General features: G+C 37.7%; 1 protein-coding gene, 1 long non-coding RNA gene and 2 pseudogenes across 3 annotated transcripts in view; 2 read left to right on the forward strand and 2 right to left on the reverse strand.

Annotated features, from left to right (window-relative positions):
* Positions 1 to 18,219, reverse strand: part of LOC132663508 (uncharacterized) — a 75,720-nt gene extending 57,501 nt beyond the window's left edge. Inside the window, exons 1-3 of the mRNA XM_060609828.2 lie at positions 18,126 to 18,219; positions 15,953 to 16,008; positions 10,979 to 11,105 (exon numbers count right to left, since the gene is read on the reverse strand). Of these exons, the coding sequence (XP_060465811.1) occupies positions 10,979 to 11,105; positions 15,953 to 16,008; positions 18,126 to 18,138 (196 nt within the window). The 5' untranslated portion in view covers positions 18,139 to 18,219. The remainder of the gene's footprint in view (positions 1 to 10,978; positions 11,106 to 15,952; positions 16,009 to 18,125) is intronic.
* Positions 18,220 to 38,687: 20,468 nt separating this feature from the next.
* On the forward strand, positions 38,688 to 39,286 carry LOC132663399 (translin-like; annotated as a pseudogene).
* Positions 39,287 to 45,784: 6,498 nt separating this feature from the next.
* On the reverse strand, positions 45,785 to 55,504 carry LOC144614066 (uncharacterized). Of its 2 annotated transcripts, none has more exons than XR_013551598.1 (3): positions 55,320 to 55,504; positions 53,629 to 53,763; positions 45,785 to 46,145 (listed from the first exon to the last, which is right to left on the reverse strand). It is a non-coding gene; the product is annotated as an uncharacterized LOC144614066 (long non-coding RNA). The 2 variants fall into 2 exon arrangements; XR_013551597.2 differs by lacking the exon at positions 45,785 to 46,145 and adding an exon at positions 51,025 to 51,767.
* A 1,681-nt stretch (positions 55,505 to 57,185) lies between these two features.
* Positions 57,186 to 57,285, forward strand: LOC132664006 (U6 spliceosomal RNA; annotated as a pseudogene).
* Positions 57,286 to 72,089: the final 14,804 nt, after the last annotated feature.

Raw genomic sequence — 72,089 nt, forward strand, 5'->3', positions numbered from 1 at the left:
CCCCTGCCAGGGATGCAGCTTCCACACACGACACAACTAGCCCCCTCATACCCACCCTTAAGTAAAGGTCTTTCTTTACTGAATCCAGTCTGTAAGCTTAAAAGAAGTGAATGCTCCTACAAAGGACATCAGCACAAAACTACAAGGAACATGAGAAACAAAACAACATGAGACTACGAAAAGAAAGAGAGAAATTTATAGTAACTCAACAAACATGAAACTACCAAAAAAAAAAAAAAAAAGGAATAAATTTACAGTAACCCCAAAGATATGGAGATCTATGAACTGGCTGGCAAAGAATTAAAAATAATTGTTTTAAAAAAGATCAGCAAACTAAAAAAGAACACAGATAGCTCAGTGAAACCAGGAAAATATTTCACGAACAAAATGAGAAGTTCAACAAAGAGAAATCATAAAAGTAAAAAATTTTTAAAAACCAACAAATTCTGAGGCTAAAGAACACAATGAATGTAATAGAGAATGTCAACAGCAGACTTCATCAAGAAGAAATAATCTGTAAATCTGAAGATAGGTCATTTGAAATTATCTAGTCAGAGAAGAAGAAGCAATGAAAAAAAGTGAAGAACACCTTTGGGATTTATGGGACAAAAGAACCAATACACACATTCTAGGAGTCCCAGGAGAAGAGAGAAAGAGACATAAGGTTTATTTAAAGAAATCATGACTAAAAAGGTCTCAAATCTAGGGAGGGAAATGGACATCCAGATTCATTAAGCTCCAAGAACCCTAAATAAGATCAACTTAAATAAGAGCACACCAAGTTACAATATCATCAAATTGTCAAAAGTCACAAAGAGATTTTTGAAAGCAGCAGGCAAAAAGTGACTCATCAAATAGAAGGTAAGACTATTAGTAGATTTCTCAGCAGGAACCCTGCAGGTTAGGAGAGAGTGGGATCATATATTCAAAAATACTAAAAGAAAAAGCCTTCCAACCAAGAATACCTTACCTGGCAAAATTATCCTTTACAAATGAAGAAGAGATTAAAATCTTTCCCAAACAAACAAAAACCAAGGGAGTTTATTACCACTAGATCTGCTTTACAAGAAACACTTAATCAGAGGAATTCTTCAAATCAAAATGAAAACACAGAAGTATATGAAAGCATAAAGCTCATTAATAAAAATAAATAGGCCAAACATAGAATATGATAACACTGTAATAGTGGTATGTAAATTACTTTTAACTAATTTAAAAATTTGTTAATGGATATATAGTATGAAGAGAATTCTGACAAGAACATAAATTGTGAGAGAAAGAGTAAAAGTAAAATTTTTATGTGCAACTGAGGTTAAGCTGTTATTAATTTAGAATAGATGGTTATAACTACAAGACATTTTATGCAATAGTCAAGCTAACTACAAACAAAACACCTATAATAGATACACAGAAGATAAAAAAAAAATCCAAGCAAATGACATAAAAAAATCTTTAAATAATAAAGACAGCAAGACAAGAAAAAAAGGACAAAAAAAACCCCCCACAAAACAGACAGAAAACAATTTAACAACATGCCATAAGTCATCACCTATCAATAGTTAAATGTAAACAGATTAAACCCCCAATTGAAAAGGCATAGAATAGCTAAATGAATTAAACACACACACACACACACACACACACACACAGGACCTAGAGATAGGCTGTCTATAGGCAACTAAGTTTAGATTTAAGGCCACATATAGACTGAAAGAGAATGGATGGAAAAAGATATTTTATGTAAATAGCAACCAAAAGAAAGCAGAGTGGCTATACTTGTACCAACAAAATGGAAATAAAGTGAAAAACTCTCCAGAAACTAAGTCACTACATAATGATAAGAGGATCAATTTGACAGGAAGGTATCACAATTACATACACACCTAACATCAGAATGTATGCGCGCACACGCACGTATGGGCTTATCTCATTTTATTGTGCTTTGCTTTATTGCACTTTACTGATATTGCACCTTGCATAAATTGAAGACTGGTGGCAACCCCGCACTGAGAAGTCTATTGGTGCCATTTTTTCAATAGTATTCACTCACTTTGTGTATCACATTTTGGTAATTCTCAAAATATTTCAAATGTTTTCATTAGGACTTTCCGAGGAAGATGGCAGAGTAGGGGGACCCTAAGCTCACCTCACCCCATGGACACAACTAGATAACATTCACATTAATGTAAGTAACCCAGAAACAACTGAGGACTGGCAGAACAAACTCCACAACTAAGGGTAGAGAAGACGCCACATGGAAGAGGGTAGGAAGGCCAAAGATGCAGTCAGGAGCTAAATGGCCCATGGGACGGGAAGGATGCCAAGAGTGTAGAACAAGATGGGAAGGATGCCAAGAGCGTGGATGTCAAGAGAGAGAAACAGATGCATACTGCAGAGTCCACATGGGAACGATGAATCCCTGTAACATTTGGCTTTAAAAACTGAGGATCTGGGACACCTGGGTGGCTCAGTTGGTTGAGCATCCAACTTCGGCTCAGGTCATGATCTCACAGTTCATGGGTCTGAGCCCACATCAGGCTCATTGCTGTCAGTGTGGATCGTGCTTTGGAACCTCTGTTCCCCTCCTCCTACCCCTCCCCTACTCATTCTCTCTCTCTCCCTCTCTCCCTCTCCCCCTCCCCCACCCACTTCTCTCTCTCTCAAAAATTAATGTTAAAAAAAAACAGAGGAACCAAATCTCCTGAGTTCTTACAATCAATGGGATTTAACACCTAGAACTTTAAAAATCAGTAGCCTAATCTCCGGGAGAGCAGGGGGTTGAGAGGAAACTGAGTCCCCATCCTTAAAAACAGTCCAACAAAAACAGCACAACAAACAGTCCTGCAGTGATATCACACAGGAGCAGCAGTTTAAAAACAGCCTGGGGTATATAGGAGGGAATTTGTTTACTAATCTTGCAGCCTGTGCTAGAGGGAGAGGGATCATTGGGAGACTTTTCCAGGAATAAAGGAGTTGGCAGGTGCCATTTCTCTCCTACCCCCCCAAAGCAACATGTGGGAACCAGCACAGTGCCAACATTCACTACCAAACTTGCTAATAGTGAACCCCCAGCCCCGTTTCCCTGTGGACTCACCCCCTCCAGCCAGCTCCAGCTCTCTTTCCACAGAAGACCCTTCCAAACCTTGTTAACACAGTGCATCCCACCCCCAACCTCCATCTCCTGCACTTCTGTGGCCAATATACTCTTGGCCAGAGCCCATCCAAAGCACTGCCACAACCCTGACAGTGTGCAAGCAGCCACACAAGGGTCAGCAACACTCCACAGTGACTCCTGCCCCTGGGAGAGGGAAAGATAACCACATAAAATAGACTATGGCCCAGTGGGGGCAGACAGCTGGTCTGACTGCAGGCTCCACCCACCACAGAAAGCTTCTCAGGGGACAAAACAGGGAAAGTAACCTGCAGTTCAATGCTGCTGCATCTCTGGCAAATAGCTGGTCTGACTCACATCAAGCCCAAGGCAGCCCGAGTGACCACTAATACCACCAGGACCACACCCTGTACACAACAGGCAGAGAGACATTGCAGACAACTGGACTGAAGGAAAGGTGGCTCAGCCACAACAGACAGCACAAGCAACACACATAGGAGACACCTTTGAAGCACCAGGTTCTACTGATCAAGGGACACTTCACTGCAGGACACTATAGAACCTCTTTTTCATAAGGCAATTACTTTCAAGAGCAGGAAATGCAGCTTACTTTCCTAATACAGAAGCAGACACAGAGAGTCAGGCAAAATAAGCAGAGGAATATGTCCCAAACGAGAGAACAGGACAAAAATCACAATGACATAAGCAAAATGGAGACAAATAATATGCCCGATAGAGAAATTAAAGTAATGGTCATAAAGATACTCACAGGACCTCAGGAAATCCTTAACAAAGAGACAGTAAACATAAAAAAGAACCAATCAGAGATGAAGAACTCAAAAAATGAAATTCAAAATACACTGGATGGAGGGGCGTCTGGGTGGCTCAGTCAGTAAGGGTCCAACTTTGGCTCAGGTCATGATCTCACAGTTCGTGGGTTTGAGCCTCCCATCGGGCTTTGTGCTGACAGCTCAGAGCCTGGAGCCTGCTTTGGAGTCTGTGTCTCCCTCTCTTTCTCTGTGCCCCACCTCCCACTCATGCTCTGTCTCTCTCTCTCTCTCTCTCTCTCTCTCTCTCTCTCAAAAATAAATAAACATTAAACAATTTTTTTTGTTCATACACTAGATGGAATGAATGGTAGCCTAGAGAAAGGAGAAGAATAGATCAATGACCTGGAAGACACAGTAATGGAAAGCAATCAAACTGAACAGTAAGAGAAAAAAAGTAATACAAAATGAAAATAGATTTAGGAAACTCAGCAACATCATCAAGCATAATAACAGAGAGAAAAGGTGGCAGAAATTTTGAAGAAATAGCTGAAAACTCCCCAAACCTGGGAAGAAAACAAAAATCCAGACCCAGGAGACACAGAAAGTCTTGAATAAAAGCAACCCAAATAGGTCCACACTAAGACACACAGTAATTAATGTGGCAAAAGTAGTAATAAAGAGAGAATTTCAATAGCAAGAGAAAAGAAACAGTCATATACAAGGTAAACCCCTTACGACTATCAGCTGAGTTTTCAGCAAGAAACTTTGTAGGCAACAAGGGAGTAGCATGATATATTTAATGTGCTGAAAGGAAAAAACTTGCAGCCAAGAATACTCTACCTAGCAAGGCTATCATTCAGAATAGAAGAAGAAACAAAGTTTCCAAGACAAACAAAAGCTAAAGGAATTCATGACCAATAATCAGCCTTGAAAGAAATGGGGCATTGGGTGGCTCAGTCAGTTAAAGTGTTTGACTCTTGATTTCAGTTCAGGTCATGATCTCATGGTTGTGGGATTGAGCCCCGCAGAGCCTGCTAGGAATGCTCTCTCTGCCCCTCCCCCACCTGCTTTCACTTTCTCTCAAAATAAACAAACAAACAAATAACAACAAAATGTTAAAGGAGACTCTTTATGTGGGGGGGAAAAAAAAAGACCCTAAGTAGGAGTAAGAAAAGTAGGAAGCACAATGGGCATTAAGGAGGACACTTGTTGGGATGAGCACTGGGTATTATATGTAAGTGATGAATCGCTAAATTCTACTCCTGAAATCATTATTACACTATATGTTAACTAACTTGTATTTAAATAAAAAAAAAAAAAAAAAAGAAAAGTAGGAAGCACAAGAGCAGTAAAAATAAATGTACCTATAAAAATCAGTCAAGGGACTCACAAAATAAAAGGATGTAAAATGTGACACACACCTAAAATGGGGTGGAGGGAAGTAAAGAATGGGTTCAAACTTAAGTGACCATCAACTTAATATAAAATGATATATGCAAAGGATCTTACATACAAATTGAATGGTAACCACAAACCAGAAATCAGTAATAGATACACAAAAAATAAAAAGCAAGGAATCCCAGTACATCACTAAAGAAGCAAGCAAGCAGCAATAATTACACTGAACGTACATGGACTAAATGCTCCTATCAAAGACATGGGTTGACAGAATGCATAAAAAAGCAGGACCCATCAATATGCTGCCTACAAGACACTTATTTCAGACCTAAAGACACATGCAGATTGAAAATGAAGGGATGGAGAAGTATCTATCATGCAAATGGATGTGAAAAGAAAGGGTAGCAATATTTATATTGGACAAAATAGACTTTATTTATTTAATAAATAGTCAATATATGCTATTTTATTTTTTTAGCTTTTTTTAAATTATAGTTAGTTAACATACAATCTAATATTAGTTTCAGATATATAATATACACCTGGATTCAACATTTCCATATACCACCTAGTGTTCATCACAAGAAGTACACTCCTTAATCCCCATCACCTATTTAATCCATCCCCCACATCCACTTCTGTTCTGGTAACCAGTGACAAAATACACTTTGAAACAGAGACTGCAACAAGGACACTATTTAATTGTGAAGGGAACAATCCAATAAGAAGATATAACAATTTTAAATACTTATGCACCCAATATTGAAGCACCCAAACACATAAAAGTTAATAATAACATAGAAAGAACTTCTACAACTCAACACACACACACACACAGAAATAATAATCCAGTTAAAAATGGGCAGATGACATGAATGGACATTTCTTTACAGAGGACATACAAATGGCCAACAGCAAATGGAAAGATGCTCAACATCACTCATCATAAGGGAAATGTAAATCAAAACCACAATGAGACATCACCTCACACCTATCAGAATGGCTAAAATCAAAAACACAAGAAACAATGGATATGGAGCAAAGGAACCTTTGTGCACTGTTGGTAGCAATGTAAACTAGTATAGCTGTTGAAAACAGTATGGAGATTACTCAAAAAAAAAAAAAAAAAAAAAAAAGAATTACCATATGATCAAGTAATTCCACCCAGTAGTGGAAGAAGTGCCCTATGTTTAGGGCAGCATTATTTACAATAGCCCAGATATAGAGGCACCCCAAGTGTCCACAAATTGATGAATGGATAAAGAAGGTATGGTATATACATACAATGGAATATCACTCAGCCTTAAAAAAGAATGAAATCCTGCCATTTGCAACAACACACATGGAACTAACTAGATGGTATAATGCTAATAAATGAAATAAGTCAATCAGAAAAAGACAAATACCATGTGATTTCACTAATATATGAAATTTAAGGAAAAAAAACCACAAATGAACAAGAAAAAAAGAAAAAACAAAAAACAGATTCTCAATTATAGAGAACAAACTGATGGTTAGGAGAGGGGAGGTGGGTAGAGGGACGTATGGGTGAAATAGGTAAAGGGGATTAAGAGTACACTTATCTTGACGAGCACTGAGTAATGTACAGAATTGCTGAATTATTACATTGTACTCCTGAAACTAATAGAACACTGTATATTAACTATACTGGAATTAAAATTAAAAAAAATCTTTCATTATTATTATTTTTGTTAATGGCAATCTGTTATCAGTGATAATGACTTCCTGAAAGCTCAGATGATGATTAGCAGTTTTTCAGCAACAGTTTTTTAAGACATGTACATTGTTTTTTAGACATAATGCTATTACATACTTAATAGACTACAGTATAGCGTAAACATAACTTTTATAATGCATTGTGAACCCAAAAAGTTCATTTGACTTGCTGTATTGTAGTATTCATTTCTTTGTGATGGTCTGGAATTGAACCTGCAAAATCTCTGAGGTATGTCCAAATAGATCTAAAGAGAGAAGCTGAGAGCAATTTTCATTGCTTCATTACTGAAGTAGGTAACTTCAGTACTTCACTTACAATAATGGGTAATGAATCTAGACATAAAAATAAATAAAGAAACAGCTGACTTGAACAACATGATAGATCAACTGGATCCAGCAGACATATACAAAACTTTCCATCCATCAAAAGAAAACACATTTTCTCCAGTATACACATTACTGTCCCGGATAAATCTTATGTTAGGTCACAAAACAAATCTTAAATTTAAGAAGACTGAAATCATTCTGAGTATCTTTTCTGAACTATAAATCAACACAGCAAGAAAACAGGAAAAATCACAAAAATGTGGAAACTAAACAACAAAGTTGAATAAACACTGGGTCAGAAAGGAAAAGTAACGTACAAAGTATCTTGAATCAAGTAAAAGCAAAAATCCAATGTACTGAAAGTTACGAGATACAGCACAAGCAGTATTAGAGGAAGTTTATAGCAATAATGCCTACATTAAAAAATTTAAAAAATCAAATAAACAAGTTTACATCTTAAGGAACTAGAAAAAGAAGAACCGAACCAAGAAGGTAGGAAATAATACAGGTTAGAGAAGAAATAAATGTAACAGAGAAGAGAATACAAAAATGAGCAAAATTAACAGTTGGTGTTTTGAAAAAATAAACAAAATGAACAAGTCCCTTTTAGACTAAAAAAAGACAAAAGACTCAAAATAAAAAATGAAAAGAGATATTACAACAGATTCTTCACAAATAAAAAGGATTATAAAGGATTAATATGAACAACTATACAAACAAATTCACCTAGAAGAAATGGATAAATTCCTAAAAATATACAAGATGGATAAAGAAGAAACAGAGGGGCACCTAGGTGGCTCAGTTGGTTAAGCATCTGATTCTTCATTTTACAGTTGTGAGATCAAGCCCTGTGTCAGGCTCTGCACTGGGCGTGGAGCCAGCTTAAGATCCTCTCTCTCTCTCTCTCTCTGCCCCTTCCCCCTCTTGTGCGTGCATGAGCACATGCGCACTCTCTCTCAAAGAAAAAAAAAAAGGAAGAAGAAAGAGAAAGCTTAAACAGACTAATGACAAATAAGGAGATTGAATCAGTAATCAAAAATCTCCTGACAAAGAAAAGTCTGGGGTGACATGGCTCAACAACCGAATTCTACCAAACATTTAAAGAATACCAATCTTTCTTGAACTCTTTCAAAAAATGTAAAAAAGAACATTTCCAAACTCATTTTGTGAGACCACCATCACCCCGATTGTAAATCCAAAGAAAGACATCACAAGAAAAGAAAACTATAGGCTAATATCCTTGATGAACACAGATTCAAAAATTCTTAAAGACCAGCAAACTGAATTTAATAGCACATTTAAAAGGATCTTATATCATTAACAAGTAGGATTTATCCCTGGGACACAAGGTTGTTTACATGCAAATCAATCTATGTAATACACCATACAAAGAAATGAAAGGAAAAAAAACCATATTAGCATATCAAAAGACAGAGAAAAAGCATTTGACAAAGCTCAATATTCATTCATGATTAAAATTCTCAACAAAATAGGTATAGAAGTAAATTTCCTCAATACAATAAAGGCATATATGAAAAGCCCACAGCTAACATCACAATCAATGGGGGAATACTGAAAGCTTTCCCTGTAAGATCCAGTAGAAGGCAAGGGTGCCCACCATTACCACTTCTATTCAACATACTATTGGAAATGTTATCCAAGGCAATTAGACAAGAAAAAGAAATAAAAGGTATCTAAAACTGAAGGGAAAAAGTAAAATTATGTTTGCAGATGACATGATTCTATAGGTAGAAAACCCTAAAGACTCAACTAAAAAAAAAAAAAAAAACTGTTAGGGCACCAGGGTGGCTCAGTTGGTTAAGTGGCCAACTCTTGATTTCAGTTCAGGTAATGATCTCACCGTTTGTGAATTTGAGCCCCAAGTCGGGCTCTGTGCTGACAGCATAGAGCCTGCTTGGTATTCTCTCTCTCCCTCTCTCTCTTTGCCCCTACCCTGCTTGTGCTCAAACTCTCTCAAAAATAAATAAACATTAAAAAATAAAAATTAAAATAAAAATTAAAAACCTATTAAAACTAAAAAATTTAGTACCATTGGAGGGTTCAAAATCAACATAGTTTCTATATATGAACAATGAATTATCTGAAAAGAAAATTTAAAAATACTTAGGAATAAACTTAACCAAAGAGCTGAAAGACTTGTATACTAAATATTATAAAACATTGATGGAAAAAAAAGAAGATACAGATGTATGGAAAAACATTCCATATTCATGGATTGAAGAATTAGTACTGTTAAAATGTCCCTAGTATCCAAAGTGATCTACAGATTCAATGTAATTCCTATCAAAATCCCAATGGTATTCTTTGCAGAAGTACAAAAAAAATCCTAAAATTCATACATAACCACAAAGACCCTGGACAGCCATAGCAACCTTGAGAAAGAACAATGTTGGAAGCTTATGATAGGAAAAGCTAGGATTCAGTAGGCAGAGAGAGAAAGGTTGGGACGGAGGTCCCTGGGTGGGGAAAAACACATATTTTAGAACAATGCTGGGAGTGTCTGACCACAGCAAATCCCCTTGGCATAAGGCTCCTCCTAAGAATGTAAGAGACACCACTTACTCCCCTCAGGTTTCCCTCAGGAATTTGATAAAAGACCTAACTAAAAATAAGTAGACCATAAAACACATGACCCACAAGGAATGATATGGCCACACACCCCTCATACAATGGAACTGAGTCAATCAGGAATGGACAACTCAGCATCTAAAGCTATCAAGCTAATAATGGTAGAACCTGAGAATGATTAAGGGGGAAGGAAGTGGGTGGGGGGGCACCACTAGAACCTTATAAAACAAAGTCCATTGCCTAAAGTCTGTGGGCATTCAAAAGTGAATGTAAACAGCTTTCATACTATTCTTCCTTTCTGCTCTTATACTCTAATAAACTTTTGCTTGCTGCTCATTTTGTGTATACCTCTTCATTCCTAAAGTGGCGAGATAACAAACCCCGTGTAATGAAGTAAAAAATCCTGCAAAAGCATCACACTTCCAAACTTCAAAATATGCTACACAAAACTAGAATAATGAAAACAGTATGGTACTGGCATAAAAACAGGCATTTAGACCAATGCAGTAGTACAGAGGACACAGGAATATATCCATACGTCTATAGTTAATTGGTCTTAAACATGGTATCAAGAACACACAATGGAAATAGAACAGTTTCTTCAATAAATGGTACTGGGAAAACTGGATATCCAGAAGCAGAAGAATGAAAATGGACTCTTAAACTACATAAAAAAGTAAACTCAAAATGGATTAAAGACTTAAACGTAAGACCTGAAAATCCTAAAACTCCCTAGAAGAAAACATTGAGAGAAAGCTCCTTGACATCAGTGTTGGCAATTGTTTATTGGATATGATACCAGAAGCACAGGCAACAAAAATTACAAGTGAGACTACTTCAAACTAAAAAAGCCTCTGGACAGCAAAGGAAACAAGGTGAAAAGGCAATTTATACTACAGAAAAGAGGCTACAATGATATAATATATATTATTTGTACCTCATTATATCATTGTATCATTTATACTTCAGCAAAAGTGATTAACATTTTAAAAATAAAAACCAGAATACCTAGTTGAAAGAGAGTCACATGGTAAGGTCTGCTTACCCACTGAGACCAGGTGGCTGTAGTTCTCCAGCATCACATCTCTGTACAGGGTCCTCTGAGCAGAGTCCATTTGCTGCCACTCCTCCTGGGTGAACTCCACAGTTATGTCCTTGAATGACACTGATGCCTGTTAACAGCACAATTCTAATAAATCTGTCCAGAATCAGGGACATGGAAAAAACTTTTGGAAACTAAGTCTTACTATGTTTACTGTTTTAGAGTTTAAAACAAAATGCTATAAAGGATATAACTATCATGGCCCTAACTCTGTCTTATACTTTGGGGACATGCACATGATTAGTAAAAAAAAAAATATATATTCTCGTGCTTGGATTTATTTATATTTACTTTTTTTTTAAAGTTTATTTTGAGAGAGAGAGAGAGAGAGAGAGAAAGAACATGTGCACGAACATGGGGAGGGGCAGAAAGAGAGAGGGGGAAAGAAGGAATCTCAAGCAGGCTCCGTGCTGTCAGCATAGAGCATTACATAGGGTTCGAACTCACAAACCAAGAGATCATGACCTAAGCCGAAATCAAGAATCGGACACTTAACTGATTGAGCCACCAACGCTCCCCTACTTATATTTACTTTTAATTTACATACATATATTGTCACTTAATATAATAAGAAAGCTTAATGTCTTTTTTTTTTCAGGTAAAGTTATTACAAATAGGATTCCTGTATACATTTCCCCTACACAAACAGATTACACTGAGCACTCTGTAGATTATACACATCCCAACCTGGAGATCTGTCCGGGGGTAATAAAGAACCAATGAAGAGATACATGTAAGACTGGGGGAGTATTTACCCACCACCAGACTCATATTTCAGGAGCAATGCTTTAGAACAGGATTCCTTCAACCCAGCACTACCAACAATGTGGACTAGATAATGCTATTTTTGTGGAAGACTGTCCTGTATGTTTTAGGATGTTTATCAATATCCCTATCTTCTACTGATTAGATGCCAGCCACATGCCCAGTTGTGACCATCAAAAATATCTCCAAACATTGCCAAATGTCTTCTGGGGAGCAAAATTGACTCCAGTTAGGAATCACTGATCTATATTAACAGTGGACAATGTCTTAAACAGCAAAACAAAAGACCCAATTTAAGACATAAATTATACTCAGGCATGATGAAAAATGGGAAACTAATCCCTACAAGAAACAAAACCTGGTCATTATTTTCCTGTGCAACTATAAACAGAGATGCTACACAAGCAACTGGGTATATTGATGTCATATGCAGAGACTGGAAGAACAATTAAGGATCAGAGGTTGGCTCATGGTGAGGCAGATGTTCTTCATTTGTACTCAAAACACCTGTGGAACATACAGATGGAATTATTTATTTCATTGCTGGTTGCATGATTTTGGAACAGAGAGAGGTCTAAAATGAAAATGAAGATTTTAAATATGATAACTGAAGTCATCAGAGAAAAAGGAATGGCTCAAAAAGAACAGAGAAACAGGAAAGAAAAGGACCAAGTAAGGAATTCAAGGAAATACCAAAATTTAAGAGGCAGGTAGAAAAAGAAAGGCCATGAAGGCTGAGAAAGAATTCTGAAATGGCAGAAGGAGAAATTGGAAAGACTAGAGTACTAGAAATTAAGAGAAAAGAGAATTATAAGCATGATTCCTCTAGTTCAAGGAATAGACTGAGTACATCCCTGCCTTCAAACCACAGTCAGGTAAAATACAAAACCTACTATCAAAGCATGACAAAAGAGAAACACAGAGAAATACCCCAGCAGAAGGCCTGAAAATCTTAACAAATTCTGGAAGACAGTGGGTAAGATGGTATTAGATAAGCAAAACAGGACAATGCTGGTCACAATCTAATACAAACATAGAAGTGGGCAGAAGTAGCAGGGAAATGATAAGAGTATGAAAAGACATCCAAGATGACCTAGAACCAAGTGTGTAATAGGAAGAATAATTAACAGAGTAAATTTCTTATTTGAATACAGGTGACGTCATTCAAATGAGTGAAAAAAGACCATACAAAAAAAATGTCACAGGGTAACTAGATGGCCATCTGGGAAAAGACTAATCTATACCTTGTACCACACAGCAGGATAAAAATTAAAATGGGGGGTGCATGGGTGGCTCAGTCAGTTAAACATCCAACTTCGGCTCAGGTCACAATCTCATGGTTCGTGAGTTCGAGGCCCACATCGGGCCCTCTGCTGTCAGCACAGAGCCTGCTTCAGATCCTCTGTCCCCTCTCTCTGCCCCTCCCCAGCTCATGCGCATGCCCTCTCTCTGTTAAAAATAAATAAAACATTAAAAAAAATTAAAATGTATTCAAGATCTAAATGTAAAAAATTAATTCCAGAGTACTACACAGAACAATTATTTTACAATGTTAGAGTGGGAAATACCCAACTATGACTGAAAATCTAGGAATCATAAATGAAAAAAAATGCTAAATTTGACATAAAAATCAAAGGCCTTTATGACAAAAAAAAAAATGAGCAAGGCAAAACTGCAAAAAACTTCAGGAAAATTGTGCAATTTATATTACAGAAAAGACGCTATAATGACATACTGGATACAGTAATTAAAATCAGCACATCAATAGGAAAACAGGCAAGGGATAAACAGTTCAACAAGAAAGAAATATAAATGAATTACAAGCAAAAAAAAATGTTCCACACCTCACTCATGAGAAGAGAAAGGCTTATAAAACGAAACAGATCTTTAAAATCACATTGGTAAAAATTTGGTAAATTTAACAGCATGCTCTATTTGCAAGGCTGTGGAAAAGAAACACATACTCTCAGGCTGTTAGCTCTACCCTAAATTACATCCAGAGTTGGACCACTTCAAAGTAACTAACACCCTTATGATCATCATTTCTTGGTAGGATTATAGAAGTAGGCTCCTATATTGTTCCCACTTCTAGTCTAGAGTCTATCTTCAGATAGTAGACAGTATTATTCTTGTGAACTGTAGTCAAAATTATCCTTTTGACATAGAAAGATAAAACCCCAAACCCTCAAAATCCTCCATATCACCTAACTAAACAGAAAGAGATACTGTGTTCATGAATTGGAAGACTCATTACGATCAAGATGTTAATTCTTCCCAAGTTGATCTGCATTACAGACACTGTGGATTCAGTGCAATCAAAATCAAAAGCTCAGCCGGCTTTTTTTTGAGATAGACAAGCTGATTTTCAAAACTGTCTACAAAGAAGTAAGGACCTAGAATATCCCAAACAATTTAGAAAAACAACAAAGTTGGAAGACTCACATTATCTGATTTCAAGAGTTACTGTTAAGAGACAGTCATCAAGGTAGTATGGTATTAGCAAAAGGATTAACACAGATCATCAGAAGTGAATAGAGTCCAGACTCTGTTCTGGACTCAGACATGCATTACTAATTGGTTTCCCACAGATGCCAAGGTAACTCAATGGAGAAAGGATATTTTTATCAAGACAGGGTGCTGAGAGGTGGGTATGCAAAGGTAGAGAGCACAATACAGCAAGTATATGTTCTTCTATTCCCAATATTTAGAGTCTGCTGCCAGCATAAAATATTAAGACCCTTAGACCCTGAAATTCTAGATTTGGACTGGGCCAACTAGAATCTATTTTGTGTTTTTCTGATTAGCGGCTTTTATGCTAAAATAAAATTTAAAAGCTGATCAAAGAAGGAATTACTAATACAACAAAGATTTTGAAATCCTAAGAGAATACTATTAATTAGTACATGAAAATACATGTAAAAATGCAAATAAAAATGGACAATTTTCTATGAAAATGTAATGACAAAAATTATATTAAGAAAAAAATACAGGGTGCCTAGCTGGCTCAGTCGGTTGAGCGTTCGACTCTTGATTTCAGCTCGGGTCATGATGCCAGGGTCATGGAATTGTGCCCCTTCCCAGGCTCTGCACTGAGCACGGAGTCTGTTTGAGACTCTCTCTCTCTCTCTCTCTCTCCCTCTGCCCCACTCCTTGCTCATGCACACTCTCTCTAAAATTAAAAAAAGGGGGGCGGGGGAGGGGGCTGCAAGTCTTTAAAAGAAAAAAATACAAATACAAATCCAGTATAGTCTTATGACTAACAAGTCAACAACCAAACATCCACGCAAAAAACCTGTGTAAGGTCCAACTTTATAAGTGAATTTTACAAAATCCTCATGTAATACAATTTTCTCATCTAAATTCCTAGAAAAGAAAAGCAGAAAAGTTCTCCACTTACTTTCATGAGACTATGACCATGATACCATAATTGGACAGAAAAACAAGAAGGTAGAGTCTAAACCAACTTGTGGATACAGAGATAAAAACCCTGAATATAGCATTAGCAAAAAGCCTGAGGAAAATACGTAAGAAGCAACTTACCACACTTATTAGCAATGAGGATCTATACAGGAATTCAAGTTAAAATTAGAAAATACACTATTTACAGTATTTCTAGATTAAAGGAAGTAAGCTATAGTTTTATTCTAATACATACACAAAAGGTAATCAATAATTCAATGTATATTTATGACTAACATGAAATCTTAGCAAACTGGTACACGGAGGGAACTTAACCCTACCCTAACAAAGGTTTCCTTCCAAAAGCTGAGGGCAGACTTCACAGTTGATAGTAAAACAGTGTATATTTTTACTCAAGATTGATGCAACCTATTTCTTTTTTTTAACTTTTTAATGTTTATTAATTTATTTTTTAGAGAGAGAGAGACAGAGACAGAGCACGAGCTGGGGAAGGGCAGAGGGACAGAGGAAGACAGAGAATCCAGAGCAGGCTCCAGGCACAGAGTCCGATGTGGGGCTTGAACTCATGAACCACGAAATCATGACCTGAGCAGAAGACGGACCCTTAACCGACTGAGCCACCCAGGTGCCCTGATGTGACCTATTTCTAGTTCTCCTTTTCCATTTAATGCACTGATCCTTCTAAACCTCATAAATCCAATATAATAAGTGGGGAATAAATGAAGAGCTCACCTGAGGTGTGTTCATTTTCTGTGGCTCTTGGGAGAGTGCAGAGAACTGTGGTCCAGCTGAGGGGACAGAAAGAAGACAGGGGTCCTGAGATCTGACCTTACAGCTCCTACATTCACTTCTCCAAATCTCAGCACCTCAGTCAAGGATCATTCTCCCTGCAGGCGTGGGGCCCTCTGGACATTGAAGAGGCATAAGAAGGATCATGTACAGGCAGCACATGTGTGACTCTAAAATGATCATGGGCTTAAATCTGCAGTTTTATACTGAGCAAACATAAACTCTGATTTAACAATAATGCATGTGTCCTTCTGACTGACACAAAGAAAAGCAACAGAAGATTAGATGAATTAAAATACACCAAAGAATGAGACACTACTTCCAGTAAAATTAACTTGCATGCATCATTTACATTATTTTTCTCAGTAACATTATTTACCGCCTGGTATAGACAATCCACGACAAGCCTACTAAAAGACACTGGCTGCTTCAAGACAGGAAATTTTAATTGTGTGTTTCAGCTGTTATGTATTTTTCAAAAGGCCCCTTTGATAAGATGTTTTTGGTGACTTATGTATGAGAGAGTAAACTGTACTCTCCTCTCTCACAAACTGGGTTTTCCCAGATAAGTCACTCAACCTTTTAGGTTCAATGTCTTTAAAGCTTTCCAAAGAGAAGCAGGTAACTTTAGAAAACACTTTCCTTATCACTGCTCTGGGATCTTGTGAGGTGAGGATAATGTCATTAGTGTCACATGTGGTGATGGACAGGTGTGACAGCAGTACAATATCTGCAGAGTGGGGGCCATTTAAGGGAAGCAGAATTTTCTCCCTCTTCCTGGTTAAGGGTACCCCCCAGACCTCGCCTTCACAAGCTCTCCAAGAAGTGGCCTCTCCTGAGTAGCCTGCCCCCACCAGGCCACCCCAGCTCACATCACTCTTCTCAAGGCTGGCCCAAACCCCCTACTGTCACACAGTGTGGTGGCTTCTGAAGATGGTGTTATCACTAAGTCTAGCTTATTCTGGACAAGGGGATCAGGAACTGCTTCTGACCCTGAAAATCTAGGATCTGCTCCTTTCTGGGCCCTTCTGTCTTTTTGAAGCTCCAGAGAGAGGTCTTAAGGTCAGAGGCGTCCTCTCTTCCAGGTAAGACTCCTGTTCACAGAGGTCCTCTGCTTCCTACCTCACAAGGGTTTGTTTCAAGGCAATTGGGACATGGACCTAAAAAATAATTCATTTGAGGGGCAAAACTATGACTCTTGGAATTCGTTATAATATCAGACTTAAAGACAGCCTGGCAATGCAGAAGGGGTCAGGAACCTCTGTCTGACCCAAGGGACTGAAAAGACACTAAAAATCTCAGAATACTTTGACACATCATCAGATTCCACCTACATTCACTTTCCCTTATATCCTTGGGGACTTGGGGGCAAGCCACTTTGTGTTGTGCTGTGTTGCAATGCTGGTTTTAGGCAGATGTGATATTTAGACAATGCCTGAGGTTGGAAGTAAAGCACACCTGCCCCTGAATCCAAACTTCCTCACAGCTAGTTTGTGACCTGACAAACTTGACCACATCGTTCAACCAAGCTGAGCCTAGGTTTTGTTTTGTTTTAAACGGTTGAAATGAAATGAAAAGAACACAGTGTCTTCTAACTATAAGAGCAGTTGTTATTTACTCAGTGAGTAGGGCTTGGCACTTGTCTAAGTTATGACTTCGATCTAAGTTTCAAATCAACCCCATGGAGCAGTCATATTAATAATACCATTTTGAGATGAGAAACCTGACTCTCTGCCGGATTCCTTCCATCGTCTCTGCTGAAATGTACCCGGGCCTTTTCTGGCTCCGAAGCTCAGGCTCTCACCGCAGACTCACGGTCACCAACAGCTTTATAAATGCACTTTCCCTCCCGCCAACACTAAGTCGGGCAGTAGGCCGGCCCGACCACACGGTCCCGGCACACCTAGGCTCTCACCGAGCACCTGCTCAGAACCGGGCTCAGCCCCATCGGCGCGCCCCAAGTCCGAGGGCCGGGGTTCTTCAGTCTACGCCCCCACCGGCCTGCCGGCGGCCGAGGGCTGGCCGGGGCGCCTACCAGGGGTATCCCAAAGATTTCCCGCTTCCATCCCCAGACGCAAGCGCATCTCTCCCATAGAGACCTCCCCTGGACTCTCACCCCAGGTGCGCATCCTTTACTTTCGGAGCAAACCTGTGGGCTCCCAAACCGCTGGCCGGCAGATCCGAGACGAATGAGGAGGCGGGGCTACGACTACGCTAGCGCAGAAGGAGGCCCGAATTTTCTTCCCAGAGTGCCACGCGGTGAAGCCTAAGGATTCAAGACTACATTTCCCATAGATCTCCACGGCCACTTTTGGAGTCTCTCTTTTGGCATTTCCGCATTTTAGAAAGCTAGAGGTTGGTGTTCTTAATAGTCTCCTGCCCAGGTTTTCTCTGGGCCCAAATAGGTTAAGGGTGAAACTTGAATAGAGGATGCTCCTCTATTGGCTATCGACTTATGTATTTTCCTCCCTCAGGATATTTGGAGACAAGGGGGAAATGTGAATATGGATTGAATATTGAAAATACTAAAATGATGGTTACTTAGGTGAAGTGTGAAAAAAATTGAAGTTATGTAATTGTGTAAAAAAGATTGGCGTGACAACTGATTTAGGATTGAAATGATATAGCTGTAAAATTATAATTTTATAATTTTTCAACGTGGGACTTCCATCCTGTCCCTTTATTGCCACTGGTCCTGGTGCCCTTGGAGCTCAATTTAGAGGTTCTGCTGGGGGTCAAGAGGGGTGCTGCAATTGTAAATGTATATAGGAAAGCTGTTGGTTTTTATACACTAACATTGTTGGTGAATTCTCTTATTTCAGCAAATTTTTATGTTATCTTCGATTTCCATGTGCATAGACCAGTTTGCTTGTTCTTGTTGACGTTTATAATTCTTTGTCATTCTGTAAGGAATTACAAATAGAAGCACAAAAATGCTGGTCAAACTATATTAAATCAATCAGTCATAATTGACTTTAACATAAAGATCGCTAATGGAGAGAAAGTGGTCACTACATATGCTCATGTAAGAAACATTTATTGATAACCTGCTGTGCAAGAGACATCATTCTAGATGCTGGGATAACAACATCAAATAAAAGAGATTAAATTCCCTATCCTCATGGACTTTGTGATCAGAATTGTTTTGAACATGAGGAGACTAATAGGTCTCCTCAAGAAAGAGGTGTCAATTGTCAAGAAACAATAGGACCTTGAGGAGAGTCTAATAAACAGGCCTTGAAAAACATGGGTAGGGTTGGTAAAGTGTCCTGTAACTAGTGATGATATGGAGGCATTATCACCACCAGGCCCATAGTGACTATAGGTAATTACCAGAATTTGGCAGAAAAGGCCACTCTTATGAGAGCTGTGGCCTTAGGAAGAGAAACATCATAATGGCTGTTACATGGCTCAGCACAGAGAGCCAAAGGAATAAATATCCAAACCTCACTGTACTCTTCCCTCTAATGCCCTATCCTCAGTTAAGTATTTATAAACCTCATTCAATACCTGTTCTAGAATTCCATCCACATATATCTTCTCCAGACCTTTTTGTCACCAAATTTCAAGTCTTGTGTAGCACCCTACCACTGAACAACTAATTGAACTATTGGACATGAATTCATATAAATATAAACTTAAGACATATTTCTTCTTCACAAAGTGAGTAACTAAATATACCTACTTAAACTCTGCCCACTGGGAAGATTTCAACACACATTTCAGAGCCACTGCTAAGTGAGACTGTAATTGCAGAAGCCATACTTCCAATGATGACACTCTACATTGTAGACTCAATCTGAAGTAAATTTGACTGGTATATAGTCACAGGTCTCCCTTGGGGACTCTTGGGGAATGATTAATTGTATGTATTTATGACTAAGTTATGAGGAATTTTGTCAAAGGAACCCAGTCTGCCCTTCAGTCAAAGCTTCCTGTCTGTAAAGTAGGAGATACCAAGGACTGGGAAAGAGTATCTGAATCCCTGTTATAATCACTTGTGTTAATTTTCTTCCCATGAGACCCAGAATTTCTTTTTTTTCTTTAAGTTTGTTTATTTATTTATTTATTTATTTATTTATTTATTTATTTATAGAAAGAGGCAGAGAGAGGGAGAGAGAGAATCCCAAGCAGGCTCTGCACTCTCAGTATAGCAGAGGCTGACACAGGGCCTGATCTCATGAACCGTGAGATCAAAACCTGAGCCCAAATCAAGAGTTGGATGCTTAACCAACTTTGCCACCCAGCTCCCTGCCCCAAGACCCAGAATTTCATATATAGATATATATCTTAAGAAATATCTTAATAAGGTAGCCACCTACTTAACTTCAATGGATCAAAGAGCCACCACTGCAGATCCCTTCAGGCCACCAAAAAAGATGAATTCACATGAGAACTACTCAGAGGGCTTTTAAAAAATATTTGTCAGGATCCCATTAGAGAAACACAGGCATATCTCAAAGATATAGTGGGTTTGGTTCCAGGCTACCACAATAAAGTGAATATTGCAATAAAGTGAGTCAAATGAATTTTTTTTGTTTCCCAATGTATAACACTTATGCTATATTTATACTATATTGTTGTTTGATAAATGAGCAATAGCGTTATGTCTTAAAAAACAATGTACATATCTTAATTAAAAATATTTTATAGCTATAAAATGCTAACTATCATCTGAACTTTCAGCAACACATAATCATTGATCACAGATCACCATAACAAATAGAATAATAAAGTTTGAAATATTGTGAGAATTACCAAAATGTGACACAGAGGCATGAAGTGAGCAAATGATGTTGGAAAATGGTGCTAATAGACTTGCTCAATGCAGGATTGACACAAACCTTCAATTTGTAAAAAACACAATATCTGCAAAGTGCAATAACGTGCAATAAAATGAGTTATGTCTGTATATATTTCTTTGGTATGAAATGCACCATGGGTTGCTCCTGAGTCCACAGTGAATATACATCTATTGATAAATTTGGCCTTGTCCAAAACCAATTCATCCTTCTTGGCCTAATACCCTAAGGATCCACCTTCATATATGCTACCTAGTTTCTGCTTATACTATTGAGCAAGATCTTGAGTTCGTGTGTGTGTGTGTGTGTGTGTGTGTGTGTGTGTGTGTGTTTAATTTCTGGATTAGCCCTTGCAATTTTCCTTCTGAGCATAGCTGGGTTTTTATTCTCACTATAGGCCTGGAGCCAGCAAGGGAGGTTGTACAGGCAAAGCCTGAGGACAGCGTGCATTCCTTTTTAGGGGTAAGTTGTATTAGGGCCACCCCTTAGGATTTAGAGAGAAAGAGAGCCACTGTCAGAAGTCAGTTAACCTTCATTTTTTTTCTCAGCTCCTCACAAACAGTGATTTTTAGTAAATCTTAAAAGCCTTAAAATTGCAGAGTGTGCCAAGTACAATGAAACCTGAACTACCCTGCAAGCCTCAAAGGCCTAATTTGCTTTTTTTTTTTTTTTGAGAGAGAGAGAGAGAGGGAGAAAGAGAGAGAGAGACAGAGAGAGAGAGAGCGCGCAGAAGCAAGGGAGGGACAGAGAGAGAGAGACAGGGAGGGAGACATAGAATCCAGAATCCGAAGCAAGACCCAGGCTCTGAGCTATCAGCACAGAGCCAGATGTGGGGCTCGAACCCACAGACCGTGAGATCATGATCTGAGCCAAAGTCGGATGCACAACTGACTGAGCCCCCCAGGTGCCCCTAACTTGCTTTTGATCCTAGTTGTACACCAAAGGCAAAGTGTACAGAGCAGAGAATAGCTGTTTCGACCAACTACTAATAGACGTTTGACCATATCCTTCTTTTCTGATAATAACTTTGGGCTTCCTGGATACCAGATAATCCACCTAAGTGAAGGAATAATTCACTTGATCTTTCCTTACCTTGATCTTTTTTTTTTTACTGATTTAAATGTTTTCTTAAATTTTTTATTTTATTTTATTTTTTAAATTTACATCCAAGTTAGTTAGCATATAGTGCAACAATGATTTCAAGAGTAATTTCCTTAATGCCCCTTACTCATTTATCCATTTAGCACCTCCCACCACCCCTCCAGTAACCCTATGTTTGTTCTCCATATTTAAGAGACTCTTATGTTTTGTTCCCCTCCCTGTTTTTATATTATCTTTCCTTCCCTTCCCTTGTGTTCATCTGCTCTGTGTCTTAAAGTCCTCATATGAGTGAAGTCATATGATAGTTGTCTTTCTCTAACTGACTAATTATGCTTAGCATAATAGTTCTATCCATGTAGTTGCAAATGGCAACATTTCATTCTTTTTGATTGCCGAGTAATACTCCATTGTATATATATACCACCTCTTCTTTATCCATTCATCCATCAATGGACATTTGGACTCTTTCCATTCTTTGGCTACTGTTGACAGTGCTGCTATAAACATGGGGGTGCATGTACCCCTTTGAAACAGCATCCCTGTATCCCTTGGATAAATACCTAAGAGTACAATTGCTGGGTCATAGGGTAGTTCTATTTTTAATTTTTTGAGAAACCTCCATACTGTTCCTCAGGGTGGCTGCACCAGTTTGCATTCCCACCAGCAGTGCAAAAGAGATCCTCTTTCTCTGCATCCTCGCCAGCATCTGATGTTGCCTGAGTTTTTAATGTTAGCCATTCTGACAGGTGTGAGGTGGTATCTCATTGTGGTTTTGATTTGTATTTCCCTGATGATGAGTGATGTTGAGCATTTTTTCATGTGTCAGTTGGCCATCTGGATGTCTTCCTTGGAGGAGTGTCTATTCATGTTTTTTGCCCGTTTCTTCACTGAATTATTTGTTTTTTGGGTGTTGAGTTTGCTAAGTTCTTTATAGATTTTGGATACTAACCCTTTGTCTGATAGTCATTTGCAAATATCTTCTCCCATTCCTTCAGTTGCCTTTTAGTTTTGCTGATTGTTTCCTTCGCTGTGCAGAAGATTTTTATTTTGATGAGGTCCCAATAGTTCACTTTTGCTTTTGTTTCCCTTGCCTCTGGAGAAGAAGTTTCTGCGGCCATGGTCAAAGAGGTTTTTGCTGCTTTCTCCTTGAGGATTTTAATGGTTTCCTGTCACATTTAGGTCTTTCATCTGTTTTGAGTTTATTTTTGTGTATGATGTAAGAAAGAGGTCCAGGTTCATTCTTCTGCATGTCACTGTCCTGTTTTCCCACCACCACTTGCTGAAGAGACTGTCTTTATTCCATTGGATATTCTTTTCTGCTTTGTCAAAGATCGTCACCTTGATCTTGACCTTACTCTAAGTCCACTCTACCAGGGATTGGGGGAGAAGGTGTAATTACCTGACATCCATCCCCGTATGGGTAGTGATAATTTTATAAATGACATTACAGAACTGTAATGTCTCTCTTGAAGATATTCTTGTATTCAAATCTTATCTGAATGAGTACATGACATAAATTCCATCTATTGAGAGCCCAAATATATTGGATCACTTTTTTTTTTTTCTTTTTTTTTTTTTTTTAATTTTTTTTTCCCAACGTTTTTTATTTTTTTATTTTTGGGACAGAGAGAGACAGAGCATGAACGGGGGAGGGGCAGAGAGAGAGGGAGACACAGAATCGGAAACAGGCTCCAGGCTCCGAGCCATCAGCCCAGAGCCTGACGCGGGGCTCGAACTCACGGACCGCGAGATGGTGACCTGGCTGAAGTCGGACGCTTAACCGACTGCGCCACCCAGGCGCCCCTATTGGATCACTTTTTAAACTGTTGAGTCAACTCCATCTTGGAAATCTCTTTCCGGATTTCTGTCACTATAGATTTGTTTTGTCTTCTCTAGAGTTTCATGCAAAAGGAATCACATAGTGTATACTATTTTGTGGTAACTTTAAAAAACATTTTTTTTAAATGTTTATTTTTGAGAGAGAGAGAGAGAGACAGACAGAATGTGAGCGGGTGAGGGGCAGAGAGAGGGAGACACAGAATCTGAAGCAGGCTCCAGTCTCTGAGCTGACAGCACAGAGCTGGATGTGGGGCTCCAACCCAGGAACCTTGTGAGATCATGACCTTAGCAAAGTTGGGCGCTTAACAGACAGAGCCACCCATGCGCCCCCTTGTGGTGGCTTTTTAAAAGTTCAGGGTAATAATTTAGAAATTCATCTTATAGTTGAATTCCAGCAATGCAGAAACAGCTCACACACGGAGAAACAACTGCTTATGGGATCAAGACGTACTCATTGTGCCAAATGGTTTGAATTCAAAGACATGTACTCATTCCAATTTCCTAGTTCTTAGACTTTCCCAATAAATGTCTAAAATTTCATCTAATATGCTTCCTCAAGTTGTGGGTACAATAGTAACTGTGATTCTTTGAAGAAATAGTGACCTCAAACTACCTAAATTTGTTTAAAAAATATTAAATTATGCATCCAAGAAGTTTAATGAACCATAATTAGGACATATTCAAAGAGATTTATACCTAGACACATCATAGCCAAAGTGTTGAAAGCCACACACACAAAGAAAAAAATCTTAAAAGAAGCAAGAGAAAAACAACTTGATATGTGCAAGGGTGCATCAATATAGAAAATGTCTAAGTTCCCATCAGAGAAAAATGACCCTAGAAGGCAGTGGAATGATATATTCAAAATACTGAAAAAAAAAAACTGCTAATAAGGAATTTTTTATCCAGTGAAACTATCTACCAGTTATAAAGGTAAAATAAGGACATTCCAAAATTTAAAAAGATTGAGAGAACTCCTTGATATCAGAACTGATTTATGAAAAATACTAAAGAAAATTCTTTGGAACGTAGAAGAGAATGATACCAGATGGTAGCTCAAATTGGAAGAAATGAAAAGTGTAGAAGAAATCAATATCCATGTTAAAAATAAAATAATCTAAATATATTTTCACATTTCTTCTGTTAAATTCTTTAAAATATATAACTGTGTAAATAAATAATTATAACATTGTAATGTTGGTTTTGTAAAATATACAGATGTAATATATATGAAAATAATAGCACAAGAGGGGAAAAGAATAGAGTTATGTTGGAGAAAATATTTTATATTTCATGGGAATCAAGTTAACATCAATTTGATATAAACTGTAATGAGTTAAGATGCATTTTGGAATTTCTAGAGCACGCACTACTAAAAATATAGTAAAAAAATTATTAGAGGAATTAAGATGATATACTAAAAGATTTATTTAATACAAAAGAAGTTAGTAAAGGAGGAAAATAGGAACAAGACAGTTAAAGACATAGCAAAATGGCAACTGTAACTCTGACCCTATTAACAACTGCACTAAATATGAATTGTCCAAACAACCCAACTAAAAAGCAGAGATTGGCAAAATAGGTAATAATGTAAGATCCAACTATAACAATTTACAAAGGACACACATTAGATTCAAAGACACACAGGTTGAAAGCAAAAAAATGGAAAAGATATACCATGCAAATAACAACCAACAGACAGATGGAGGGGTTGTACTAATACTGGACAATGTAGGATTTAAAAAATTTTTATTTAAATTCCAATTAGAGGGGCGCCTGGGTGGCTCAGTCGGTTAAGCGTCCGACTTCAGCTCAGGTCACGATCTCACGGTCCGTGAGTTCGAGCCCCGCATCGGGCTCTGGGCTGACGGTTCAGAGCCTGGAGCCTGCTTCCGATTCTGTGTCCTCCCTCTCTCTGCCCCTCCCCCATTCATGCTGTCTCTCTCTGTCTCAAAAATAAATAAAAGTTAAAAAAAAATTTTTTTTTAAATAAATAAATTCCAATTAGTTAATATACAGTGTAATATTAGTCTCAGGTGTGTAATACAGTGATTCAACACTTCTATACAATATATGGTGCTTGCGACAAGTTCACTCCTTAATTCTCATCACCTATTTAACCCATCCCCTCAACCTCCTCTCTGGTAACCACCAGTTTGTTCTGTATAGTTCAGTCTGTTTTATTGTTTGCCTCTCTATCTCTCTCTTTTTTTCCCCTTTTGCTCATTTATTTCTTAAATTCCACATATGAGTGAAATCATGTGGTATTTGTCTTTCTCTGACTTTTTTCACTTAGCATAATACACTCTATCTCCATCCACATTGTTACAAATGTCAAGATTTCACTTGTTTTTATGGGTGAGTAATTCCATTGTGTACATATACCACATCTTTATTCACTCATCAGTTGATGGACATTTGGGCTCTTTCCATAATTTGGCTATTGTTGATAATGCTGCTATAAACATCAGGGTACACCTGTCCTTATGAATCAGTATTTTTGTATGTTTTTGATAAATACCTAGTAGTGCAATTTCTGGGTCATAGGGTAGCTCTATTTTTAACTTTTTAAGGAATCTCCATATTGTTTTCCATAGTGGTTGACCAGTTTGCATTCCTACCAACAGTGTAAGAGGGTTCCTCTTTCTTTGCATCCTCACCAACATCTATTGTTTCTTTTATTGTTAATTTTAGCCATTCTGACAGGTGAAATGAAAGTCAAAACCCAATGGTCCGAAATCTGTGCCATGCAGCAAAAGTAGTCATAAGAGAGAAGTTTATAGCAATACAGGCTTACATCAAAAGCAAAAAAAATCTCAAATACAAAATCTAACCTTACACTTAAAAGAGCTGGAAAAAGAACAAGTTAAGCCTAAAGCCAGCAGAAGAAGGGAAATAATAAAGATTAGAGCAGAAATAAATGATATAGAAACAACAAGAACAAAAACATTAGAACACAGCAATGAAACTAAGAGCTAGTTCTTTGAAAGAATTAATAAAATAGGTAAATCCCTAGCCAGATTTATCAAAAAGAAAAAAGAAAGGACCCAATAGATAAAATCATGAATGAAAGAGGAGAGATCACAACCAACACCACAGAAATACAAACAATTATAAGAGAACACTAGAAAAATTATATGCCAAAAAATTGGGCAATCTGGAAGAAATGGATAAATTCCTAGAAACATAGAAACATAATTTCCTAGAAACATTCCTACCAAAACTGAAACAGGACGGAATAGAAATTTTTAACAGATCCATACCAGTAAAATTTAATCAGTAATCAAAAATCTGCCACCAAACAAAAGTCCAGGTCCAGATGACTTCCCACAAGACTTCTACCAAACATTTTAAGAAGAATTAATACCTCTACTTCTCAAATTGTTCCAAAAATATAAATGGAAGGAAAACTTCCAAACTCATTCCAGAAAGCCAGCATTACCTTGATTCCAAAACCAAAGACCCCAATAAAAAAGAGAATTACAGGCCAATATCCCTGATGAACATGATGCAAAAACTCTCAATAAAATAGCAAATTGAATCCAATAGGTCTTTCAACTTCTCGCTTAAGTTTATTCCCAAGTATTCTTTTTGGTGCAATTGTAAATGGGAAATATTTTATTAATTTCACTTTCTGCTACTTTGTTATTAATGTATAGAAATTCAACAGATTTCTGTACATTGATTTTGTGTCCTGCAACCTTACTGAATTCATTTATCAGTTTTAGTCATTTTTGTTTTTTGTTTTTTTTTTTTTTTTTTTTTTTGTGAAGTCCTTAAGGCTTTCTATATACAGTATCATGTCATCTGCAAATAGTGAAAGTTTTACTTCCTCATCACCAATTTGGATGTCTTTTATTTATTTTTCATGTCTGACTGTTGTGTCTCAGCACTTTCAGTACAATGTTGAATTAAAGTGGTGAGAGTTGATATCCTTGTCTTGTTCCTGACCTTAGGGGAAAAGCTATTTGTTTTTTCCCAATGAAGATGATATTAGCTGTGGGTTTTTCATACATGGCCTTTATTATGTTGAGCTATGTTCCCTCTAAACCTACTCCATTAAGGGTTTTTATCATGAATGGATGTTGTATTTTGCCAAATACCTTTCTGCATCTATAGAAATGATTGTATGGTTTTTATCCTCTTCTTTTTTATTTTTATTTTTTATTTTTTAAAAGTGTTTATTATTTATTTTGAGAGAGAGTGCAATTGGGGGAGGGGCAGAGAAAGAGAGAGAGAGAGGAAGAGAGACTCTCAAGGAAGCTCTGTGCTGTCAGAACAGAGCCTGACATGGGGCTTGATCTCACAAACCATGAGATCATGACGAAACAAAATCGAGAGGTGGACACTTAACCAACTGAACCACACAGGAGTCCCCTCTTCTTTTTTTTTAAATGCAATGTTTTAAAAAAATATTTATTTAAATTCAGGTTAATTAACATATTATGTAGTATTGGTTTCAGGAGTATAACCCAGTGATTCATTACTTACACATAACACTCCATGCTCATCCCAAGCACCCTCCTAAATGCCTATCACCCATTTAGCCCTTTCCCCACCCACCTCTCCTCCAGAAACCCTCAGTTTGTACTCTGTATTTAAGAGTCTCTTATGGTTTACCATCCTCTCTGTTTTTATCTCTTTTTTTCCTTCCCTTCCCCTATGTTCATCTGTTTTGTTTTTTCATTCCTCATATGACTGAAATCATATATTTGTCTTTCTCTAACAGACTTTTTTCATTTAGCATAATATACTCTAGTTCCATCCATTGTTGCAAACACCAAGATTTCATTCTTTTTGATCACTGAGTAATATTCCACTGTGTGTGTGTGTGTGTGTATATATATATATACCACATCTTCTTTATCCACTCATCAGTTGATGGACATTTGGGCGCTTTCCACAATTTGGCAATTATTGATAATGCTGCTGTAAACACCAGGGTACACATGTCCCTTTGAATCAGTCTTTTTGCATCTTTTGGATAAATAACTAGTAATGCAATTTCTGGGTTGTAGGGTAGTTCTATTTTTAATTTTTTGAGAAATCTCCATACTGTTCTTCAGAATGGTTGACCAGTTTGCATTCCCACCAACAGTGCAAAAGAGATCCCCTTCTTCAGCATCTTCACCAACACTGTTGTTTCCTGAGTTCTTAATTTTAGCCATTCTGACAGGTGTGAGGTGGTATCTCATTGTGGTTTTGATTGTATTTTCCTGGCGATGAGTGATGTTGAACATCTTTTCATGTGTCTGTTAGCCATCTGGATGTCTTCAAAAAGTGTCTGTTCATGTCTTCTGCCCATTTCTTCACTGGATTATTTGGTTTTTAGGGTGTTGAGTTTGACAAGTTCTTTATAGATTTTGGATGCTCACACTTTATCTGATATGTCATTTGCAAATATCTTCTCCAATTCTGTTGCCTGCCTTTTAGTTTTTTTGATTGTTTCCTTTGTTGTGCAGGTTTTTATCTTGATGAGGTCCCAATAGTTCATTTTTTATTTTGTTTCCCTTGCCTATGGAGATATGTCTCGTCAGAAGTTGATTTAGCCAAGGTCAAAGAGTTTGCTGCCTGATTTGTCCTGTAGGATTTTGATGATTTCTTATTTTACATTTAGGTCTTTCATTCATTTTGAATTTATATTTGCGTATGGTGTAAGAAAGTGGTCAAGTTTCATTCTTCTGCATGTTTCTGTCCAGTAATCCCAACACCACTTGTTGAACAGACTGTGTTTTTCCATTGGATATTCTTTCCTGCTTTGTTGAAGATTAGTTGGCCATCTTTTGGGTCCATTTCTGGGTTTTCTATTTTGTTCCATTGATCTGAGTGTCTATTTTTGTGCCAACACTGTACTGCCTTGATGATTACAGCTTTAATAAGGCTTGAAGTCTGGAATTATGATGGCTCCAGCTGTGATTTCCTTTTTCAACATTGGCTATTCGGGGTCTTTTTTGGTTCCATACAAATTTTAAAATTGTTTTTCTACCTCTGTGAAGAATACTAGTGGTATTTTGATAGGGATTGCACTGAGTGTGTTGATTTCTTTGGGTAGTATAGACATTTTAACAATATTTGTTGTTCCAATCCATAAGCATGGAATGTTTTTCCATTTCTTTGTGTCATTTTCAGTTTCTATCATAAGCTTTCTATTATTTTCAGGCTATAGACCCTTTACCTCTTTGGTTAGGTTTATTCTTAGGTATCTGGATTTTGAAGCAATTGTAAGTGGAATTGATTCCTTGATTTCTCTTTCTACTGCTTCAGAAATGCAACCAATTTCTGTACATTGATTTTATATCCTGTGACTTTGCTGAATTCATGTATCCATTCTAGCTGTTTTTTGGTAGAGTTGTTTGGGGTTTCCATGTAGAGTATTATGTCATCTGTGAAGAGTGAAAGTTTGACTTCTTCCTTACCTATTTGGATGCCTTTGCTTTTTTCTTTGTTGTCTGATAGCTGAGGATAGGACTTCCAGTACTGTGTTGAATAGCAATGGTGAGAGTGGACATCCCTATTGTGTTCCTGACCTTAGTGAGAAAGCTCTTAGTTTTTCCCCATTGAGGATGATGTTAGCCTTGCGTCTTTTGTATATGGTTTTTTGATGTTGAGGTATGTTCCTTCTATCCCTACTTCCTTGAGGGATTTTATCAAGAAAGGATGCTGTATTTTGTCAAATGCTTTTTCTGTATCTATTAAGAGGGTTCTATGGTTCCTGTCATTTCCTTTATTAATGTGGTGTATCATGTTGATTGATTTGCAAATACTGAACCAGTCCTTAAGCCCAGGAATGAATCCCACTTGATCAGGGTGAATAATTCTTTTAATGTACTGTTGAATTCGATTTTCTAGTCTCTTGCTGAGAATTTTTGCATCCAGTTTCATCAGAGATATTGGCCCATAATTCTCCTTTTTAGTGAGGTGTTTATCTAGTTTTGGAATCAAGGTAATGCTGGCTTCATAGAATGAGTTTGGAAGCTTTCCTGCCATTTTTATTTTTTGGATCAGTTAGCAAAGAATAGGTATTAACTCTTCTTTAAATGTCTGGTAGAATTTTCCATGGGAAGCCATTTGGCCCAGGAGATTTTTGATAACTGATTCAATTGCTTTGCTTGTTATGGGTCTGTTCAAATTTTTTACTTCTTCCTGTTTCATTTTTGGTAGTGTGTGAGTTTTTAGGAATTTATGCATTTCTTCCAGATTTCCCAGTTTGTCAGCATGTAAGTTTTCATAATATTGTCTTATAATTGTATTTCTGCAGTGCTGGTTGTGATCTCTCCTCTTTAATTTGTGATTTCATCTATTTGGGTCCTCTCTTGTTTCTTTTTGATAAGTCTGGCTAGAGGCGTTATCAATTTTATTTATTCTTTCAAATAACTAGCATTTAATTTCATTATCTATTCTATTTTTTTCTTTCTATATTGTTTATTTCTGGTTTAATTTTTATTATTTCCCCTCTTCTGCAGACTTTAGGCTTTATTTGCTGCATCTTTTCTAGCTCCTTTAGGTGTGATGTTAGGTTGTGCATTTGGGACCTTTATTGCTCCTTGAGGTAGCCCTGAATAGCAATGTACTTTCCTGTTAGGACTGCCTTTGCTGCATCCCAAAGGGTTTGACCATCGTGTTTTCATTTTCATTGGCATTCATGTATTTTTAAAAAATTTTTTCTTTAATTTCCTGGTTAACCCATTCATTCTTTACTAAGATGTTCTTTAACCTCCATGTATTGGAGGACTTTCCAATTTTTTTCTTGTGGTTGATTTCAAATTTCATATCTTTGTGATCTGAAAATATGCATGCTATGATCTTGATCCTTTGTACCTGTTGAGGGCTGATTTGTCACCCAGTATGTGATCTGTTTTGGAGAATATTCCATGTGCACTTAGGGAAAATGTGAATTCTGCTGCTTTAGGGTGAAATGTTCTGAATATACCTGTTAAGTCTATCTGGTCCAGTGTGTCATTCAAAGCCATTGTTTCCTTATTGGTTTTCTGCTTACATGATCTGTTTATTACTGTAAGTGTGGTATTAAAGTCCCCTAGCTTTATAGTAATATTATCTATGAGTTTCTTTACATTTGTGAGTAATTGATTTATATATTTGTGTGTTATCAAGTTAAGGGCATAAATATTTATAATTGTTAGCTTTTCTTAATGGATAGACCCCTTAATTATGATATAATGACATTCTTGTTACAGTCTTTGTTTTAAAATCTAGTTTGTCTGGTATAAGTATGGGTTCTCCAGCTTTCTTTCGATGTTCTTTAGCATGATAGATGGTTTCCCATCCCCTTACTTTCAATCTGTAGCTGTCTTTAGGTCTAAAATGAGTCACATTTAGGTGGGTTTTGTTTTTTATTATCCATTCTGATACCCTATTTCTTTTGATTGAAGCATTTAGTCATTTTAAATTCAGAGTGATTATTGAAAGATATGAATTTAGTCCCATTGTGTCACCTTTAGAGTTGGTATTTCTGGTGATGTTCTCTGGTCCTTTGTAGTCTTTGCTGCTTTGGTCTTCTTCTTTTTTTTTTCCTGTACTCAGAGATTCCCCTTAAAATTTCTTGCAGGGCTGGTTTAGTGGTCATAAATTCCTTTAGTTTTTGTCTGGGAAACTCTTTATCTCTCCTTCTATTCTGAATGACAGTCTTGCTGGATAAGAATTCTTGGCTGCATACTTTCCCCAGCCAGCACATTGAATATTTCTTGCCATTCCCTTCTGGCCTGCCAAGTCAGTAGACAGGTATGCTGCTAACCTTATGTGTCTACCCTTTTAGGTTAAGTATCTTTAGTCGCTAACTGCTTTCCAAATTCTCTCTTTATCTTTGTATTTTGCAAGTTTCACTATGGTATGTTATGGTGTTGACTTGTTTTTGTTGATTTTGAGAGGAGTTCTCTATGCCTTTTTGACTTGAATTCCTGTTTCCTTCCCCAGATTAAGGAAGTTATCAAATATAATTTTTTAAATAAACTTTCTGCTCCTTTTTCCTGCTCTTCCTCTTCTGGGCCTCCTATGATATGGATACTGTTTCATTTTATGGAATCACTATGTTCTCTAAGTCTCCCCTCATGATCTAATAATTTCTTTTCCAACTTCTTTTCCGCTTGATTATTTTCCATAATTTTATCTTCTGTATTACCTGTTTTCTTCTCTGCTTCTTCAGTCCTCATTGTGACTGTATCCAGTCAGTTTTGCATCTCAGTTATAGCATTATTTATTTCAGTGTGACTAGTTTAGGTCTTTGATCACTCCAGCAAGGGTTTCTCTGGTGTCTTCTACATTTCTTTAAGACCAGCTAGTAGTCTTATGACTGTTCTAAATTCTTGTTCAGATAAATTCCTTATATCTGTTTTGTGGATTTGGGCATCCACACCCTGGATGTGATTTCTTCTTTACCTTTCATTTGGGGGAGAATTCCTTCATTTTGTCATTTTGGCTAGGTTTCTAGGGTTTTTGTTGTGTGTGTTTTGAAAGCTTGTAATGTTTTCTGCACCTGAGAGCTAGGCTATATGAAAAAGGGACCATCCGCTGTACAGGGCCTGGCACTTCAGGAAGTGTTTATGGTGTATGCTGTGTGCATTCTGCCACACACACTGTTTCTCTGCCAAAATGTGTTTTGGCTGCTCTTTCCACTGGTCAGTCCTCTGCACAGCTCAGCCTTGTTTACAGTGGGATTTGGACATTTAACTAGGTTTGCTTTGATTTGTCTGTTAAAATAAGCCTGGAAAAAAGGAACACTAAAACAAACCCTGATCCCCCCAAAAAAGAGGAAAGCAAAGGGAAGAAAAAACCCAGAGAACCCAAAAACTATAAGGCTGATTTCAAAGAAAAAGAAAGAAGAAGAAGAAGAAGAAGAAGAAGAAGAAGAAGAAAAGGAAAAAGAAGGAAAAACAAAAGAAGAAAGAAGCTTGATCTGTCCCCAAAAAAGAGAAAAGAAAATCAAAACAAAACAAAACAAAACAAAACAAAAACAAGACTATGAGCTTGATTCCAAGAGAAAAAAAGAAGAAAAAATTAAAAAAAGAATAAGGGGGTGGAGGGTGGGAAAGTAAGCCTGGTCCTATTTCCACCAGTACTGCAGGTGTCATTTTGAAGCAATTGATTTTAAGTGCCCTTCGTGCATGGTGGGTGCTGGCTGTGGTGGTCTTCTGGAGGAGAGGCCCACTGTGTTTGCTCAGAGTCATTCTTGCCCTAGTGAATAAGCAGTTGCAGGCACAGGGGGCGAGTTTTTTGTAAGCGGGTCCTACCTTCACTGCGGCCTGCTGTGTTGCTCTCTGAAGTCCCATCATGGTGGTGTTGGGGAAAAATGGTGCCACCCCAATCTTTTGTCCGTGGACAGGGGATCTCACACCCCACACACTATTCAGGCAGCCCTCACAGAATAGTGACTGCAGTCAGCTCACTCTGTGCCTCAACTCTCCTGCGTTTTTTCTTTGGCGTGCAGCTGGGATTCAAAATTTGAAGTCCTAAAAGACCAGGCACCACGCAGACCCATTTCCCTCTTCCAGAGTAGAGTCTCTGCACACTGTGTCTCTATCCTCTTCATAGTGTTATCACTTTGATTGGTTTGCAAATATTGAACCATACTTGCATCCTGGGAAAAATCCCACTTGATTGGGGTGAATGAATTTTTTAAATGTATTGTTGGACTTGGTTTGCTAGTATTTTGTTGTCGATTTTTGTATCTATGTTCATCAGAGATATTGGCCTGTAATTCTCTCTTTTTGTGTGTGTATAGTATCTTTATCTCATTGTGGTATCAAGGGTAATTCTGGCTTCATAGAATGAATGCTTTCCTTCCACTCCTATTTTTTGAAATAGTTTGAGAAGTTTGCTTTAAATGTCTGGTAGAATTCAGCTGTGAAATCATCTGGTCCTGGACTTTTGTTTGTTGTGAGTTTTTTGATTACTGATTAAATCTCATTGTGATAATTGGTCTGTTCATATTTTCTATTTCTTCCTTCTTCAGCTTTGGAATGTTATACGTTTCTAGGAATTTATGCATTTCTTCTAGGTTGTTCAATTTGTTGGCATATAATTTTTCATAAAATGTTCTTTTAATCCTTTGTATTTCTGTGGTGGCAATTGATATTTCTCCTCTTTTATTTTTGATTTTGTTTATTTGAGTTCTCCCTCTCTTTCTTTTGGATATATCTGGCTAGAGGTTTTTCAGTTTTGTTGATCTTTTCAAAGAAACAGCTCCTGATTTCATTAGAAATAGGAGAATAGAATAGAACAGAATTCTATTTTTTTTCATTTCTTTTTCATATTTCTGTTCTAATCTTTATTATTTCCTTTCTTCTATTGGTTTTGGGTTTCATTTGTTCTTTTTCTACCTCCTTTGGGTGTAAGGTTAGGTGGTTTATTTGAGATTTTTCTTACTTATACTCCTGTATTGCTAGAAAGTTCCCTCTTAGTACCGCTTCTCTTGCATTCGAAAGATTGTGGACTGTTGTGTTTTCATTTCCATTTGTCTCAAGTTATTTTTTATTTTCCCTTGATTTCTTTGTTGACCCATTCATTGTTTAGTAACATGTTATTTAATCTCCCTGTATTTGTATTCTTTCCAGGTTTTTTCTTGCAGTTGATTTCTAGTTTTATAGCATTGTTGTCAAAAAGATGCATGGTATAATTTGATATTTTCTAATGTGGAGACTTGTTTGTGGACTAATATGCAATCTATTCTGGAGAATGTTTCATGTGCCCTTGAAAAGAATGTATATTCTGATGTTTTAAGGTGGAATGTTCTGAATATATGTTAGATCTGTGTGATTCAACAACACTGTTTCCTTGTTTATTTTCTATTTGATTGAACTATCCATCAATGTAAATTGGTGTTAAACTCCTCTACTTTTATTGTATTACTGTCAATTACTTCTTTTAGGTTTCTTATTAGCTGCTTTATGTATTTGGGTCTTCCATTTGGGGTGCATAAATATTTACAAATGTTATATCTTTTTGTTGGAGTGTTCCCTCTATGATTATATAGTGTCTTTCTTTGTTACAATTTTTGTTATTTTGTTCAATACAAGTATTGCTACCCATTTTCACATCCATTTGTATGATAAATACTTCTCCATCCTTTTATTTTCAATCTGCATGTGTCTTTAGGTTTGAAATGTGTCTCTTGTAGGCAGTGTAAGGATGGCACTTGCTCTTTTATCCATTCTGTCACCCTATATCCTTTGAGTGGAAACTTTTGCCCATTTACATTCAAAGTAATTAGTGGTAAACATGTACTTATTGCTATTTTTTACTTTTTTTTGTTTTTACTTGTTTTACTTGTTTTTTTTTTTGTTTGTTTTACTTGTTTTATGGTTGATTTTGTAGTTCTTCTCTGTTTCTTTTCTTGCTCTCTTCTCTCATGGTTTGCTGGCTTTATTTAGTGATATACTTGGATTCTTTTCTCTTTGTTTAGTGCATATCTGTTATTGGTTTTTGATTTGTGTTACTATTTGGTCTTTATCTTTCTGGTATGTCTGAATTGTAGCCTTGTTGGATAGAGTGTTCTTGGCTACAGGTTTTTTCCTTTCAGCATTTTGAATATATCTTGCCATTCCCTTCTGGCCTGAAAAATTTTTGCTGAAAACTCAGTTGATAGCCCTGTGGAGTTTGCCTTGTATGTAACTGTTTTCTTTTCTGTTGCTGCTTTTTAAATTCTCTCTTTATCACTGTTTTTTTTTTTTTTTTTTTTTTTTGCCATTTTAAGTACTATGTGTCTTATTGCGGACTTTTGTGTTGATTTTGTTTGAGGCTGTATGTGCCTCTTGGATCTGGATTTCTGTTTCCTACCCAGATTCAAGATGTTTTCAGGTATTAATTCTTCAAATAAATTTTATGCCTTCTCCTTCTGGGACTCCTATAATGGGAATGTTTTTACATTTGATAGTGTTGCTGAATTCTGTAAGTCTATTTTGATTCATTATTTTTTTCTCACCTGTTCAGTTTCTTTCTTTCCATTACCCTGTCCTCCAGATCACTGATCTGCTTCTTTCAATCTATTATGTATTATGTGTGGTATATATATATTTTTTTTTTAATTTTTTTTTCAACGTTTTTTATTTATTTTTGGGACAGAGAGAGACAGAGCATGAACGGGGGAGGGGCAGAGAGAGAGGGAGACACAGAATCGGAAACAGGCTCCGAGCCATCAGCCTAGAGCCTGACGCGGGGCTCGAACTCACGGACCGCGAGATCGTGACCTGGCTGAAGTCGGACGCTTAACCGACTGCACCACCCAGGCGCCCCTGTGTGGTATATTTTTAATTTGTTGCTGAGTTCTTTATTTCTGATTCATTCTTTTTTATGTTTTGTATCTTTTTGTTAAGATTCTCACCAGGTCCTCCATTCTTAAGTTCAGTGACTATCTTTATGACCATTTTTTCTTTTTTTTGTATTCTCTATCAGGCGTATTAATTATCTCCATTTCGCTTGAGTCTCTTGCTTTGATTTTGTTCTGTTCTCTCATTTTGGGACATATTCGTCTGTATCCTCTTTTGTCTAATTCTGTGTCTGTTTGTATGTATTAGGAAAGTCAGCTATGTCTTCCGCTCTTGAAAGTAGTGGCCTTATGAAGAAGAGATCCTGTTGTGCCCTGCAGTGCATTGTCACCTGTTTATCAGAACATGGTGCTTCAGGGGTGTGTGCTTTGTGTGTTATACACACCCTGCTATTGTGGTTGAGTTGCTTTTGCCTTCAGTACAGTCATCTGCAATGGTTCTTCACCTGTTATCAGCAAGGTTTGGGTCCTGTGTCATCAGTGGGTCAGTCTGGGGCTGCTTTTGTCTTGAGTTAAGTCAAACCAGGTGTTTGCCAGAGATATAGTACCACCAAACTGCAGAGAGCTTTTCCTGCATGGTCCCCTGAGAGGCCTTCATTGGTGGGTGGGGCCTGTAGTTAGATCTGATATCTTCCCCCAGGCCACTCCTGGGGCATAGTTGAACTGATGCGTGTGATTATGTTTCCAACCTCCCAAGGCAAGAGTTAACTTTGGATTAGTGCTGGTCCCTGTTGGGGCTGTTTGCACACTGCCAGGCTTGTGGCACCGTTTTGGATAGCTTCCAGCCAAGGCATATTAGAGGGGGTGGGGCATGTTGTTAGAAATTTAGGTGGTGAATATTGGTGCTGAACTAGTTCTTTCAGGTGTCTGTGTGCCTAGACTGGGGGGTGGAAGAGGGAAATGGTGCCTGCCAGCTCTTTTGTTCTTGGAAAAGTCTCCCAATGATCTTTGCCCCTCCAGCACATGCTCTGAAATCTGCTCCCTTTCATATACCTTAGCGATTTTTCAAACTGCTGCTTCTATGTTGTATCTCTGTGGGCTGTTATTTGCACTTTCTTTTTAAGGGTGACGAATGAGTTTCTTTTCGCTCTTCTGGCTCTCTCAGAGCCAAGCCTGCTGATTTTTAAAGTTCTGGGTATTGAGCCCCATTGATTATGGGAACTCATGAAATTCATCCTTTCTGGTTTTCAAAGCCAAATTCTAGGAGATTCATCTTCTGTGTGCAGATTCCCCATGCCTGGAGTGCTGAGAATGAGGGTCTTGTTCTCTCCCCTTTCTGAGCCCATGTTGTCCCTCCCTCAGACAGTCCTGCAAGTCCATTTAGCTCCCAACCATATCTCTGCTCTTGCTATCCTCCTTGATGTGGCCTCTTTTCTACATTTGGCTGTGGAGAGTCAGTTCTGCCAGTCTTTGGATTATTCTCTGGTTATTTACACTGATGTGGGTGTTATCTAGTTGTATCCATAGGATGAGGTGAGCTTATGATCCTCCTACTCCTCCACTTTCCTGAGAAGCCTACAACTATAAATTTAACTCAGCACTGCTTTGTATTTGTTAATTTCCCTGTGATTTCTTCTTTGACCCACTATTTCGTTAAGAGTGTCGTTTAAGCATAGGAACTGGTGGACATGGTGGTGGCCTTGGGTATTGTGCCTGATGTGCTGGTGGTCTCTGAAATACATTTTGGTGGTCATACTTGTGTGCACTGGCTGATTGTTGTGCAGCTGGCAGCATGTCTGTGAGTGAGATCTTCGTGGAGCTGCAGGGCTTTTTGGCTGCCAAGCAGGACATCTAAGAGGAAATCTGAAAAGTTGTACAAAGTTTATAACAAACAGCTTGAGTGATTTTAACTCTACTGCAGGGGGTCCAGCAGGGTCCTGGTTTTCAGGATATTCCAAAGAGGTGTTTGAAAGCTTGAGAACACTTTGGTACAGTAAAAACACATGTAATGTCTTCAGAGACCAAGTTCTCTGCTGAACAGTATTACGGATTTCATGAGCACTGGGGGTTTGTGCTGCAGCTTTTGGTCTTCTTGGTAACATTTGTTGTGTATTTGGAATCAGAAACACTAGTGACTCCAGAAGTGGTTACTGAAGTTCTTGGCATTGAGCCATATTGGGAGAAAGGATTTCATCTGGATGTAGAAGATCATCTTTCAGGAGTTCTAATTCTTGCCAGTGAATTTTCAAGGCTCTCTGTCAACAGTGTGACTGTTGGAGGCTACTCCCAGATCCTCCACATCTACACTTTCATCAATGAACTGAATTCTAGCTTCTGCCTTCCCAACCTGAAAAACGACTCCCTGAGGAATTGCTGTGATGGCTTCAAGTATGATCTGAAAAAAGTAGAGGAGGTGGTCTATGATCTCACCATCCAGGGCTTCAGTAAGGAGAGAGCAGTGGCTTATGCAGAGAAAATAGGTGGCCATCTATGCGCCTGGCCCTGCTGACTTCAGTGGTTGCCAGTGAGTGTGAGCACAGTGTCTCTCAAGGTAGTTAGGATTGTCCTGTTGCTAAATACCATGCTTTATTTTCTTAACCAGTGTGTGGTGTAATTATCAAAATTGAAACAATTTTGGGGGGGTAAAAATATAACCTTCACAAGGACAGATTTTCTTTATTGTTTTAGTGAATTTGCTCTGTAATTCAGTGTATTTCAGTTTTGTCAAAAAGTGTAAATGTCAGTCTCTTTGTGAAGTCCTTTTCTTGCTTACCCTGATGCTGTTGATATACTGACTGGGACGTTTCTTGTCTTCTGGTTTTTTTTTGTTTTTGTTTTGTTTTTTGTTTTTAAAGAGTGTTGTGTTGTCTAATTTCCATTTATTGGTGAATTTTAAAGTTTTCTTTGTTTTCTTTTTTCTAGGTTTGTGATGAGAAGAGTTGTTTTTTTTTTTATAATTTCAGTCTTTTATTGTTTTAAATTTTTTTTTAACGTTTATTTATTTTTGAGACAGAGACAGAGCATGAATGGGGGAGGGTCAGAGAGAGGGAGACACAGAATCGGAAACAGGCTCCAGGCTCTGAGCTGTCAGTACAGAGCCTGACGCGGGGCTCGAACTCACGGACCACGAAATCATGACCTGAGATGAAGTCGGCCACTTAACCTACTGAGCTACCCAGGCGCCCCCCCATTCTTTTAAAATTTATTAAGATTTGTTTTGTGTTCTAACACATAATCTGCCCTGGACAATGACCCACATGCACTTGAGAAAAATATATACTCTGCTGTTATTTGGTGGTGTGTTCTTTATACATCTGTTAAGTTTAATTAGTTTGCAGGTTGTTCAAATAATCTTTTCCTTATTAATCTTTTGACTGGTTGTTCTATTCATTACTGATTATGTGTATTGACGTCTCCAACTGTAATTGTAGAATTATCTATTTCCTCTTTCAATTCTGTCAATTTTTTCATAAATTTTGGAGGTCTGGTGTTCAGTGCATGTATATTAGTGATTGTTATTTATTTCAGTGAATAAATTCTTTAATCAATAAAATATCACCTTTATTTATCTCTTGTGACAGTTTCTGATGTAAAGTCTATTTTATCTGATAATAGTATAGGCATCCAAGCTGTCTTTTGGTTACTATTGGTATAGGACATCTTTTTCTATCCCTTCACTTTTGTTTAAATAGATCCAAAGTATGTCATTTGTAAGCAGCATATTCCTGGATCATTTTAAAATTCATTCTGCTAACCACTACCCACTTGAGAGTTTAATCTATTTACACTGAAAGTAATTACTGATAAACAAGGGCTTACCTGTGATATTTTGTTATTTCCTTCTGTAGTCTTACAGCTTTTTTGCTCCTCATATCTTCCATTATGTCCTTCATTTGTGTTTACTTGATTTTTGTAGTGATACACTTTGAACCCATTTTCATTTCATTTTGTGTATATTTTATAGATATTTTTATTGTGGTTACCATAGATGTTATATATAATATGTTGAAGTTGGAGCAATCTAATTTTAATTGATGCCAACTTAACTTCAATCGCATACAAAAATTCTACTCCCAAATAGCTCCATTCCTCTTCTTTATGTTACTGATATCAGAAATTACATCTTTATACATTATGTGTATAATAACATAGACTTATAATTATTTTTTATGTATATGTCTCTTGAAATCAGTAGAAAAAAGTTAAAAACCAAAATTACAATAACATTGGTGTATGTACTTGCCCACATGTTTACTTTAACTAAAGATCTTTATTTCTTCATGTGGCTTCCAATTACTGTCTGGCATTCTTTCATTTCAACCTGAAGGACTTCCTTTAGTATTTCTAAAAGGGCATGTGTAGTAGTAATGACTGCCCTCAGCTTTTGTTTATCTGGGTCTTAATTTCTGCCTTGTTTTTCAGTAAATGTCTTGCTGGATTTGGAATTTCAGGCTGGACATTTTTTTTCTTTTAGCACCCTAAATATACAATCCTATTGTCTTCTGGTTTCCAAGGTTTCTTATTAGAAATTACCTGATAATTTCCTTGAAGATCCCTTATAAGTAATTGTAGTGTAAGTGCCTGACATTAGCTTTTTTGATTATAGTGTAAAAGGCTGATATTAAGCTTTGATTGTTGAAGACATCCATTTCCCATCTTGAATAAACATACTGCCGCCAGTATGACAGAACTACTGGCTAAACAACTAAATAAGGAGTCAAGCCTCCTCCACCCATTGAGTTCCCCTTTCAGAAAGCCTTGTTTTTTCAAAGCTCCCTGACAGTTGTTTCTGAGGTGCAGCTTATAATCATATAAGAGTTGCCAGGGCTGGTCCCACTACAACATTGGCTCCAGCTGGGAAGTGTCACAAGCAGCATGGGCCCAAGGGATTCCTAGCTGCTGTCATTATTGATAGGCTGAGACTATCAATGAAGCAGTAATGAATTGTTTCTTTCTTGCTGCTCTGAAGATTCTTTTTGTCTTTGTCTTTTGGTAATTTGATTATACTGTGTCCCAAGTTGAGTTTCTTTGAGTTTATCCAACTTGGAGTTTGTTCACCTTGTTGTAGATATGTATCTTTCAGCAAATTTGAGGAAATTTCAGCCATTATTTCTTAAAATAATCTTTCTATTTCTCGCTCTTCTCCTGGGATCACCATATTATGTGTGATTTTTTTGTTGTTGTTGTTGAAAATTATTTGTTTGACTATTATAACATGGTAACTCTGGAATTCAGATTCTCCCCATTCTTTAGGGTTTGGTGTTTAGTTTTTTGATTGTCAAAGACTGTCGTACTCCATTTTTTGAGACTTTTCATCTATTTTTGCAAAAACTGCTTTTTGCTCTGTGTGGTAACTGAAGTCTCTATTCCTTTAGCTCATGTTTAGCTAATGTTTTAACAAAGATTTCCTTGAATACCAAGAACTCCCCTTGGGCTTTGCAAATTGACCTTATGTTAGAGTAGTCCTTTAGCACTTAGCTAAGTTTGTCCTGAGCCTAGGAATCAACCCAAGGTGAAAGCTTCAAGTCTTCTTAGGTCTTTCTGGGCATGCATGTGGCTTTCTAAATTCCTTTGTATACATGGCTGCTTCCCAATGTTCTAATTTCTTAAACAGTCTCACCTCAGCTTCTCCAGACCTCAAATGGCCTATTATATATTTTCACTTGTAATCTCTCGCCCCAGACATCTGTGAATCTTATAGGTATTAAGAGCAGCACCCACCATGTATCTGCCCAGCTTCCAAGTTATATGTAACAGACATGTGCCTTGTATCTCCCAGTTTAAAACAGGTACACACAACTTTCAAGAAAGGTCTGCTTTGTTCCCAGCTCAAGGAAGGGAACTGGAAACTGAACTGCTGCTGCTTCAACACCAAAATCACTGTCATGACTGCAAGGGGAAGGAATGAGTACAAGTGTCACAAAACTTTCCTATTAGTTTGGAGATGTTTTTTCTTGATCAGATGTTTGCCTGATTGCTATAAACCTTTGACTTTTTCCACAGCTATGACAAAGTTGGTTCAGACAGGTTCCCCCCCCCCCCCCCCAGTAGTTCTATGGGAGAAACAAGAGCTTGGAGCCTCCTACTCCACAGTTGTGCTTACATATCTGAATAGATTTTTCATTTCATTTCATTTCATTTAAAGATTTTTAAATGATCAGATTTTAGTTTTGTTTACATTATTTTCAATTTCTAATTTTACTGAACTGTGATATTTGTATTTTGTGGAGTTTATTGAAAGTTTTTTTTGGTTCTAATATACTTTTATATTTTCTGAATGTACTGTCAACATTGGTTAATTATTTTTAGAGCACACAGTTTAAAAGACGCATCTAGGTTCACTTTTTAAATATTCTATGTATATATTTTAGAGCAGAGTTTCTCAAATTTGTCACTATTAACATTTTGGACCAGATGATTCTTGGTTGTGTGCATGTATGATGGAGGTAGTTGTGGTTGTCCTGTGCTTTATAAGATATTTAGCAGCATCCCTAGTTTCTACATGAAATAGTAGTAGTATCATCTCTCAGTTGTGACAACCAAAAATATCTCCAGAGATTGCTAAATGTCCTGTGGTGGGCAAAATCACCTTCTGTTGAGCACCATTGTTCTAGAGTATGGATTAGCAAAAAGTTTTTCTGTAAAAGGCCAGACAATAAATATTTCAGACTTTGTAGGCCATGTGATCCCTGTCATTAGACAACTATGCCTTTGTAGTATAAAGGCAGTAGCTGACAATACATAAAAGAACTGAAATGGCTGAGTTCCAAAATCTTAATTTATAAAAACAGGTATCAGGTTGAATTCGGCTCAAGGCCTGTAGTTATTGCACTGTATTGTCAACCTTTGTATTGTATTGTTTGTATTGTATTGTACTGTATTGCCAGCCTTTGTTCCAGAACTTCAATTGCTCTCTACTACATTTGGTATAAAATCTGGGAGTATATTAAGGTCTACTATACCTAATTTGTTTCCCTTTATCCTTATATCTCTTACAATTTTTTTATGGATCCTGATAACTTATTTGATACACAGATATTTAAAACTTTTACTATCCCTTGAAACTCGTCTTTTAAAAACATCATTTGAGTGCTGGTTTTCTGATTTAATATTGTTTTGTTTGAATTCAACATGTGGCAGCTAGGTAAATAAACCCTGAATTATTTGTACATTTATTGGCTTACTAATGTATTATTTTATATTTCAGTCTGCATTATTTTTGGATATCTTTCTTTTTTACAATCTGATAGCACTTAATAGGTAACTTTATATTAGTTGATGTGGCAGATAAATTTGTTGTACTTTATGCTGAATTATACTGTAAAAAAGTAAAAGAAAAAAATATTTTTAGTAATAGTTCTGTTCTCATTGTTCCATTGATTTTTCTTCTATAATTACAAAATATTGTGTTCTGCTCTACTAAGTACCTTTATAATTATAAACTTTTGTATTTTATGAATCTTCTATTTCCATAGTATCTAATAATTCCATATTATAGAACCAATGATAAAATTAATGTTTTTTTTTCTTTCTAACCATCCTTTAATCCCTATTTTAGTGCCTTTTAAAATGTTTCTCAGTTTTTATCATTTTACTATTAAATACAAATCTATAACTTGATTTGTCAGTTGTAAATGACATAATTGGGCTTCTAGCTTCTAAAGATGAAAGAATCAATATGTTTACATTGCATTGGTTATGTTACACTTTCACCTTCCATAGTATGCTGGATCCATTCTTTGTTAATTTCCAAAGATAAAAACCTCTAAAAATCCCCATCTGTAACTGATCACTTTGGATTTAATTTTCCCTGGATACCTTCTGCTAGTACTCAATAACTCACCTGTCTGGCTCCTATTTAGAGATTCTTCCTCTAATAACCATGGATTTTCTCCTTCCTCCAACTTGAAGATCACATATGTTTTTCTAATACTGTACTCTATAAATGGAAAATAATTTAGGATTTAGATCAGCTGCATGTGCTTCAATACTTCTGAATGTAAAGGAAGCTATAGCTTAAGAGCTGCACACTGATGGGATTCATCTGAGGTGCTCATTTTTGAGGAGATGACAAAAGAATGAATCTCCTTAGATCCCTGAATCTCAGGACAAAATAATATTAACTTCTAAAAAGGGCCCAGGTGCTTTGGGTTTTATAAAAGGGACCACATAGGGATTTCACTTTACCTCCTCATGTCAAACAAAGTAGAGAACCATACAAAATTGGACAATAGGCAGTGCAAAATCAGACAATGACAGGGAACTCTTAGGAAAAAGGAAACAACGTGGGTGAACCCTATTTTGGCCAGAGTTTGGAAAATTTCTATGGCACAGCATAACAAAGGAACCTCCCCACCCCCGCCCCGCCTACCGCGCCTCCAAAAAAAAGCCTGACAGTCTCAATAAGTTGAGGAGACAATGTTAGGAGTTTAGAATGCTAAGGCAACTAGAACTTGCCAGACAAAACACTGGAGAGGAAAGAGCTGTACTAAGTGAGAACCATGAGATCTGCAGAAAGGTCTCTGTGAATCTTTGGCTGAGTATGGACTTGTGCTTGCATGTAAGAAGTGCATTCAAGGTTAGGGAAAGAACTGCTGGGAAGGTGTAGAGTGGAAAATACAGAAAAAAGAAGTTTTTTATCCCACCAGCCAGAGTGGAAAGGTTTCTTAATTAATGGAGGATATGTAGAATAACCTGAAGGCTACAGGAACAAAATTGGTACTGGAACAAAATTAGCCCTAAACCAGAAGGTGTTCTGAATCCTACAGAACAAAGCTTAATAGCAGACCTTGAGAGGATCAAACTAATTCCAAACAACATAGCTTTATTCCATAGAAACCCCCAAAACATTTTAAAATACCAAAAAATATAGCACCCAATAATGTAAAATCCATAACAACTAGAATCTAATAAAAAAAATTACAAAGCATGCAAAGAAGGCACATATGACCCTTAACCAGGAGAAAAGTTAATTAGTAGAAACAGAACAGGATATGACACATATGATAAAAGTAGCAATCATGAAAAACAGGATTGCATTCTTGAGGCAATGACGTGGCAAGGTCTGCTCATCCACCAGGATGCGCATGTGTCTGTACAGGGTCCTTTGAGCAGGGCCCAGATGCTTCCACTCCTCCTCAGTGAACTCCACAGTCACATCCTTGAATGATGGTGCTGCCTGTAACAGCACATTTCTGATCAATTTGGAGTGTTTAGAAACTGGTGACATGACCTCTGAAAACTCATATAATGTTTACTGTTAACAGTTTAAAACAAAATATAAAATAAATAAAATTATAAAATGTTATTAAAAACCTAACTCTGTCTTTTTTTTTTTTTTTTAATTTTTTTTTAACGTTTATTTATTTTTGAGACAGAGAGAGACAGAGCATGAATGGGGGAGGGTCAGAGAGAGGGAGACACAGAATCTGAAACAGGCTCCGGGCTCTGAGCTGTCAGCACAGGGGCCCGATGCGGGGCTCGAACTCACGGACCGCGAGATCGTGACCTGAGCCGAAGTCGGCGCTCAACCGACTGAGCCACCCAGGCGCCCCAAAAAAAACCTAACTCTGTCTTATACTCTGAGGCATCACACAATTAGTATCAATGTTATTATCATGTCCTAATTCATCTGTATATATTTCAAAATATGTACATATGCTACCAGTTAATATTACTACTGATAAAACTTAAATAGTGCCTTAAAATTTTTTTTTAATATTTATTTATTTTTGAGAGAGAGAGAGGAAGGGAGGAACAGAGAGAGGGAGACACACAATCTGAAGCAGGCTCCAGGCTCCAAGCTGTCAGTACTGAGCCTGACACGAGGCTCGAACCCATGAACCATGAGATCATGAACTGAGCTGAAGTTGGACGCTTAATCAACTGAGCCACCCATGTGCCCCAAACTTAGTACCTTCTTAAAGATAAAGTCATTATAAATAGGCTTCCCATAATCATTTCCTGTATACCAGTGACTCACTAGGGTACACACATCCTCACTCTGGGTCCTCTGCTAGGGTAATGGGGAATCAATAAAGAGATCCATTTAAACCCTGGAGGTAGTACTCAGAACCAGACTTGTATTTCAGAGGCACATATTTATATTCAATTGATTCCCAACAGAGGTAACCAAGGCAATCCAACAGAGAAAGTATATACTTCTCAACAAATGGTGCTATAACTTTCAAACTTATAAAAGGAAAAAAAAAGTGACAGGCTTGTGACCATATTAGTTAGGCAAATATTTCTTAGATAAGACACACAAAAAAGTATAAGTTACTGTTATGGGCTGAACTGTGTCTCCCATTATGTTGAAGCCTTAACCCCTAATGTGGCTGTATTTGGAGATAGGGCCAGACCATAAGGAGGTAATTAAGGTTAAATGAGGTAATAAAGGCGGGGTCCTGATCTGATAGAATTGATGTCCTTAGAGGAAGAGGTAGAGGCACCTGAGAACACTCTCGTTCTGTGTGTGTGCACAGATAAAAGGCCATGTGAGGACACAGAAGGTGGCCCTCTGCAAGCCAGGAAGAGAGATTGCACCAGAAACCAATAGTGATCACATCTTGCTCTTGGACTTATGTTGTTGAATCTACCTGGTCTGTGGTACTTTTTATGGCAGTCCAAATAGATTAATACACCCATGAAATAAAAGCATTGAAAATTATGAAAATTGATAAATTTAAACCTCTGCTCTTTTTTTCTTTAAGATTTTATTTAATTTCCAGTTAGCTAACCTATAGTATAATATTAGTTTCAGGTGTACAAATCAGTTATTCAATATTTACATGCAACACCCAGTGCTCATCACAAGTGTACTTCTTAACACCATCGCCTATTTAACCTGTTTCCCACATACCTCCCCTCCGGTAACCATCAGTTTGTTCTGTATAGTTGAGTATGGTTCTTGGTTTGCCTCCCTCTTTCTTTTCCTTTCCCTATGATCACTTGTTTTGTTTCTTAAATTCTACATATGAGTGAAATCATATGATACTTGTCTTTCTCTGACTGACTTATTTCGCTTAGCATAATACTCTGTAGCTCCATCCACATTGTTGCAAATGGCAAGATTTCATTCTTTTTTATGGCTGAGTGATATTCCATTATATATATATATATATATATATATATATATATATATATATAATATATATATATATAATGGAATATATATATTCCATTATATATATAATATATAATGGAATATATATATATAATATATATATATATAGTTTTTCATTTATATATATATATATATATATATATATATATATATATATATATAAATTCATCTGCCATCCATTCATGTGTCAATGGATGCTTGGCCTATTTCCATAATTTGGCTATTGTCGATAATGCTGCTACAAACATTGGGGTGCATGTGTCCTTTTGAAGTAGTACTTTTGTATTCTCTGGGTGAATACCAGTAACGCAATTTCTGGGTCAAAGAGTTCTATTTTTAACTTTTGGAGGAAACTCTACACCATTTTTCAGAACGCTGCACCAGTTGGCATTCTCAACAGTGTAGAAGGGTTCCCCTTTCCCCATATCCTCACCAGCATCTGTTGTTTCTTATTGTTGATTTTAGCCATTGTGACAGGTGTGAGGTCATACTGTAGTTTTGATTTGTATTTCCCAGATGATGAGTGATGTTGAGAATCTTTTCATGTGTCTGTTAGCCATCTGGATATCTTCTTTGGAAAAATGTCTATTCATCTCTTCTCCCCATTTTTTAACTGTATTATTTGTTTTTTAGCTGTTGAGTTAAGTTCTTTATATATTTTGTATGCTAACCTTTTATCAGATATGCTGTTTGCAAATATCTTCTTCCATTCCAAAGGTTGCTTTTTAGTTTTGTTGATTGTTTCCTTTGCTGTGCAGACGCTTTTATTTTGATGAACTCCCAATAGTTTATTTTTCCTTTTGTTTCCCTTGCCTCAGGAGACATATCTAGAAAGAAGTTACTGTGGCTGATGACAAGGGTTACTGCATGTGCTCTCCTCTGGTATTTTAATGGTTTCCTGTCTCACATTTAGGTCTTTCATCCATTTTGAATTTGTTTTTGTGTATAGTCTAAGTACTCCAGTTCCATTCTTTTGCATGTTGCTGTCCAGTTTTCCCAACACCGTATGTTAAAGAGACTGTCTTTTCCCCATTGGATAGTCTTTCCTGTTTTGTGTAACATTAATTGACCTTATAGGTGTGGGTTCATTTCTGGGTTTTCTATTCTGTTCCATTGATCTGTGTCTATTTTTGTGCCAGTACCATACTGTTTTGATCACTACAGCTTTGTAACATAACTTGAAATCTGTAATTGTGATGCCTTCAGTTTTTTCTTTTCAAGATTGTTTTGGCTATTTGGGGTCTTTTGCAGTTCCATACAAATCTTAGGATTGTTCTACATCGGTGAAAAATGATGTTGCTATTTTGATAGGGATTGCATTGCATGTATAGAATGCCTTGTGTAGTATAGATATTTTAACAATATTTGTTCTTCCAATCCATGAGCGTGGAATGTCTTTCCATTTCTTTGTGTCTTCTTCAATTTCTTTCATCAGTGTTTTATAGTTTCCAGAGTACAGGTCCTTCACCTCTGTGGTTAGGTTTATTAGTAGCTATCTCATGGTTTTTGGTGCAATTGTAAAAGGGATGAAGTCCTTAATTTCTCTTTCGGCTGCTTCATTATTGGTGTATAGAAATGCATCATATTTCTTTATGTTGATTTTGTATCCTGAGACTTTACTGAATTCATGTATCAGTTCTCATAATTTTTTGGTGGAGTCTTTCAGGTTTTTTATATAGAGTATCATGTCATCTGCAAATAAACTTTTACTTCTTCCTTGCTGATTTAGATGCCTTTTATTTATTTGTGTTGTCTGATGGCTATAGCTAGGACTTTTGTATTATGTTAAGTAACAGTGGTGAGAGAGGACATCCCTATCTTGTTCCTGACCATAGAGGAAAAGCTACCAGTTGTTCCCCATTGATTATTATATTAGCTGTGCATTTTTTGTATATGGCTCCCTTATTATGTTGAGGTATGTTCCCTCGAAACCAACTTTGTTGAGGGTTTTTATCATGAATAGATGTTTGTACTTTGTCAAATGCTTTTTCTGCATCTATTGAAAGGATCATATGGTTCTTATTCTTTCTTGTATTATTGTGGTGTATCATGCTCATTGATTTGTGACTATTGAACCACCTTTGAATTTTGGGACTAAATCCCACTTGAACATGGTGAGTGAATCTTGGATTTGATTTGCTGGCATTTTGCTGAGAATTTTTACATCTATGTTCATTAGGGATATTGGCCTGTAGTTCTCTTTTTTAGTGGAGTCTTTATCTGATATTGGTATCAGGGTAATGCTGACCTCATAGAATGAGGTTGGAAGTTTTCCTTCCTTTTCTATTTTTTTGGAATAGTTTGAGAAGAATAGGCATTAACTCTTTTTAAAATGTTTGGTAGAATTCCCCTGTGAGGCCAGGGTTTTTGTTTGTTGGGAGATTTGTGTTACTGATTCAATGTCTTTGCTGGTTATCGGTCTATTCAAGTTTTCTATTTCTTCCTGTTTCAGTTTTGGAAGTTTATATGTTTCTAGGGATTTATCCATTTATTCCAGCTTGTTCAATTTTTTGGCATATAGTTTTTCATAATATTCTTATATTATTTATATTTTTATCCTGTTCATTGTTATTTCTCCTCTCTCATTTGTGATTTTATTTATTTGGGTCCTTTCTCTTTCCTTTTTCATAAGCCTGGCAAGGGGTTTATCAATTTTATTAATTTTTTCAAAGAACCAGCTTATGGTTTCATTGATCTGTTCTACTGTTTTTTGTTTGTTGCTATATCATTTATTTCTGCTCTAATCTTTATTATTCCCTTCCTTCTGTTGGCTTTCAGCTTCATTTGTTGAGGTGGTTGTTGTTCTTTTTTTTTGGGGGGGGTTCCTTCAGGTTTAAGGTTAGTTTATTTGAGGTTTTTCTTGTTCCTTAAAGTAAAAACCTCTGCTTTTTGAAAAATACTATTAAGAATATGAAAAAACACAGGCTGAGGGAAAGTATCTACAAATCATTTATCTTTGGAAAAACTTTTGTAGCATATATACAACTCTTGAAATCAGTAAGAAACAACTTTTTAAGATGAGGAAAAGATCAAATAGGCACTTCATCAAAAAGGAACAGATGACAAACAAAAACATACTCATTATTATACATTAGAAAAATCAAATTAAAACTAAAATGTAATACCATTACAAAGCAATATGATGGCTCAAATAGAAAAACCTGACATCATTAAATTCAGATGAAGATGCAGAGCAACTAGACCCCTCACATCTTGCTGATGGAAATGAAAAATGGTACGGCCACTTTGAAAAAGTATGACAGCTCCTTATTATGCCAAACATACACTTCTTATGAGATCCAGCAATGTCATTCACTCCTTGGCATTCACCCAAGAGAGTGAAGACATATGTCCACACATAGAAACCTGTATATAAATGTTCATGGCTGAAAATTATCCAAATATGCATCAGTTGGTGAATGGATAAACAAACTGTGAACCGCCACATAAAAGATCACTACTCTTCATTAAACATAAATGAACTGAAACATGGACCTGACACCAAATAATGGCACTTTGATTTTCAGATCTGTCATATAGGTGACTCTGGACAATTGACTGACATTCTCGGATCTTTAAAGGTTCTTTAAAGTTTTCAATAAGTCAGAGGTAGATGAGCATGGAAACTCTTCATGAATCACCATGTGAGGTGATGGACACATGTGACAGCAGCATCTGTAAAGCATGGGGCCATTTAGGAAAAGTGAAGGCAGACTTTCTTTCCTCTTCCTGGTTAAGGGTACCCACAGACCTCGTTCTCACAAGCTTTCCAACAAAGTGGCCTTTCCTGAGCAACCTACCCCTTGCTCACCTTGCTCTTCTCAAAGCTGGCCCACACTTCCCACTGTCACACAATGTTGTGACTTCTGAATGTGGTGGCATCACCAAGACTGTCTCATTCTTTTTTTTAATTTTATTTTTAATTTTTAAAAATTTACATCCAAATTAGCATATAGTGAATCAATGATTTCAGGAGTAGATTCCTTAATGTCCCTTACCCATTTAGCCCATCCCCCCTCCCACAACCCCTCCAGCAACCCTCAGTTTGTTCTCCATATTTATGAGTCTCTTCTGTTTTGTCCCCTTCCCTGTTTTTATATTATTTTTGTTTCCCTTCCCTTATGTTCATCTGTTTTGTCTCTTAAAGTCCTCATATGAGTGAAGTCATGTGATTTTTGTCTTTCTCTGACTGACTGATTTCACTTAGCGTACTACCCTCCAGTTCCATCCATGTAGTTGCAAATGGCAAGATTTCATTCTTTTTGATTGCCAAGTAATACTCCATTGTATATATATATATACCGCCTCTTCTTTATTCATTCATCCGAGGGACATTTGGGCTCTTTCCATACTTTGGCTATTGTTGATAGTGCTGTTATAAACATGGGCGTGCATATGTCCCTTAGAAACATCACACCTGTATCCCTTGGATAAATGCCTAGTAGTGCAATTGCTAGGTCGTAGGGTATTTTTAATTTTTTGAGGAACCTCCATACTGTTTTCCAGAGTGGCTGCACCAGCTTGCATTCCAGTCTCTCTCATTCTTGACAGGGGGATCAAGAAATGCTTCTGGCTGTGCAGACCTTTGTGGGTTCTCCTGTCTCTACTCTGAAATTCTGGATTGAAGTCTAAGGTGAAGGGGTGCTCTCTTCCAGGGAAGATTCTTATTACCAGAGTCCCTTGCTTCCTGCTTCTTAAAAGCTGCTTTGCTCTAAAATGAATTTCCTAGGAGCCCCAGCTCCTGAGCCCGAGGAACTAATTTTAAGGCCACAAAGTGGAGCCTCTTGGAATTCACTATAATCTCAGACTGAAAATACAGACTGCCAGTGCATCGGGGGCTAGAAGGCTCTGTCTGACTCAAGGGATCTGAGGAGACACCAGAAATCCTAGAACACATTTGAGGCATGGTAGATTCTATCTTACATTCACTTCCCATTATATCTCTGGGGATTTAGGGACAGGTCACTCTGCTAAGTGCTCTGAAGGCTGCAGTGCTGTTTTTAGGCAGGTGTTACATTTACACAAAGCCTGAGGTTAGAAGTAAAGCACACCTGCCCTTGAATCCAAACTCCCTCCCTGCTACCTTCTGACCTGGGCACATTCACTCCACCAACCTGAGCCTTGGTTGTTATTTTTAATGCAAATGATTATACCCATCTCACAGAATGGTTAGAATGGTTGTGAGGTTTACACAAACTACCCAATTAAAAGGAACAAAATGTCTTCTAAATATAAAACAACACTTGTCACTTACTCAGGGCTTAGTACCCTGAACCAGCCTATTTGATTTACAACTTAGACTTACGTTTCAAAACAACGCCATGAGACAGTTATTAATACTTTCATTGTCAGTTGAGATACTTCTTATCCAGGTTCCTTTTCTAGTCCCTGCTTACAGGTGACAGCTGGAATTTACCCCTCCCCCCCCCCCCCCCCCCAACCTCGGTCTTTCTGGCTCCAGAGCTTGGGTACCACCGCAGACCCACCTCTGGTGCTCTTTGGCACGCTCACAGTCTACAATATAAATACTTTTTACCTTCCTGCCATCAACAGGGGCTTTTCTCTGTTTGTGCTGCAGGTGGGGCCGGGCACCGATTCCCGCAGATCCCAGCGTGCACCGAGCACCTGTTTCTGACGTGGGCTCAGTCTCAACTGCATCCGGAAGCCTGACCTGGAGGTTGAGCCCAAGGGTGGGGGTAGGAGTGAGGGGGATGGTCCTTAAGACTTCCTGCTCCCGCAGTCTGGGTCACAAGCCCACTCTACTCAGTGTTTCCAGGCAGCACAGAGTCTCCACCCCCGCCTTCCATTCCAGATATGTACAACCAAGGCCTAGGCAGCACCTCCCCACCAGGGCAGAGAGTGCAGAAGCAGGAAGGCAGAGCAGGGCCTGCACGCGCGGGGGTGTGGCACAGACGGTTCGTGCACAGACTTGCACGATGAGCCAGCCAGATTCAAGATCACATTTGCCATAAACCTCCACGCCTTGACGTTACTTTGCAGTTTCTTATTAGACGGTTGGAAAATGTCTTTGATAGTGTCTCCTACCCAGGATCGCTCAGAGCCTCCAGGTGTAGAGGTTAAATTTGAACATTAAAGCGAAATGCAATGTGTGGTCCCCCATCAAACCCCAAACGGAAAAGCAACTATCGCCAAGGACGTCGGGAACAATTTGAGAAATTTGAATGTGGACTGGCAATAAGGAATATTAAGGAACATTACAGTTAACTGTTAAGTGGAATTATATTGGAAAATGTATTGATTTTATAAAGGTATGCATAGCGCCGCACTTAGCACTGAAATTAACTTTAATTCGCTTTACGAAATTTCAGCAAAAACTAACAGCAAATATGGCAAAAGTTTAAGTAAGGTTTCTTAAATCAATGGCATGGCTGGCTATATATGTTCATTTTACCATTTTCTACTTATCTTTTTCAAATTTTTGTAATACAAAGAAAAAATAGGGATTCTCTCTCCATCAATGTACCTTTTAAAAGCAAGCTGCTCAGAGAAGTAAAGATACAAATATCTGTTGAGAATAAGGTTGAGAAATGTAAATACAGACACTTGAATATGGCGCACAACAACAGTAGTATAAAAGAAAGTGTGACCAATAGAGTTTATCCCAGGAAAGGAGAAAAAAAAAAAAAAGCAAATTTCAAGAAGACATAATATACGAAAGAACACACAATGGAAAATAATAAAATGGTTATCAAGCAAATCACACATTTGCCGGAGAAGATCCTGCTTAAACCTTATAATGCGCATTTTGTTGATTTTTAAAAAAAACAAATTATGGCCACACAGTCATAATATTATAAGAACATCTTTTTTACTGTTTCTCTCGTTCTTCCTTCCTTTCTTTTTTTTTTTTTTTTAAGTTGGCTTCACGCCCAGCGCCGAGCAAAACTGCGGGCTTGAACTCACGACCCTGAGACGAAGACCTGAACTGAGATCAGGAGTCCCACACCTAACCGACTCAGCCACTCAGGCGCCCCTATGACAATGATTTTTTTAAAACTGGACCCTACTTATAAGATGGGGGGGGAAAGGTATACAGTCATCAACAAGTTAGTTGCAATCTATATGAACACACGCGGAAAGCTTTACTCTTTCTAGGAAACTCTCGTTTCTCCCTCCCCCCCTTAGAACCCCGCCCCTGGGGCGCGCCGTTCTTAGCCTCTCCCAAGCCCGCTGAGGGGTGTGTGGACTCGGAGGCTCTAGACTTGCGGAGCGGGTGGTGGGCGGAGCTCAGCAGGTGGTGACGCGCTCTTTCAGGGGCTCCCCAGCCCAGCCGCCGCCGCTTTCTCGCCTTGCCCTGCAGCCTAGTTCCGCGGAGTCTAGAGGTGGCCGGGGGGGTAGGGTGGGCCTCAGTTCTAGCTCTTCCGGGGCGGCCTGGGCGGTGCGGGTGCTGGCGCGTCCTTCCTCCCAGCGGGTGGAGTCCGGGGATGTTTTCCCGTCTAGCTCCTCCTCCCATCGCCACGTCCCGGGCCAACGTGAGAAGAATCTGGGTTTACTCCTGATGGGAAAAGAGTGTTCTCTGTTGGACAATTCCCGAGGGTCGTGGATATGTCCCCTTAATCAGACTGAGTTTTCTATCTTTGCAAAAATGGACCCTGATAATGTGTTTTTTTTGTTTGTTTTTAGGAGGGTCAAAAGGCGTTATTTTCCATAAACGCCGTAATTGGTTCTTTAATAGTGAAATACCCTTCTTGCAGCTTTCTGGACAAAAACCTTGCACTTGTAAATGAGAAAGCTAAATGTGACAGTTTCACCCCATTTGTTTTGTAATAGGCTTTACAATTTGATATTTTATTGCCCTTAAGTTCTGTGCTGAGCAAGACTTACTTTTTAAACACTTGAGTTGCTCTTATCTTTTAAATATAAATATATTTAAGTGTTTCTTTTAAAAATGTAAATACATGCTCAATTTGATCAAAATATAGCAGTGATGATGGGCTAATGGAAGCTCCCTTCTTTCCATCTCATTTTCCAAATAAAACCAATATGAACTGAAGCTTAGCTCTAGACTTTATGCTAAAGCTAACAATGCATTTTTCAAAGGAAATGGTTACTATTTATTTACAACTTGTTTTTACACTTAAAGTTATCTTCTGATCTGGTTATTTGGTCAGGCTTTGTAGAACTATCATTCTTTTCTGTATTGTAAGGGCGTATCAGGTTTATTCAATGAATCTTTGTGATTGATGTTCAGCTTGTCTCCAAGTTTCACTATTATAAATAATACATAGCAAACATCATTGTCCCTACATCTTTTGTATATATATGTGATTATTTCTTTGGCACAAATGTCCAAATGATAGACTTACCCAGTTAAAATGTGTACCTGTTAAATATTTGATAAATGCAAATAGTCTTCAGAAAGGTTATAACAGTTTACACTGTTTCCTCACATCTATTTTAATACCAGATACCATGCATTTTTGAAAACTTATTAATGATGTTTAAGAAATTGCTATTCATGTTTTAATGGAAGGAAAGTGGACAAAACACATATTTACTCAACAAACATTTATTGAAAACCTGCAGTGTGACAGACATCATTCTAGATACTGGGATAATAGGCAATAAAAATTTCCACTCCTGTGTAGTTTATGATCAGGGTTGCTGTGGTCAATTAAGAAACAATGGCATACTTAAGGAGATCTAATAAAAAACACGGGCAGGGTTGATGAATTACCTGTGACTAGTGACAGTAGGGAGCCATTTATCACCACAAGAACTGCTATGGAGGCAGGAAGTATTAACTACAACCTGGCAGAAAAGAGTGCACCTAAGGGAGCTGTGACCTTACTAATAGAAACATTGTGGCCAACTCAAGTCTCAGCATAAGGAGCCAAAGGTATAAACATCCAAACTTCATTTGCTTTCCACCCTCTCATGTCTTATCCCCTAATGAGAATTAACATTCCCCTACGCTGTGCAATTCTTAGAAGCGCATCCACATAGTCTCTCCTCCAGAGCTCCTTGTTAATTTTCCAGTTATATTTCTTCTTAGCCCTGGAATACCAATCAACTCACTGAGCCATTGGTCACGAATCAATATGACTCTTAACATGTCTCCTTCTGTGCTAGCTGCAGCAGCAGATATACTAAAATTGGAACGATACAGAGAAAATTAGCATGGCCTCTGAGCAAGGATGACAAGCAAATTCGTGAAGTGTTTCAAATAAAAAAAATAACAAATGTCTCCTTCCATACAAAATGAAAAATCAAATATACCTCTCAAAACTCTGTCCATAGGGAGAATTTTTCTTTACCAGAGTCTTTCAGGGTTAACTCTGAGTGGGGCTGTAATGCAGCAGCCATTCACTTCCAGATGATGTCACCACACCTTGCAGACACATCTATAACCCAAGGAGGGTGTTTTTCCTCCTCTGGAAATGTCAAATGTTTATAGTGGACTTCCCATGGGGCTCTAAGGAGCATGAAGGATCAGGTGTTAAGGTAGTAGGAGTTAGTACCATGTGAGTGTGCACCACTTGCTCATACAGTTTGCTTGTATCTTCTGGTCTTGTAATTACCATTCCATTTAACAAAGGAATAGTCTTTCATACATCCAATACTTTGATTCAGTGAAATAGATTATCATGCTCATGATAGATATTTTGAGTCACATAGTCACTTGCTATCCCATGTTTAGGGAGTTTAGTCTCTATGGGGAACCCAGTAGCAAATCAGAAGCTGGTTTTCAAATGGAGGATAGTTATCATTGAAGTAAAGGCATACTTTACTCCAAAATCCTGGGAGCCTGAGCTATATTGAGTCTTCCAATCTATGAACATGGCAAGACTCTCCATTTATTTAGGCCTTTGATATTTTAATCAGCATTTTGAATTATTTGCCATATACATCCTGCACATGTTTTGTTAAATTTGTTTTAATTTTTTAGAGCAATTTTAAATAGTACCACATTTCTAATTTTCATTTCCAATTTTTTTTTTGCTAATATGTAGAAGTATGATTGATATTTATATGTTTACTTTGTATTCAGTGATCTTACTAAACTCACTTGATACTTCTGGAATTTTTGGTAGACTTCCTTGGGATTTTCTATGTAGAGAATCCTGCAATCTACAAATAAGGATAGGTTTTGTTCTTCCTTTCTAATCTTCCAGTTTTGTTTTGTTTTGTTTTCTTGCATTATTGAAATGGTCAGGACTTCTAGTACTATATAAATTGTTTTAGGGAAAGTAGAGACTTTTACCTGGGTCTTAATTTTAGGGGGAAAAGCATCAAGACTCCAGCCATTAAGTATGCTGTTAGCATTAGTAATTTTGTGGTTTTTTATCAGATTGAGGAAATTTCCTTTTAATTCTAGTTTGCTGGGAGTTTTATTATGAATGGATGTTGGATTTGGTCAAATGATTTTCTCATCAACTGATTTGAGCATATGGTTTTTCTTTAGCCTGTCAAAATGATAGATTACACTGATTGATTTTCATATATTGAGCCAGTTTTGCGCTTACAGTATAAAGTATACCTGGTTGTAGTATATCTTTCTTTTTATATATTAATGGATATGTTTTGTTGAAAACTTGTGTTATGTTCATAAGGAAAATTGGACTGTAGTTTTCTTTTTTACTGTCTTTGTTTGACTTTGATATTGGCCTTATATGAGCTGGGAAGCATTCCCTCCACTTTTGTTTTCTGGGAGAGTTTGTATTGAATTGGTGTTATTTCATCTCCCCCATCCCAGCTCTGAGTATACATATGCATTGTAAAATAATCATCACAATCAAGTGAACTAACATATCTATCATCTCACATAATTACCATTTTCTCTTTTTCTTTCTTCCTTTCTTCTTTCTTTCTTTCTTTCTTCCTACTTGTGGTGAGAACACTTAAAATTTACTCTCATAGCAAATTTTAAGTACACAGTACAGTTTTATTAGCTGTAGTCATATTGCTGTACATTAGATCTCCTGAACGTATTCCTCTTGCATAACTGAAAGTTTGTACCCCTTGACCAACACCTTTCCATCTCCCTCTCCTCCCAGCCCCTGGCAACCATAATTCTTATTCTCTGCTTCTGTGAACTTGACTAGATTCTACACATTATTTCATCTTTAAATGTTTGGTATATTTACCAGTGAAGACAATTGTGTCTAGAGATTTCCATTTTTAACTACATATTCAGTCTATTTAATGTAAGACTACTTAAATGATCTATTTCATCTTGGGTGAGTTTTGTGTTTGTGGTTTTCAAGGAATTTGGCAATTTTGTGTAAGTTGTTGACTTCCTACATATAGGCTTGTTTGTATTGTTCACCTAATTTCCTTTTAATGTTTGTAGGTTCTGTAGTTAGAATTCCTCTTTTATTCTTGACGTTTGAAAACTTCATCTCCCTTTTATATTTGTCAGTCTTGCTAGAAGTTTAACAATTTTATCTTTTCAAAAAACCAAAACTTTTTCTACTTCCTTCTTTTTCTATTTCCTTGTGGTGGAAGCTTAGATTTTTGATTTGAGACTTTTCTTTTCTAATATAAACATTTACTTATTCTGACAATAATTATCAGAGATCTAAAAATAATAAGAAAAATCGTATTCATGTTAAGAGTGTTCAGAATTTCATTAGCCAGTGGTTTGAAATTTACATAGATTGAGGTGACTGAAAAATAGGTTCAACAAAAAAGGACCTAAAGAGTTAAGTCAGTTTGTGTTTTAAGATTCTATATTTATGTGAAGAAAGTGATTTTAAAGGCTATGAGAAAGGTGATTAGATTTTAGTTTTTAAAAATAAAAACTACTGGGGCACCTGGGTGGTTCAGTCAGTTAAGCGTCTGACTTTGGCTCAGGTCATGATCTTGTGGCTCATGAGTTCGAGTCCTGTGTCAGGCTCTATGCTGACAGCTCGGAGCCTGGAGCCTGCTTTGGATTCTGTGTCTCCCTTTCTCTCTGGCCTTTCCCCTCTCTCTCTCTCTCAAAAATAAATAAACATTAAAAAAATACACACACACACACACACACACACACACACACTACTATGGAGTTATCACAGGGAAGCAGCCTTGCTTATGTGGAATTTGGGCATATTCATCCATTATTATTTATAATAAAGCCATATTAGTAGCCTTTGCCCAGTACTTTTTTCATTATTCTCTTATGCAAATTTCACATAATAAATTCTGTTTAAGCTTGAGCACCAATAGAAAATTGGGCATTTCTTAAAGAAGGATAGGCTTCTTTTAATCAAGGATTTTGAATTATCCTTTAATTCTCAATTACAGAGATTATATTACTTCCTCGATGAACATATTCCCGTTTCATTTTAAAAGATGATTTTCATTACTTATTTTAATCTCTATTCCTTGTAAACTATGGACTCACCAAGGCTCTAAAAAAATTCACAAAAACATCAGTAAGAAAGAATCAATCTTTTGGTCCTGTGGCTAGAGTTTTATATGATTGTTTTAATTGCATACATATTTATTTTTATTATGTGTAATTGTGAAATGTCAATGCCATTATAGAAATTTTAAATTCAAAAATCACATCTCAGTTTATGTGCTTGATGTCCCAAAAAACTAGCTGAAGTTTTTCCTTTACTGCAATTGTTATGACTGAACTTAGATGGAGGGCATAAATCAGTCATTGACTCAATATGAGAATTCTCTTTTCTGTTTGGGTAACCTATGAACACCATTTCACCCATGTAATGTAATGCCATTTCACCCATGAATGAACAATTCAGAGAGAACACCAAACTGGTTGTTCAGGAAAGAATGGACTATAGCAGATGAAGAATGGAAGGAGGGACAGGATTCTGGTAATATGACAACAGAGCAGCAAAGTTGTTTAGTTACTCTGAATTGCCACATAAAAAAAGGTAAAGCAACTAGATGTCAAAACAAGACTAAATATTAAACATCAGAAGGGTGCCTGGGTATCTCAGTTGGTTAAGCATCTGACTTCAGCTCAGGTCATGATCTTGTGGTTCATGAGTTCAAGCCCCACATCGGGCTCTGTGCTGACAGCTCAGATTCTGTGTCTCCTCTCTCTGAACCCCCAGTCTTGTGCTCTGTCTCTCTCTCTCAAAAATAAATAAACATTAGACATCAGAAACAAATTTATAAAATAAAAAGATGAAAAGATATCCCCACAAATCCCAAAATATAGGTTGTGGAGACAACGCCCCTGCCTACTAGTAATCTATGTAGGAAGAAACAAGGAAAGCAATGAGATGGGAGAGAGTTGGAGAACAAGAGCTATAAAAGGAGGTTTGTTGTCTCCATTACCACATGCCTGTGTTGAGATGGATCAAAAGGGATAGAGCAGTATAACCTCTATGAACTCTAAATTGACTTGCCAGGGTTTCCTTTTAGGACAAGGCGCCACACTGAGAAGAAATTGCTTATAGTGGCATTAAAATCAAGCAGGACAGGGACAACAGAGATGATGGAAAGAGAAGGTCTAGACTAATGTGAGGGAGGAGAATAAAGACAGGACATCTCAGAAGGCAAAGCCACAATATTTTTCAACTCTACACACAAGAGAGAACGTAGTATTGAAGGGGCTAGGATTCCATACTTATCTGGAAGTAGATAGGTCTGATCTCCCCCTACCTCATGATGGTATTAATGGGATCAAGTATTGAGTTGAGGTTCCACACAGTGGCAATGAAACTTCACAAGACAGTACAAGGCAGAACTAGTTACAACTAGGCTTCCACTCTCCTGCCCTGTCATCAAGGCCCATTGGGGAGCTGACCTTCCGCCTTTCCTGGTATTTACAAGGCAGAATAGAGTGGTGCAAGGAGGGGTAGTTGACAAGCTCCTTCTCCCTTCCCCTCATGCCAGGGGGTCCAGTGAAGAGCTGACCCTCCACCCCTACCCACAGCAACAAAGTGGTCAACTCACCCCACTTTCCCGCCTTGGAGGCAGTGGAGACAAATAGTGAGATGCTCATACAACCCCACTCAGAGACTGCAGGTAGTATGAGTCAGTGCACTTTTGCCAGGAAGGTGACAGTGAGGTAAAGAGGGACTTGAAATTTCACCCTACCCATCTGTAATAAAGCAGTGTGATAGTGCCCAATTTTGGTCAGGAAAGTTTGGAGGAGCCTGATAGGAAGCTAGCCCTTGCTAGCCTTGACTCACCTAGTCCTTGCATTATACCTGCTAAAAAGATTAAATAGGATCCACAGTCTAAGAGAAAAAATATCTAGGATTTAGTAAAAAAAAAAAAACCACTTATCATAGCAATTACAACAGGAGTGAGAAAAAGACAATGAACAGACACCAGCATCAAGATAAATTAGATACTAGAATTATCTGACAGGGTTTTTAAGAAGGCATCATAATGTTTCAGCAAGCAACTATAAACTTTTTTGAAACAAATGAAATATAGAAAATCTAATGAAAGAAATACAAATTATAAAAAGACAGCAAATGCAAATCAGAGAACCAAAAAATATAATAACCAAAATGAAAAATTTGCTGTATAAGTTAAATAGTAGAGTAGACATAACAGAGGATAGATTCAGAAAATTTGAAGACAGATCAATAGCATTTACCCAATGTGAGTGACAGGGGGAAAAAAAAAAGACGGCTTCTCAGGGACAAGGACCCTTAGGGCAAAAAAAGGGCTAACATTGGTGTTAACAGAAACCCAGAAAGAGAGAAGAGGGAGTGGGACTGAAAAAGTATTTAAAAAAATAATGTCTGAAACTTCTCAAATTTGGAAAAAGACAAATCTACTGATTCAAGAAGGTAAATAATCAGGATAATTCAGGATAAAACAGGATAAATTCAAAGAAATCCATGCCAAGATACATCATCATTAAATGTCTGAATACTAAGAGAAAAAATCTTGAAAACATCCAGAGAGAAACAGCACATTACTCATAGGGGAACAACAATTTGAATAACAGCATATTTCTCATCTGTAATCCTGTGTACAAAGAAAGTACTGAAGGAAAAAACTTCAAACCAGAACTCTATGTCTTGTGAAAATATCCTCCAAGAATGAAGGTAAAAATCACAACACTATCAGATGAAGTAAACCAAAGAGAATTTTAAGGGTAGCAAACCTACTCTTTAAAAAATGGCTGAAGAAAGTTCTCCAAAAGAAAGGCTTAGACATTTAGAAAGGAAAGAACATCAAAATAGGTAAAAATAGGGGTAAATACACAAGACTATTAAAAATTTTATGAGTTTTTTATATCATATTTGATTGTTGAAGCAAGAGCAAGTTATAATACCATTTCATGGGGTGTTTGAAATGTAAGTAGGAAAGATGACAATTATGTTTAAAAAGTGGGGAGGGTAAAAGCAATCTACATATTCAATGCAATCCCTATCAAAATAACACCAGCATTCTTCCCAGAGCTAGAAAAAATAATCCTAAAATTTGTATGGAACCAGAAAAGACCCTGAATCTTGAAAGCAATCTTGAAAAAGAAAACCAAAGCAGGAGGCATCACAATCCAGGACTTCAAGCTATACTACAAAGCTGTAATCATCAAGACAGTATGGTACTGGCACAAGCACAGGCACTCAGATCAATGGAACAGAATAGAGAACCCAGAAACGGACCCACAAACATATGGGCACCTAATCTTTGACAAAGCAGGAAAGAATATCCAATGGAATAAAGACAGTCTCTTCAGCAAGTAGTGCTGGGAAAACTGGACAGCGACATGCAGACGAATGAACCTGGACCACTTTCTTACATCATACACAAAAATAAACTCAAAGTGGATGAAAGACCTCAATGTAAGACAGGAAGCCATCAAAATCCTAGAGAAGAAAGCAGGCAAAAACCTCTTTGATCTTGGCCACAGCAACTTCTTACTCAACACGTCTCCGGAGGCAAAGGAAACAAAAGCAAAAATGAATTACTGGGACCTCATCAAAATAAAAATCTTCTGCACAGCGAAGGAAACCATCAGCAAAACTAAAAGGCAACCGACAGAATGGGAGAAGATATTTGCAATGACATATCAGAGAAAGGGTTAGTATCCAAAATCTATAAAGAACTTAGCAAACTCAACACCCAAAAAACAAATAATCCAGTGAAGAAATGGGCAAAAGACATGAATAGACACTCCTCCAAGGAAGACATCCAGATGGCCAACTGACACATGAAAAAATGCTCAACATCACTCATCATTAGGGAAATAGAAATCAAAACCACAATGAGATACCACCTCACACCTGTCAGAATGGCTAACATTAACAACTCAGGCAACATCAGATGTTGGCAAGGATGCGGAGAAAGAGGATCTCTTTTGCATTGCTGGTGGGAATGCAAACTGTGCAGCCACCCTGGGGAACAGTATGGAGGTTTCTCAAAAAATTAAAAATAGAACTACTGTACGACCCAGCAATTGCACTCCTAGGTATTTATCCAAGGAATACAGGGATGCTGTTTCAAAAGGGCACATGCACCCCCATGTTTATAGCAGCACTATCAACAGTAGCCAAAGTATGGAAATAGACCAAATGTCCATCGATGGATGAATGGATAAAGAAGAGGTGGTATATATATACAATGGAGTATTACTCAGCAATCAAAAAGAATGAAATCTTGCCATTCATAACTATGTGGATGGAACTAGAGGGTATTATGCTAAGTGAAATTAGTCAGTCAGAGAAAGGCAAATATCATATGATTTTACTCATATGAGGCCTTTAAGATACAAAACAGATGAATATAAGGGAAGGGAAGCAAGAATATTATAAAAACAGGGAGGGGGACAAAAACATAAGAGACTCTTAAATATGGAGAACAAACAGAGGGTTGCTGGAGGGGTTGTGGGAGGGGGGATGGGCTAAATGGGTAAGGAGCATTAAGGAGTCTACCCCTGAAATCATTGTTGCACTATATACTAACTAATTTGTATGTAAATTAAAAAAAATAAAATTAATTAAAAAAAGTAGGGAGGGTAAAGGGACCTAGTTGGAAGTAAGGTTTCTATACTTCACTAGAAAGGGTAAACATCAATATTAGTACAGTGTAATAAGTTACATATATATTGAAACACCTAAAGCAATGGCTAAGAAAGTTACATGAAGCTATATATTCAGAATACCTTAAGTAACTCAAGGTAGAATCCTAATAAATGTTCAAATAACCCATCAGAAGGTAAGAAAAGTGAAATGGGAACAATAAACATATGAAACAAACAGAAGCAAATAATAAAATGGCAGACATCAACCCTAACATATCAGAATTGTGTTAAATGTAAATAGTCTAAATACACTAACTAAAAGACAGAGACAACATCTGGGAAAGATCTCAGAGTAGGAGGATCCTAAGCTCACCTTGTCCCATGAATACAACTAGATAACATTCACATCTGTGTAAATAACCCAGAAAATAACCTGAAGACTGGCAGAGCATACTCTCCACAGCTAAATATAGAGAAGAGTTTGCATGGAAGAGGGAAGGAAGGGCGGAGACACAGCCTGGAGCTAAATGAGTGATGAGACTGTCCCCAGGAGGGAGGAACACTGAAGACACGGAGAAGTGAGAGAAACAGTTGCCCACACCACGGAGCCCATATGAGAAAGATGAATTTCCTGATTTCTTACAATCAGTGGGATTTAAAACTTGGAACTTTAAAAATCAGTGGGCTTGGCCCTGGGAGAGGTGGGAGGGTGAGGAAACTGAGTCTCTGCCCTTAAAGAGACAGCACAACAAAGACCCCATGGAGAGAGAGCCTAGAAGCAGCAGCTGGAAAAATGCCTGGAACATATGGTAGGGAGATTTCTTTACTCATCTCAGAGTGTGCTGGAGGGGTAGGGATAATTGGGAGACTTCCAGAACAAAGTAGCTGGCAGGCACCATTTTCCTTCCCTGCTCCCCAACATAAATACACAGCCATCTGCAAGAACCAGTGCAGTACTGACATTACTTCATTTGCTAACAGTGCACCCTGCCCCATGTTCCCTTGCAGACACACCCCTTCAGCCAGACTTCAGCTCCAGGTCTCCTTCCACAGCAGACCTGCATAAACCTTACTACCACTGAGTGTGCAGCCCTTCCTCCATGTCCATCTCCCCTCCCATCCCCCATTTAAGTGAATCTGTCCCCTCTAATATGGTCTTGGCTGGAGTCAATCCACAGTGGTACCACAAGCAATGTGTAGTAGCCTCTAGAGGGGCCAGCCTCCAAAGTGACCTTTGCTTTGAGAAGAGAGAAAGATAACCACACACAACAATAAGACTTCAGCTTAAGCAGTAGTCTGGGGGCAGACATTTGGTCTGACTTCAGGCCCTGCCCACCAATAAAAACTTCTCAGGAGACAAGCACAGTGCGAGGCTCCTTCATCCCTGGCAAACACCTGGTCTGACTCAACTCAAGCCAAAGGTGGCCCCAGACTGGTCCACTAATGACACAGGGACCAAAACCTGCCCACAACAAGTGAAGAGTCATAGCAGATGACTGTAGTGAAGGCAAAAGCAACTCAGCCACAAGAGCAGAGTGCTACAACACACATAGGAGACACACGTGAAATGCCAGGTTCTGGCAACTAGGGGACGCTGCACTTCAGGGCACTCCAGGACATCTTCTTCATAAAGCCATTATTTTCAAGAGTAGGAGACATAGCGGACTTTCCTAGCACATGCAAATAGAAACAGGCAAGATGAAGAGACAGAGGAATGTGTCCCAAATGAGAGAACAAGACAAAATCATAGCAAAAGACCTAAACAAAATGGAGATAAGTAATATGCCTGATAGAGAATTCCAAGTAATGGTCATAAAGATACTCACTGGACTTGAGAAAACAGTGGAAGACCTCAGTGAGACCCTTAACAAAGAGATAGAAAACATAAAAAAGAACCAATCAGAGATAAAGAACGCAGTAACAAATTAAAAATACACTACTCTACATGCAATACATAATAGAATGGAGAAAGCAGAAGACCAGATAAGTGACCTGGAGGACCTAATAATGGAAAGCAATCAAAGTGAACAGGTGAGAGGAGGAGGAGTTAAGATTGAGGGAAAGTAAGGGGACCCTGGGCTTGTTGTGTCCCTCAACACAGCTATATCAACACAAAACCAATTTTGAATACCTAGAAAATCGATGTGAGGATTAAGACAACAATCTGCAAAATTTGAGGCAGAGAAAGGGAAAGGTATGTGGTGTGAACAGGTGAGTTGGGGGAGAGAAGAGCAGAGGTGCTACAGAGGGGGAGGGAACCCTTTTCATAGAGAGAAGAGAGAAGGGGACAGAGAGCAGCAAGTCAGGTTCCCACAAGAAAAGCACTCCCTCTGACAGTAGCTACAGAGAAAGAGAGAAAGAGTGAAAAAATCTGTTTCCCAAAACCATTGATGGGGGAAAAAGGAGAGGGTTCAATACTGTCAGGTTTTTATAAACAATGGAGCACAGGGTCTGAAGTTTTGGAGCTCAGTGCCTGGTGGTGCTCCAACAAGGAGTCAGGGTGGGACCCTGGTAGCAGGTGGTGGGGCCTGAAAATCAAATCCATTGGGTCATGTAGGAAGGAGTGGTTCCCCTGCTTGGAAGGTATTTGGTAGAGGCAATAAGGCCTCTCTGTGGGCAAAAGACCCTGTGGGCACCATGGATCTGTGTCATTTACTGGTATAGGAACAGAGATGCCAGCTAAGGGCAGCAAAACCTGGCACTGGCTCTGTGTTGCAATTTACCATAAACTCTGAGGCAAGTGGTCATACAACCATCTTCTGGGAGAAGCTGGTACTGGCCACAGCATGGTGAGACCCTCCCCCAGAGAATTTGAGCAAATCTGAGCTGTGGAGTTCTCTGAAGTGTGGAGTTTTGAAGCATAGCCATGCCTGAGATAAAACTCAAGAGGGTGGCACTGCCTGACAGGTGGACAGCTTGGAACAGATAGGGTGAATGTGGGGAGCTGACTGAAGTTGGGGACACAGGAGGGGTGATTGATCATGAGTCTGTGAAGGTGTGAACATCCCACTCCAGACTAGAGAGTGGGGTGAAGCCATTTTCACCATTAGCCCACCAGCACTGATGGACCTCAGTGAGCTAAATAAACTGCCACCAAGTGGAGAATGGAGGTGTTACATCAAGTCACACCATCTGCACTCTCAAGGCACATTTCCACTAGGGCAAGTCAGCCTGAGAATTAGAGCAGCAGGCTCCTCCCCCAGAAGATCAGCAAAATCCCTTCCACATACTATGTCTGCTGCTCATAGGGTACGGCAAAGTTTCAGCTCTAGGGTAAACTGGATCTAGCTTCCTTTGGGGTTTTTGTTTGTTTTTGCCTCTTTTTTTTTTTTTTCTCGGATACAGAAAGAGCAAATTTTTATTCTATTTACTTTATTTTATTTATTTATTTTTAATTTTTTCTCTTTCTTTTCTCTTTTTTTCTTCTTTCTATCAAGCTTCTCTTAACAAGCAGACCAAAACACACCTAGGACCTATTTCTTTTATTTGATGTTTTAATTTTTTTAATTTAATTTTATTATTATTATTTCCTCTAAAATGACAAGGTAGAGGAATTTACCCCAAAAGAAAGAACATGAAGAGATGACAGCCAGGGATCTAATCAATACAGATATAAGTAAGATGTCTGAATTAGAATTTAAAACAACAATTATAAGAATTCTAGATGGGCTTCAAAAAAGCATGTAAGACACTAGAGAATCTCTTACTGCAGTGATAAAAGAGCTAAACTCTAGTCAGGCTGAAATCAAGATGCTATAACTGAGATGCAAAGCCTAATGGACATATTGACAGTAAGGAGGAAGGAAACAAAGAAATGAATTAGAGATATAGAAGATAAAATTATGGAAAATAGTGATGCTAAAAAGAAGAGGAAAACAAAGATATTGGATCACGAAGGTAGACTTAGGAAACTCAGTGACTTATTAAAATGGAATGACATTCATATTGTAGGAAGATGAAGAGAGAGAAAAAGGAGTAGAAGGTTTATGTGAGCAAATTATAGCTCAAAACTTCCCTAATCTGGAGAAGGACACAAACATCAAAATACAAGAAGCACAGGGAATTCCCATTAAATTTAACAAAAGCCAGCCATCACTAAGGCACATCATAGTGACATTCACAAAATACACAAACAAGGAAAAAATCCTGAAAAGGGCAAGGGAAAAAAGTCCTTAACCCATAAGGGAAGACAGGTCAGTTCACAGCAAGTCTGTCCAAAGAAACTCAGCAGGCCAGAATGGACTGGCAGGATGTATTTAGTATGCTGAATGGGAAAAATATGCAGCCAAGGATACTCTATCCAGCAAGACTGTCATTAGAATAGAAGGAGAGATAAAGACTTTCCCAGACAAACAAAAACTAAAGGAATTCATGACCACTAAACCAGCCCTGCAAGAAATATTGAGGGGGACATTTGAGTGTGTGTGGACGAAACAAAAGCAACAAAGTCTAGGAAGGAACAGAGAACATCACCAGAAACACCAACTTTATAGGTAACACAATGGAACTAAACTCATATCTTTCAATAATCACCCTGAATGTAAATGTACTAAATGATCCAATCAAAACACATAGGGTATCAGAATGGATAAAAAAGAAAACAAGACCCATCTATATGCTGCTTACAGGAGACTCATTTTATTTTTTTATTTTATTTTTTATTTTTTTAACATTTCAGTCAACAAGACTTTACTGAGCATCTGTTAAGTGCTGGTCAATATCTGGATACTGGGAAAAGTAGAAGGCAGATTAGCTAAGAGTATGGGCCATGCTAAAATCAAAAACACAGGAAACAATACATGCTGGTGAAGATGTGGAGGAAAAGGAACCCTCGGCCACTGTTGGTGGGAACACAGACTGGCGCAGCCACCATGGAAAACAGCGTAAAGAATCCTCAAAAAATCAAAAACAGAACCACCATGTGATTCCAGCAGTTCCACTATGGGTATTCACCCCAAGAATACAAAAACACTAACTTAAAAGATATAAGTACCCTTATGTTTGTTTAATGCAGCATTATTTACAATAGCCAAAATATGGAAGTAGCTCAAGTGTCCATTGATACATGAATGGATAGAGAAGATGGCATATATATATATATATATATATATATATATATATATCTCCAATAGAGTATTTCTCACCCATAAAAAAGAATGGAATTTTACCATTTGCAAAAACATGGATGGATCTAGAAGGTATAAGCCAAGTGAAATAAATCAGTCAGAGAAAGACAAATATCATCTGATTTCACTCACATGTGGAATTTAAGTAACAAAATAAGCAAACAAAGAGAAAGGTCCAAACCAAAAAACAGACTCTTAACCATTGAGAACAAACTGATGGTAACCAGAGGGGATGTGGGTGGGGTATGGGTGAAATAGGTGAAGGGGATTAAGAGTACACTTATCATGATGAGCACTGAATATAGAATTGTTGAATCACTATATTGTACACCTGAAACTAATATAACACTGTATGTTAACTGTACTGGAATTATCTATGTATAATATACAGATAACATATAATTGATTTTTTTTATTATATGAAATTTATTGTCAAATTAGTTTCCATACAACACCCAGTGCTCATCCCAAAAGATGCCCTCTTCGATGCCCATCACCTCCCCTCCCCTCCCTCCCACCCCCCATCAACCCTCAGTTTGTTTTCAGTTTTTAAGAGTACAGGAGACTCATTTTAGACATCAAGACATCAACATATTAAAAGTGAGGGAACGAAAAAACATCTATCATGGTAATGGACACCAAAAGAAATGCAGAGCAGCCATACTTATATTAGACAAACCAGATTTTATTTTTTACGTTTATTTATTTATTTTGAGAAGAGAGAGAGAGAGCAGGGGAGGGGCAGACAGAGAGGTAAAGACAGAGAGAATCCTAAGCAGGTGCTCTGCACTGTCACCAAAGAGCCAGATGTGGGGCTCGAACCCATGAACTGTGAGATGATGACCTGAGCCAAAACCAAGAGTCTGTTCCTTAACAAACTGAACCAGCCAGGTGACCCGGACAAACTAGATTTTAAACCAAAGACTGTAACAAGAGATGAAGAAGGGGATTATATCATAATTAAGGGCACCATATCATATCCATCAAGAAGATCTAACAATTGTAAATTTTATTCCCCGAACTTGGAACCGCCCAAAAATATAAATAAATTAATCACAAAAATGAAGAAACTCATTGAGAATAATACAATAAGTAGAAGACTTTAATATCCCACTTACAACAATGGACAGATCATCTAAGCAGAAAATCAACAAGGAAACAATGGTTTCGAGTGATACACTGGACTGGATTTAACCGATATACTGAGAACATTTCATCCTAAAGCAGCAGAATACACATTCTTCTTGAGTGCACATGAAACATTCTCCAGAATAGATCGCATACTGGGTCACAAAGCAGCCCTCAACAAGTAAAAAAAATATCAAGATCATATCCTGCATATTTTCAGACCACAAAACTATGAAACTTAAAGTCAACTACAAGAAATAATTTGGAAAAACCACAAATAATTGGAGGTTGAAGAACATCCTAATAAATAATGAGGAAATTAAAGAGGAAATAAAAAAGTACATGGAAGCAAAGGAAAATGGAAACTTGACTGTTCAAAACCTTTGAGATGCAGGAAAGGCAGTCCTAAGAGGGAAGTATATTGCAATACAGGCCTACCTCAAGAAACAAGAGTGGTCTCCTCCTCTCTCTCTAAAAAAAAAAAGAAAAGAAAAGAAAAGAAAGAAAGAAAGAAAGAAAGAAAGAAAGAAAGAAAGAGAAAAGAAAAGAAACAGGGACACTTGGTTGGCTCAGTTGGTTGAGTGTTCAACTCTTGATTTAGGCTCAGGTCATGATCTCATGGTTGTGAACTCAAGCCCTGTATCAGGCTCCATGCTGAGCGTGGAGGCTGCTTGAGATTCTCTCTCTCCTTCTCCTTTTGACCCTCACTGCTCTTGTGCTCTCTCTCTCAAAAAACAAAACAAAACAAAGAAAACAACAAACAAAATCAAGAAAAGTCTTAAATACACAACATAATCTTACACCTAAAGGAACTAGAAGAGGAATAGCAAA

The sequence above is a fragment of the Panthera onca genome, chromosome D4, assembly GCF_046562875.1.
Source record: "Panthera onca isolate mPanOnc1 chromosome D4, mPanOnc1 haplotype 2, whole genome shotgun sequence".
Lineage (NCBI taxonomy): Eukaryota > Metazoa > Chordata > Mammalia > Carnivora > Felidae > Panthera > Panthera onca.